At 41.0% G+C, this 60,760-nt stretch overlaps 1 long non-coding RNA gene across 1 annotated transcript; it reads right to left on the bottom strand.

Moving 5' to 3' along the window:
- Positions 1 to 29,425: 29,425 nt before the first annotated feature.
- LOC107142944 lies at positions 29,426 to 44,020 on the bottom strand. The gene is made up of 3 exons (XR_007347258.1): positions 43,929 to 44,020; positions 41,862 to 43,210; positions 29,426 to 29,436 (listed from the first exon to the last, which is right to left on the bottom strand). It is a non-coding gene; the product is annotated as an uncharacterized LOC107142944 (long non-coding RNA).
- Between the last annotated feature and the right edge of the window lie 16,740 nt (positions 44,021 to 60,760).

Here is a 60,760-nt window from a genome sequence, read left to right as displayed (position 1 = left end):
TCTCTTTTGCTTGATCTAAAATGTCTTTCTCCATGGTCTGAACCTCTAACAATTTACTTAACACTCTTTCAGTTTGTTTTTTACTAATTTCTAATCTGTTATAAAGATAACGCAACCCAATAAGATATCACAAAACAAAACCGAAACAGAATGAAACAAAAACAGAACAAAAAATCGTTGTATCAATTTTCTTATTTTCTTGACATGTGCATTTGTGGTCAATTTATATCTCTTCCTCAGGGGCGAACAACTTCAAACCTTGAGCCAACCATTTTTCCCAGTCTGCCTGAGAAAATTCTAGGGATAGGCAACTTGAAACAAACACAAAACAAGAACACATTGCTTTTTAAAATGGTCACCCATTCTCTCGCCTTCCCTTAGGGGCAAGCAATTTCACTTACCCCGAAGCTTCAGACATTCCCTGTATGGGCCACCAATTGCTGTTGTCTAGCTGGGCACAAATCACGAGCCACTGAAGCAAGAACAAACTTTATTTTTGAACTGCAAGAAAAAACCTCACACACGCTCCTGGGGAATTCTCCCGAATGCCACGTGGCTAGTCCAGGAACCCCCAGCCAGAAATATCTCTCCCGGAAATCCCTCCTCCTGCACTTCCCCAACCAATGGGAACTCTCGGGGAATCCCCGGAAATCCCCACGAGAACTCCAAAATAGTGCGAGAACTCAAAAGTAGCGGCAGAAGCGGATAGTAATGCCTCGCCTGTCAATACTGTTGGCAAAATGCCAGGAGCCATACAGACTCGGCCGTGGCTCTCAGCATCCAGGTGCTGGGGTAAGCACTGTGGGGAAAAGAGAAGCTGGGACCCAGCTGAAAGCGCTCCTCTTGGACCTGCAGCCTGCCTTTGAATGCAGCCCTGCCACTGAGCAGTTGCATCATGGACAAGTCCCTCCAATCCTTGGGCCCAGTTCCCTCCTTGGCAAAGAGAACTGGGAGGATTTGTGATGACCGTGTATTATGTGTCATGTATGGTCCCACCGAAACATACCAGGGTCAAACAACATCTGTTCTCAGCTCTGTTCCACAGCTTGACTGCGTTCTTAGAGGCATCAGGGGAAACCAAATGGGTTTGTTGGTGCTGATTTTGTTCATTTGCATTACACCAAGAATTTTGTCTACAAAAATAAGAACCTCTGCTACATAGGATGTTGGTTTCCATATCTGCTTTCTCTGACCATTTCTCAATCACTTCCTCCTGTTTTCAGGCTTACCACACCTTGCTCAGGTTCCAAGTGCAGATTAGCTGAGGGCACTTTCATTCATAAATATGGAAGAGAATAAAGAAATCATTGACAGTGACAGAAGGAACTATATACAGTTTGGTTTGTAAAACAGATAAAAACAGAGTTTGCAGAAGGATATTACCAACATTTTGTAAATAATGGAGAACATTTCTGGGAGTCTCTCCAGTAGCTTCCCCCTAGGAAGGGTGACAGCCTCAGCTAAGCAGGGAGGTGGGAAACCTTTCTGTCCCACTACTTCTCAGCTACCTTTCTTGATGCATCATGATCATGGACATTCTCTAAGGCAGTGACATGGAGTAACAGCAAGGGGCCTTCAAAAAGACTTTAGTGTTGGACACACCCAGACCAGGGCTAAACCCATATCACATCATCTGAGGTTGTGTGCTCAACCTGAACAGTTATCCCCTCTATAAAACAGTCATAATCTGCCTCCATCACAGGCTGGAGAGAGTTCTTGGCAATGCACCTGAAACTGTCAGCCCAATTATGTTCTCAATATGTGCTTGCTACTCCTCCAGTCTCTTAGTGACAGGATTCCTAGAGGTGTCTTAGTCCACTGGGACTACTAAAGTGGAAATCCACAGAACAGGTGGCTTAAACAATACATATCTATTTCTCACAATTGCAGAGACTGAGGAGCCCACAATCAAGGACCTGGCAGATTCAGTATCTGGTGGGGGCGTGCCTCAGGTTCAGAGATGGTGCCTTTTCCCCTACCTTCACATGGTAGAAGGAAGTTGAGAGATCTCTGGAGTCCTTTATTTTTGTTGTTGTTGTAGATGGACACAAGAACTTTATTTATTTTTATGTGGTGCTAAGGATCGAACCCAGTTCTTCACACATGCTAGGCAAGTGCTCCACCACTGAACTATAACCCCAGCCCCCTGGAGTTCCATTTATGGAAGCACTAATCCCATTAATAAAGAGTCCACTTTTACAACCAAACTTTCTCCTCCTGAAGACCCCAAATGCCAGAACTGTACTACATTGGCAACTATGATTCAACATATAAATTTTTGCATGATGTAAACACGCAGTCTGTTGAAAGGAGCAAAGTCTGGTTGATCTTGCAGAGTCAGAAATCTAATTTTTGTCAGCCAGTGGAGGGTTTAACCACATACCCTGAAACTGAAACATAAATCAAAGTGCCAATCTGTTCATTTACATTGAGAAATCACGGCCATGGCATGCTAGCCTCCTATTGCTGTTATAGCAACTTTCACAAACACTGTGCCTTACGACAGCACAGATTTATGATCTTACAATCACAGTTCAGTAGATCAGAAGTCTGGCATGAGTCTCACTGGGTAAAAGCGTGATGTGAGCAGGGCTGTGTTCCCTCTGGAGGCTTTAGGGAAGAATCTGTTTCCTAGCCTTTGCCAACTTCTAGAGGCATCTGCACTCCCTGGTTGTGGCCCCTGCTCCCATCTTTTCAAAGTGAGTAACAATGGCTTGGATGGTTTCATGTCACATCGCTCTGACCTCATTCTTCTTTGCCTCCCACTTCCATTTTTAAGGACCCTTGTGATCACACTGAGCTCACCCAGATAATCCAGAATGATCCCCCTAATTTAAGGACAGATGACTAAAAACCTTGGTGCCACTTGGCACCCTAATCTGCCTTTATAATGTAGCATGTTCCCTGGGTCCAGGGATTAGAACAGGGCCATCTTTGCTTCTGCCCACCGTACCTAAGAACAAGAGTTCTTGAGTTCATGTAAGTAATACACTGTTTCCCTGTAGGCAGGCCTACCCAGTGGGCCTGGTGAGCATGGAAATGGAGTCACAGAGCCAAAGGTGTCCATCTCCACTTTGGGCATGTCTTGACCAATGGACACAGATAACACCATGACTCCTGCCCTGGAGAGAGCTGGTTTGGGTCTGGCAGTATTGGCCTCTATGACACCCATTTCCATTCTTCCAAGGAAGCCAATCTGACATCACCATCCATCACTGCCTTCTGCTGGGCACAATTCCTTTAGGTGAGGTCTCAACTGATGCTATGGATTGAACATGCCCCCTCCACCCCAAAATTCACATGCTGAAACCGCACTACCCAGTGCAATGGTGTTCAGAGATAGGGCCTTTAGCAGTGCTGAAGTCATGAGGGTGGTACCCATCCATGTCAGGACACAGCCCAGAAGACCGCCATCTGCAAACCAGGACGAGAGGCCTGACAAGGACCTGACTGTGCTGTCCTGACCTCAGACTTCTCATGCTCCAGACTGTGAGAAATAATCTGTTGTTGAACCTGCCTGCTGTAATGTGCTGCAGCAGCCTGAGCCAACCCAGACAGGAAGCCTGAGTGTCCTCAGGTTGCACCTCTTTTCTGACCCATTCAGTGAAGGATTAAAGTTGAATTCTCAAAGTGTTGATTTACTTCCATTTCTTAAGATGCCCCTAACTATGTCCCCAAGTCTTCACATCATCAAGTTAGCCCTATGCCCCTCATGCAAGCATTCTTGGTGTCAGGCACAGGGACATTCTGGAAGGGGACCCAGATATGCTCCCACCCGTAAAGAGCCCATCCATTTTGAGCTAGGCAAGAGCTGTACAATACCACTGTTACAGGACTTCACATGCCAACACTGTGGAAAAGGGCTCCGGACACAGAGGGGCATGATGCCTTGGGCTGGAGGAAGCCCCAAGGAGGAGCTGGAGCTCCCATACCGATTGAGTCATTGGACTGTGGGAGGCTTTGTACTGTGACCCATTTTTATCATGCCCAGACTTTGACTGTGGGCAATTTTCCCTTAATTTTGAATACTAACCAAAAGGAAAAGAACACACGGTTTGTTCTTATGATCACACAATAGGTATGAAGCCATATGCTATGTTTTTCAGTTGCCAAGATTCTTAATTATGTTCTTTATGTTCTGCATAACTATGAAGAGCCGTTGTTGTTTTTCTGAGTAGGTGTTATCTCTTTTCAGGTACCAGCAACAGTGACCTTGACTGGTGTTCCCTTCTGCAGGCACCGTGCCCAGCATTCCACACACCTTCCACCCTTCAGTTCTCACAGCGATGTTGTCACCATTGCTATCTTGATTTTGCATATGAGCCAACTGATGCTCACAGAGATCAATCAACATGAGAGACCAAGCACACACAGCTGGTAGAGTCTGGATGTGAACCCAGGGGGTCTAATATCAGAGGCTGTGAGCTTAAGGATTTTGCAGCCTGTGTGCATCCTTTACCATACATAAAAGGTCTTACTAACAAAGATAAACTGCAATATTAAGAATAATAACAATAATACCCAGTAGCAAGGATGACTATTTAGAAGAAATGACTTAAAGAACAGTAGGATTTCCACAGGAAGATTTACACCACTAACTTCTGAGTTATCATAACTGTGTGTGTGTGTGTGTACTGGGGTTCAACCTGGGAATAGTCTATCACTAGGCTGTTCCCTAGTCCTTTTTATTTTTTATTTTGAGAATAGGTCTCATTAAGTTGCCCAGGCTGGCCTAGAACTTGCCATATTCCTGCCTTATCCTCCTGAGTTGCTGGAATCATAGGTATATGCCAAAGCACCCAGTATAATACTTTTAACATTATTTAATATTTTTACTATTTTGGTCAAAACACATATTATATAAAATTTTATCTCACAGCCATCTTGAAGGTCATAGCTCAAAGTTTTTGGTAAATTCATGTCATTCTACAACCATCACCACCAACCACCCCCAGAACTCTTTTCATCTTGCATAACTGAAATTGTACCCATTAAACACTAGCTCCTCACTCCCCTTCCCTCCAGCCCCTGGAAACCACCATTCTACTGCCTATTTCTGTGAATATGTGTACTCCAAATGCCTCATCCACATGGAATCAATAACAGTATGTGTCATTTTTGAAAGTGGCATATTTCCCTTAGCATGATGTCCTCAAAGCTCATCCACGTTGTAACAAGTGTCAGTGTTTCTCAAGGCTGAATAGAATTTCATTTTATGTGGACACCACAATTTTTCTTAATTCTTTTTTTAAATTTTTTTGTTTTAACTAGTTATACACGACAGCAGGATGCATTCATGCATTTTGATAGATCATATATAGATGGGATATAATTTCTCATTTTTCTGAGTGTACATGTTGCAGAATCATATTGGTCATGCAGTCACTATATACATACAATAATAATGTCTGTTTCATTCTACTATCTCTCCTATCCCCACATCCCCTGCCTTCCCCTCCCCTCCCATCACTTCCCTCTACCTAATCTAACACTATTCTTCCCTAGAAGAATTAGCATTATTGTGAATTAGCATCCATATTTTAGAGAAAATATTTAGCTTTTGGTTTTGTGGGATTGACTTATTTCGTTTAGCATGATATTCTCCAACTCCAACCATTTACTAGCAAATGCCATAATTTCAAACTTCTTTAAAGCTGAGTAAAATTCCATTGAGTATATATACTACATATTCTTTATCCATTCATCTATTGAGGGACACCTAGACTGGTTCCATAGTCTAGCTATTGTGAATTGAGCTGCTATAAACATTGATGCGGCTGTGGCACTACAGTATGCTGATTGTAAGTCCTTTGGGTATAAACCAAAGAGTGGGATAGCTGGGTCAAATGGTGGTTCCATCCCCAGTTTTCTGAGGAATCTCCATATTGCTTTCCATAGTGGTTGCACCACTTTGCAGTCCCACTAACAATGTATGAGTGTACCTTTTCCACCACATCCTCGCCAACATATATTGTTGCCTGTATTCTTGATGATTGCCATTCTGACAGGAGTGAGATGAAATCTTAGTGTAGTTTTGATTTGCATTTCTCTAATTGCTAGAGATGGTGAACATTTTTTCATATACTTGTTGATTGATTTTATTTCTTCTTCTGTGAGGTGTCTGTTCAGTTCCTTAGCCCATTTATTGATTGGATTATTTGTGGGGTTTTGGTATTAAGTTTTTTAAGTTCTTTACATATCCTAAAGATTAAAGCTTTATTGGAGGTGCATGTGGTAAAGATTTTCTCCCAATCTATAGGCTCTCTCTTCATGTTATTGCTTCCTTTGCCAAGAAGAAGCTTTTTAATTGGAATCCATCCCATGTATTGATTCTTAACTTTACTTCTTGTGTTTTAGGAGTCTTGTTAAGGAGGTCAGATCCTAGGCCAATGTGGTGAAGATTTGGGCCTATTTTTTTCTTCTATTAGGCACAAGATCTCTGTTCTAGTGCCTAAGTCTTTGATCTGCTTTGAGTTGATTTTTGTGCAGGGTGAGAAAGAGAGCTTTCATTTCATTTTGCTACTTATGGATTTCCAGTTTGCCAGCACCATCTGTTGTATAGTCTGTCTTTTCTCTAGTGAATGTTTTGGCACCCTTGTCTAGTATGAGATAACATATTTATGTAGGTTTGACTCTATGTCCTCTACTCTGTACCATTGGTCTACAAGTTTTTTTTGGTGCCAATAACATGCTGTTTTTGTTACTATAGCTCTGTAATATAGTTTAAGGTCTGGTGTTGTGATGTTTCCTGCTTCGGTTTTATTGTTAGGGATTGCTTTAGCTATTCTGGATCTCTTATTTTGCCAAATAAATTTCATGATTGATTTTTCTATTTCTTTGAAGAATGTCATTGGGAATTTAATAGGAATTGCATTAAATCTGTATTACACTTTTGGTAGTATGGCTATTTTGACAATATCAATTCTGCCTATCTAGGAGCATGGGAGATCTCTCCATCTTCTGAGGTTTTCTTCAATTTCCTTCTTTAGTGTCCTATAGTTTTCATTGTAGAGTTTTTCACCTCTTTCGGTAGATTGATTCCCAGGTATTTTTTGTTGTTGTTTTGGTGGTGGGTTTTTTGTTTGTTTATTTGTTTGTTTTTTGAGGCTATTGTAAATTCCTAATTTCTCTTTCAGCAGATTCATTGCTGATGTATAGGAATGCATTTGATTTATGGGTGTTGATTTTATATCCTGCTACTTTTCTGAATTCATTTATTAGTTCTAGAAATTTTCTGGTGGAATTTTTTGGATCTTCTATGTATAGAATCATGTCATCAGCAAATAATGCTAGTTTGAGTTCTTTACCTATCATATGATCATCTCAATAGATGCAGAGAAAACATTTGACAAAATACAGCACACCTTCATGTTCAAAACACTAGAAAAACTAGAGATAGTAGAAACATGCCTCTACATTGTAAAAGCTATCTATGCTAAACCCAAGGCCAGCATCATTCTAAATGGAGAAAAATTGAAAGCATTCCCTCTAAAAACTGGAATAAGACAAGGATGACCTTTTTTACCACTTCTGTTCAACATCATCCTTGAAACTCTAGCCAGAGCAATTAGACACCACAATTTTTAATCTACGTATCCATTGACAGAAGCTGTTCTGGCTCTATTCTCAACCAGAATTTTCCCCACGCCCTTCCCCCTCATTCCTTGTATTGCATTGTTTATTTATACTTCTCCTTTCAAAGATTTCAGGCTCTCTTCAAAGCTATTAAAATAATGTTATGCAACTATGATGTGTACAAAACTGAAACATGATACTAGACAAGAAAGCATAAGAAGTCTTGGTACATAACTCAGTACAAGGACAAACCAGCAAACTGCTGAAGCTGTCAATGAAAGGAAGGGCTACTGCAGCCTTGACTGCTAAGTAGTCAGTGGACACTGGCTGTCATGAGCTTCCGGCTGGCCATACTCAGGACACACTTCTAGAGTCAGCTCCACAGAAATGGCAGGTATGCCATCTCCTAATTGGATACTTGGCAGAGAATGAGAGCAAAAAATCAGTTCCACTGCCCAAGCCTACATGGAGGCACGCAAGAGAGAGAAGGATGCCCAGTCAGGGCAACGGATGTTAATTTCCACTTGGCAAGGTGGCAGAGATTTCAGAAATGACTATAGGGCAATTCTAGCTAGCTGTCACCAGAGCCAGTGTCCTTACCCTCTGCCCCTGTGTGAAGCCTTCTCTCCAGCCAGACCAGCCTGCCCTGTCCCCTGAACGCATATTTCGTTCTGCCTCCAGCCTGGCACGTGCGGTGCCCTCCCCAGAAGTGTTAGCAGCCCACCCAGGTCCTCCAAGGTCCAGTTGAAGCCCCCGCCTCTGAAACTGCCCAGACCCATCAGTCCATAGGATCACAGCGTCTCCAGGACCACCTGTGGCTATGGTAATAATGTGACCACAGCTGTCATTTATTCAACTCATGAATTCCCACTCTAAAGACAAGAAACTGATGCTTGACACCATTTGCTGAGATGATACATGACAAAATCAGGCCTTCCTAGCTCCAAATCCCGTGTTCCTTCAATGAGAGGAAGGACACACTCATGTGATTTTTTTTTTCCCTTTTGAGCTCCCCTTGTCCTTGAGAAAGAACATAAGCTCCCTGTTGTTAAATCTAGGACTACATCTGATAACCCCAGGTCCCCCATAGTGCTTAAAGCAAGATATAAGTAAAACCTCTTCATATAAATTTTCCCTTGTAACTGACCTATTTCAGGTTCGGTTTCTGTCACTTGCCACCAAAAGAGACCTACAAAACACAGGCTTGCTTATCACAGTCATAGATCCTTAAGCAAGAATGGGCCTCCACCAGTTGCCTGGAGTGGGTAATAAGACCACACCCTGGGCACCCTCAAATGAGGCAGTGCCATGTCTGTGCAAATGTCTAGCACGGGAATATTGAGAGACCTGGGGGGGGGGGGAATAAAACTCTTCCCAGTTCTCTTGGGTAAGGTATAAAGATGTGTATTTAGAAATCAAGTTATGCAAGAACTCCCAGGGCAACAGAACCATGGGGAAGGAGTATTTCAGTGCTATTCCCACTGTGAGTCCTTCCAGTTAGCCAGAGTCCCTGGATCCTCTGGTTGTCCCTTCCTATTCTGGGCCAGCCCCACCCCTATGCTTGCTGCATACCAAGCATGTTTTGTGTTTTAATTAAGAATCTTGGAATGTTGTCTCTGAGAGCCACGTAAGCCACACAGCACCATGCCTGATGCATACGGAGCCAAGTTAGAGGGACATTTAGGATTAGTCTTAAAAACCCTTGGAGGGTATGAGAAGAACGTCCAAGGCCTCACCATCTCCAGAGAAAAAAACGATCCATCTGCTTCTTTAAATCCAAAACAAATACTGTTCTCCTCCTGTCGAGGTGGCTTTGCCATTCTTGTCTGCCATACCTCACAATGGCAGGACACAAGGTTCTCACAAACGCAAGTCTCTCTCCTTCACCACCTCAGAAGGCAGAAGAGATGGCAGCTTAGAGTCTGGTTCATGGAGAAACTGACCTTTGAGGTGGGGCTGATAGCGTCTTGGTGTCAGGCTGTATTCCCCCATCCACAAGAAGGCTGATAAAGGTGGGCACCTCACGTTTACAAGAACTTAATGATATAAATCCCTCAATACCTCGGCGTTCTATCGGGCAGTGGTTGGAAGCCTGTATTATTATTATTATTGTTATTAGTAGTAGTAGTAGTAGTAGTATCATTACTATTATTTCTACCCTACTTTTCTCAAGGAAAGGTGGTCTCTAGACTGCAGAGAACAGGTTCTTGCTGCAAATTTCCCATTTCATATAATTTCTTATGGATCAGCATTCTATGACCTGCCACCAAGGGAGCCCTGGCAAATCCTCTAAAATGAAATTCTCCCTTTACACCTTAGATCATGGAGTTGGGGGAGCAATTAGTGCTCATCTCCAGTTGCAGGCAGGACATTGCATCCTGGAGGTGAGCCCCTTGCCCAGCAGAGCACAGCTGGGAAGCAGTGGGAGAGTCACTGGCTGTCAGGGTTCAGCTCCATTTTGATCAACTCCAGGGGATCCGCTGAGACAGCAGCCAAGAAACTTGGCAAGAGCTTCCTGGTCCAGGGGTCATGGGGCAGGAGATAGCATGGGAATTCTAGCCCTAATCATGTCCTGTTTCACTTGGCCCTCCCTCTGGCCAGCAAAGCCAAATGCCAGCAGAGTTCTTGCCCTTGGGTGGCCAGCAGCGAAGCTGACTTCTAATTCTGGCTGATTATTTTGGACATGTTGCCCAGCCTCTCTATTCCATCTTCTCATTGGTATGTCTGCGATAATAATACTTTTCTCTCTTTGAGGAAAATTTCAATGGCTTTTTTTTCAACAGAATTACATCATTTGTTCCCTTTAATTTGCTTTATTTGGGTAGGCAGGAAATGGTTCGCAACCAGCAGCCAGTAATCACTAATCATACTGACAATTTGTAAAGATTGAACTGCCAAATGCATTTCAAAATGAGATCTCTGTTTCCTAAGGAAGCATTTGCCTGAGAGTGAGCTTTAGGCTACATTCAGGCGTAACATTGCTGATAGAGAGGGGGCTTGAATAGAAAAGCCCCTAGACTGAGAGGAGGGAAGCCCAAGTGACCTGGAAGACTTTGGTGAGGTCATTTGACCTACCTGAGTATCCATCCTTTTAGTAAAAATATAAGTAAGTTGGACCAATACGCTTTAGGGTCTTCTTCAGACTCGCCTGCAACCATCGGTTCTCAGAAGTGGTTCTCAGTCCCTCGGCCCACTCCGAACCCTCACCTTCCAGTCACCCTCTAGACAGCCACCAGTACAAACTTCTTCATGTCACTCCCTGGTTGAAATACTTCTGGTAGCAGAGAAGGGACTTGAAGATCATGAGGTGTCCTTGCCAAGGTGGAATCCGCAGCCATTCAAAAAGGTTCATAAAGAGGAGCTGCCACAGCGTGGGAAATGAAGAGCTTGTGTAGAGGGAAGGCAGGATGCAAAGTTACCCATGCGCATCTCCATGATCACAGTGTGAAGACGAAGGGCAGAAGGAACCCCGTCTACTAGGTGCCAGAGCTGGAGCGCAAACCCAGGCCCCCGGGGGGAGAGCACATGAGTGACGTGTTAGAGACACTGCGTATGATAATACGTGCCCCCCAAATTGACAAATTCAAAGGCAAAGGAATATTGGAATTGGAATTGGAACACGGGCCAAGATAACCTACTTGGAAAAGTCATTGCTGTTACACAACTGTGTATTTTACATGGATTATCAACAAATAAAGTTAATGTACTTTTCCAGATTATTCATTTTATTCCTTTCCTTTGACAATATTCTGGCACAGAGTACGATGGCCTGTTTTGTTCATTCATCAAACTCATCCTCCAAATGTCTGTGGGAGTCAGGTAGTAAGTCTTTGGTACGCAAAGTAGTGAGTCTTTTTATTTGTCTCATTGGATCACCATTAGAGGTTCTAGAGCCAGATGTGGTGGTGTACATCAGTAATCCCATTAGCTCAGGAGGCTGAGACAGGAGGGTCACTATTTCAAAGCCAGCCTCAGCAACTGCAAGGTGCTAAGCAACTGAGTGAGACCCTGTCTCTAAATAAAATACAAAATAGCGCTGGGGATGTGGCTCCGTGGTCAAGTGCCCCTGAGTTCAATCCTCAGTACCCCCCCCAAAAAAAAAGCTAAATTACTTGAGAGTTCAGATGAAAATCTTGTGCATTTTCTCTGGGCTGGACTTCTGCCTTTGCAATTACACTCTCTTACAAGAGACAGGCCATTTCTTCCGCTCCTAGCATTTCTAAAACCTGAAATGCTCCAGGCTACCAAACCTAACAATCCTCCTCCTGTTAATTTCATGGAGTTTTCATGACACAACCGTAATTGTCACACTCAGATTGCACACAAGTCCTCCCAGGCTGAGGTTTGCTTCCTAGATAAGAGGGGGTAACATGAACTAGATAAGTATAGACCCATGAGGGAGGCAAAAATCACTGGACACATTATTTCTTAAAAGGATCAACTTTAAACAGACAAAAATCGCTCTGTTCCATGGGGTACCGGGCCACTGACAGCAGGAAAGCAATTCCACCTATATGTTCATGGAGGAACCATTCATTCAAGTTGAAGAGCGCACCCTGGGGCAAATGTCTCAAAACAGAAAAAATATGACTTGACATCATACTGTATTTTCATGGAAATAGCATCGTGCCTGTGTTTGAACCTCAGTTCTATTCTTCCTCTGTGAATTCCTTGCAAATGTCCAGTTTCCCTAAGCTCCATTATTGCCATCACAACAACAAATGGGGCTAACAGATCTAGCACACAGCTGGTACCCCAGAGTGAGTTTAATATAAAATTAAACACAGAAGGAAGATCAATAGCCCTCATAAAATATGGTAGATAGATAGATAAATAAGTATACACACACACACACACACACACACACACACACAAAGGTAACTTTCAATAATAGGATTCATGAGCACATCATGCTTTGCTTATCTATCATGGTAAAATTTTTTGTGGTGAAAGAGACTTCAAGGCTGCGAGTCTAGAAGTTTTCAACTTAGGGCCATGCACCTCTAGCCCAGCTTTCCAAGTGCGATTGTCAGGGCTAGGGATGTGACTCAGAGGAAGAGCATTTGCCTAGCATGCCCTGGGTTCAATCCCCAGTGCCCCTCCCCCCCCCCACACACACACACATGGCAGTGGAGGAAAAAAGTTAGACTGTTGTGTTAGCTTTCTGAAACGATAACAGATACCTGAGATAATCAGCTCATAAGGAGAAAATGGTTATTGTGGCTCATGGTTTTAAAGGTTCCCACCCATGAACAAATGGAGCCATTGCTTTTAGGGCCCTGGTAGGGATGCTGAATGGCAGTGGTGGAGCACATGATAGGGCAAAACTGCTCACCCTGTGGCCAGGGACAAAAGAAGAAAAAGAGGCCAGAGTCCCACTGTGCCTTTCAAGGTCAGGCCACAGTGACCTAAAGACCTCCCCTAGGCTCTACTTCCTAAAGGTTCCACCATCTCCCAATTCACACACGGGCTTCTGAGGGGATTTAAGATCCAAACTACAGCAGAGATCCATGGTCTCTGCCCTCCAGGTATTCATCGTGCCTGTCTCATGGTAACAACACCCTGATTTTCTTTGGGGAAAATATCCCTGCTATGCTTTTCATGTGGTTCAAGAGGGGCCCGCCCGTCCCATGTTATGGTGACAGGGCTGGGGCCAACAGAGCACCTTCCACTACCTATAGGGGTTGTGAGGAGGCTGGGCCAGACCTTTACCAGAAACACAAGGAAAAGTTAAAGTTAACCAGGTAGCTCAACCAGTAGTAAGTCAGACTGTGCTCCTGATAAACATCTTTGCCATCACCTGGGGAGACCTTTCCTAAAAAGAAGGCCAAGAACAAGAACTCAAGAAGCAGAGCCAAAAGATAGGGACAAGCTCCTTCTAGCACCTCCCAAGCTCCTGCATGCCTGGAGCCACATCTACTTCAGCACTTATAAGGACCATGGACCAGTCCATGGCCTTTCAGTGTCTGCCAGTTTGAGCTGAGTCTCTGTCACTTGTGACCAAAAGAATCTTAACAAATACCAAAGATTCATGGGTTCCTAGAAATGCTATGAAAATTGTGTAAATGAGAATACGTATATTTTCCTGGAGAGGGGATCCGTCTCATGGGTTACTGGACTTGAAAGACCAGGAAGGCTTGTCATAATCTAATACCCTCACGTTATAAACAAGGAATCTGAGATCCTGGGAGAGAGGGTAACTTGAGAGTGGCCCCCGCTGAAGCACAGACTGAATCAGGGCCAGGAAAGCCAGGGGGGCCCTTGAGCCCCGAGCTCACAGGCAAGTGGCGGACCCAACCTGGGTCCAATCCAGATCTAAAGACTCTCCTCACCAGTGGAACCCAACACCTGACCATCCTATAGAATTGCCAGCTGGCTATCACACACCCAAGCTCCCCTAGACCAGGTAAACCAGGATGTCTGCAGACGCAGATTTGAGCTCTGGTCTTATCCATATCTGGTCTTATCCTGCAAGAGTCAGATATGCAGTTAGGGTGAGAACCCCTTGCTTACGGCATGAAAACAGATGAGGAAATGCACAACTCCAAGTGTCCAAATTCACTCACAAACATTCAATATACCTGAGTAACATCATGTTAAGTACTTTACTCCCCCAAGCACCAAGTGAGCTATGGGGTGCAAATCTGAAAAGACACACAGTACCTGCCTGGCAAACACTGCCTTTCTGTGATGGCAGCAGAATGGAATCCTTGGCAGCCCTCCCTCCAAACTCTCACCACCTTGCTCTCCTCTTTCTCAAATTAAATAAACATTTCCTTTAGAAGGCACAGCCAAGAGTTTGCACGTGTTTCAAAGGGTCCCCTTTAGGGAATGAAAGGCATTTAAGTGTATTTACAAAAATCCCCTTGAAGGAATGCCGTATGTATATAATTAGTTCCCCCCTCTGCCACTTTGTTCCTTATGAATTGGCTACCTGACTGCCGCTCCATGCTCCACCCAGTACAGAAACTTTGACAGGCATGACAGCAATCCGGCAAGTATTACTCATCTCCCCCATGCTCCAACATCTATACTCAATGTTTGAGGATGGGAAAGACAAATAGTGATACCAAAAGAAAGAAAAAATGTGAGACCCTCAAAAAGCTAACAAATGAGAGGTGACAGAGGAATAGCTATTTCTAACGAAAGCAAGCTGTGATAAATGCTACCATCATACTTGTAACTCCACTTATAAAGAGTCTGCCCAGTACCAGGCACCTAGCTAGACATTTGTGTCAGATGACATTTGGTCCCTTCAGCCCCATTGTCAGGTAACTGTCTTTTATCCACATTCTCCAGTGAGGAAGCTGAGTTGGAGCCACCTAGAAATCTGCAAATCCCAGCTAGTTAGCAGCAGAGCCAGAGTTGACCCCTTGGGTCCACTCACTTCAAACAGATAGAGAGTGGCCCTTGCTGAAGCACAGACTGCATCAGGGCCGGGAAAGCCAGGTGGGCCCTTGAGCCCCAAGCTCACGTCTCCACCCTGGCAATACAGAGAGGAACATGGGGAGTACGATTGCCGCTCTAGAGGAGCTGGCAGCTAGAGAGGGGATCATACGGTAATTTTTGAGACTGTTAATCACTTTAAATAAAAGACGTGATATCACAGAAAGTAACTAGTACTAGGAAAAACATGACAAACTGTATCTGAAGAAGTTTTTGAATGAGACAATTGCAAAGTTTTATGAAAGTGGTAAGGCCAGAGATCTAGACACTTGGAGCTGGAAATGCTGATAGCTCATCACTGTAGCCTTCTCCAGAGCAGAGCCTCAGACTAACTGGAGCAGCCTTGCTGGAGGTGCACTGTGGGGCAGGTGGCCGGAGGCAGAGTCCCAGCAAGGTAAAGCAACTCATCCCGGTCACTCAGACAGTAGGCGGTGGGCCTGGAATTCAAACACCCATGCAGGCCGACTCTCCCCACATACCTTCATCCCTCAGCCTCCCTGTCCCATTGCATTCAGCAAAGCCACACCTGAGATGGAGGGCCATCCCCTAAGCCATTGTCTAATCTGTGCTGGGAATCAGGAAGGGCTTGCAAATGTAGTGTTTTCTGAGGCCCATACCAATGCCTGATTCCTACCCCTCCTCACAGCAGAGGTCCTGAAAGTAAGCTCTGCAAGAAACAGTGGCCATCCAGGAAATACAACACCTTTCTATTATTAGCTGGGCCAGCAGCTGGTCCCTGGATTCAGTGCTCCTTTGTAAAGATGAATTAAAACACACAGGGTATACCACAAACTAACTGCACCCTCTACTTTAAAAAAAAAAATTGACTCCTCTCACTGTCTCTTCCATAGTTAAGAAGCAAAAATATGGGGCTGGCAGGCTGTTGAACACAGCTTAATTAATACTGATTCTCTAAATAGAAGCAGTAATTTTTTAAAATTATTAATTTATTTATTTTAATTAGATAAATATGACAGCAGAATGTGTCTTGATTCATTGTACACAATTGCAGCACGACTTTTCATTTCTCTGGTTGTACATGATGTAGCATCACACCATATGTGCAATTATACATGTACCTAGGGTAATGATGTCCATCTCATTTCACCATCTTTCCTGCCCCCATGCTCCCTCCCCTTTGCCCAATCAGAGACCCTCCATTTTTTCCCATGCCTCACTCCCCATTATGGATCAACATCCACTCATCAGAGAGAACATTTGGCTTTTAGTTTTTTGGGATTAGCTTACTTCACTTAGCATGATATTCTCCAACTCCCTCCATTTATCTGCAAATGCCAGAATTTTATTCTCTTTCATTGCTGACTAATATTCCATTGTGTATATATACCACAGTTTCTGTTTACATTCATCTATTGAAGGGCATCTTGGTTGGTTCCACAGTTTAACTATTGTGAATTGAACTGCTACAAACATTGATGTGGCTGTGTCACTATAGTATTCTGATTTTCAGTCCTTTGGATATAGACTGAGAAGTGGGATTGCTGGTCAAATAGTGGTTCCATTCCAAGTTTTCTAAGGAATCTCCACACTGCTTTCCATAATGGTTCTACCATTTTGCAGTCCCACCAGCAATGTATGAGTGTGCCTTTTCCCCACATCATTGCCAACAATTATTGTTGTTTGTACTCTTGACAACTGCCATTCTGACTGGCGTGAGATGAAATATTAGAGTAGTTTTGATTTGCATTTCTCTAATTACTAGAGATGCTGAATAGTATTTCATATATTTGTTGATCAAATGTATATCTTTTTCTGAGAAATGTCTGTTCACGCCTTAGCCCATTTATTGATTGGGCTATTTGTTTTCTTTATATTAAGTTTTTTGAGTTCTTTATATATCCTGGAGATTAGTGCTCTATCTGATGTGTGTGTGGCAAAAATTTGCTCACAAAATGCAGGCTCTCTCTTACCTCATTAATTGTTTCTTTTGCTGAGAGGAAGTTTTTAGTTTGAGTCCATTCCATTTATTAATTCTTGATTTTATTTCTTGCACTTTAGGAGTCTTGTTAAGGAAGTCAGGGCCTAATCCAACATGATAAAAATTTGAGCCTCCTTTTTCTTCTGTTAGGTTCAGGGTCTCTGGTCTAATTTCTAGATCCTTGATCCACTTTGAGTTGCGTTTTGAGCATGGTGAGAGATAGAGGTTTAGTATCATTTTGCCGCATATGGATTTCCAGTTCTCCCGGCACCATTTGTTGAAAAGACTATCTTTTCTCCAATTTATGTTTGAGGCATCTTTCTTCTAGAATGAGATAACTGTATTTATGTGGGTTTGTCTCGGTGTCTTCTATTCTGTACCGTTGGTCTACAAGTCTATTTTGGTGTCAATATCATACTGTTTTTGTTACTTTAGCTTTCTAGTATACTATAAAGTCTGGTATTGTGATGCCTCCTGCTTCACTCTTCTTGCTAAGGATTGCTATGGCTATTCTGGGTCTCTTATTTTTAAAAAGTTATGATTGCTTTTTCATTTCTATAAGGAATGATGTTGGGATTTTAATTGGAATCACATTGAATCTGTATAATGCTTTGGGTAGTATGGCCATTTTGACAATATTAATTTTGCCTCCCCAAGAACATGGTAGATCTTTCCATCTTCTAAGGTCTTCTTCAATTTTTTTCTTTAGTGTTCTGTAGTTTTCATTGTAGAGGACTTTCACCTCTTTTGTTACATTGATTCCCAAGTTTTTTTGTTTGTTTGTTTGTTTGTTTTATATCCTGCTACTTTGCTGAATTCATTTGTTAATTCTAGAGTTTTCTGGTAGAGTGTTTTGGAACTTCTAGATATAGAATCATGTCATCAGCAAATAATGATAGTTTGAGTTCTTCTTTTCCTATTCGTATCCCTTTAATTTCTTTTGTCTGTCTAATTGTTCAGCTAGAATTTCAAGGGCTATGTTGAATAGAAGTGGGGAAAGAGGGCATCCCTGTCTTGCTCCAGTTTTTAGAGAGAATGCTTCCAATTATTCACCATTTAGAATGATGCTGCCCTTGGGATTAGCATATATAGCTTTTACAATGTTGAAGTATGTTCCTACTATCCCTAGTTTTTCTAGTGTTTTGAACATGAAGGTGTGCTATATTTTGTCAAATGTTCTCTGCACCAATTGATATAATCATATGATTCTTATTTTTAAGTCTAATTGATGTGATGAATTATATTTATTGATTTCTGTATGTTGAACCAAACTTGCATCCCTGGAATGAGCCCCACTTGATCACTTGATCATGTTTTTGTATGCAATTTGCCAGAATTTTTTGAGAATTTTTGCATCAATGTTCATCAGGGATATTGGTCTAAATTTTTCTTTCCTTGATGTGTCTCTGCCTGGTTTTGGTATCAGGATGATATTAACTTCATAGAATGAGTTTGGAAGGGTCCCTTCCTTTTCTATTTCATGGAATAATTTAAGGAATATTGTTATTAATTCTTCTTTGAAAGTCTTATAGAATTCAGCTGTGAATCCATCTTGACCCAGGCTTTTCTTGGTTGGTAGGCGTTTCATGGCATCCTCTATTTCCTTGATTGAAACTGATCTGTTTAAACTATGTCCTCTTGACTCAGTTTGGGTTGATCACATGACTCTAGAAATTTGTCAGTGTCTTCAAGGTTTTCTATTTTACTGGAGTATACATTTTCAAAATAGTTTCTAATTGTCTTCTGTATTTCAATAGTGTCTGTCATGATATATCCTTTTTCATCATGAATTTTAGTAATTTGAGTTTTCTCTTTTCTTCTTTTCATTAGGGTGGCTAAGAGTTTGTCAATTTTACTTATTTTTTCAAAGAATCAGCTTTCTGTTGTGTCAGTTTTTTGAATTGTTTCTTTCGTTTCCATTTCATTGATTTGCTCCCTGATTTTAATTATTTCCTGTCTTCTACTACTTTTGGTGTTGATCTGTTCTTTTTCTAGGGCTTTGAGATGTAATGTCAGGTCATTTATTTGTTGATTTTTTATTCTTTTAGTGAATGAGCTTAATGCAATAAACTTTCTTCTTAGTATTGCTTTCAAAGTGTCCCAGAGATTTTGATAAGTTGTATCAAAGTTCTCATTTACCTCTAAGATTTTTTTTATCTCCTTCCTGATGTCTTCTGTTATCCATGCATAATTTTGCTGAGAATGTTCTGTAGTGCAGGCTTTCTTGTTGTAAATTCATCTAACTTTTGTTTATCATGAAAAGTTTTTATTTTGTCATCAAATCTGAAGCTCAGTTTTACTGGATATAAGATTTTTGGTTGGCATTCATTTTCTTTCAGAACTTGGTATATGTTGTTCCAGGATCTCCTGGCTTTAAGGGTCTGGGTTGAAAAATCTGCTGAGAGATGAATTGGTCTCCCCCGTATGTGATCCGATTCCTCTCTCTTGCAGCCTTTAAGATTCTACCTTATTCTGTATGCTAGGCATTTTCATTATAATGTGCCTTGGTGTAGATCTGTTGTAATTTTGTACATTTGGTGTCCTGTAAGCCTCTTGTATTTGATTTTCCAATTCATTCTTTAAGTTTGGGAAATTTTCTAATATTATTTCATTGAAGAGATTGTTTGGAAGATCTATTCCTTTGGTTTGAATCTCTGTGTCTTCCTCTATCCTAATAAATCTTAGATTTGGTCTTTTGATGCTGTCCCATAATTCTTGGATGTTCTGTTTATGGTTTCTTACCATCTTCACTGTGTGGTCAACTTTATTTTCAAGGTTGTATACTTTGTCTTCATTATTTGACGTTCTGTTTTCCAAGTGATCTAGTCTGTTGGTGATGTTTTCTATTGAGTTTTTTATTCGGTTTATTGTTTAATTCATTTCAAGAATTTCTGATACATTTTTCTTTTATTTTCAGAATCTCTATCACTTTCTTGAAGTAATCTTTTGCTACCTGTATTTGCTCCCTTATCTCTTTGTTGGTGTGATCAAATGTTGCCTATATTTGCTCTCTAATCTCTTTGTTGGAGTGATCAATTTTTGCCTGTATTTGCTCACATAGGTCACTCTTTAATCCATAGCTCATTTTAATTATGCATATTCTGAACTCCTTCTCTGACATTTCATCAATGGTGCCATCCATAGATTTTATCACTGTAGTATTCTGGTTTGTTTGGGGCACTTTCTTCCCTTGTTTTTTCATGTTGTCTATGTGTCTTCCTTTCTTGGAGTGTGGATCTGAGGTATTGCAGTATCTACCCTATAATCTTACAGTGACCATACAGATTATCTGTACTTACCTTGGTGCTGGGCTTCCAGACCCTGCTGATGTTCTGCAACTAAAGGTGGTAGCAATAGCAGAGGTAACTCAAGATAGCAGTGGGGGTGTCCCAAGATGGATGCAACCACTTTTAGAGATGTGCCTTTGGGATGCCTGTTCCAAGATGCAGCTGCCTCCAGGCCTTGTCGGTTGACACAAGGTGGAGGCCACTGTGTGGGGAGGGCTATGGCAATGGCTGCAGTGTCCTAAGATGGAGGTAGACTAGGCCTGGGCTCCCAGGTGGGCCCGTGGGGTGGTGCTGGGCCTGACCAGGGTCTCTGCTCCCTCACAGACAGAGGAGTCCTAGGCCTGGACCTGGACTCCAGAGTAGGTTGGCAGGTTGGCAGGGTAGACCTGGGCCTAACCTGGGCCTGGGCTCAGTAAAATTTATGAAGGTGTCTATCACCCCTTTCTTCTTGGCACAGCTGTGATGTCCAATACGGTAGCTGTTGGCTGCATGAGATTATTTATTAATTAAAATTAAATGAAATTAAGAATTCAAGTCTTCAGTCACACTGGCCACATTTGAAGCACTCTATAGCCACACGTGACTGTTGGCTGCCATCGAGGGCAGTGCAGGTGTAGGCAGGTCCAGCACTGCAGAAAGTCCCTTTGTGATGACAACAGAGGAAGGAGGAAGACCTGAGAGAAGAGGGAACTGTCTCAGAGGGTCAGAAGGCTTCTTGTACCAGCTGTGCTGGGAAGGGGAAGCAGAAAAAGGGACTTGAAACTGGTCATGTCCTTCAGCACTCAGTGGACCTATCCAGTGGCCATTCAAACACAGCCAAGGCTTGCTCCGTGCCTGAACGGTAAGTGCACGTTCGCCCCTCCACACCTTGTTCACTCTCCCCACCTTCAAGGAGGAGCAAAGGTGGGGCGGGGGCAGAATATCTCCTTTGCCTTTAAGGTGTGCATATAAAACTCCTATCAGGCAAAGCATCCACTTAAAAAAAGAGAGAGAAGGAAGAGACTGGAGGAAATCCACCTGCCATTGGATTATATATGAAATCCCAGAAAAGGACCATTGGGACAGGTGCACACCTTGGATCACTCATTCCGGGGATTCAGAGGAACATGATGACCAAGGTTGTTGGTGTTAGTGGACACACCACTTCATCAGACACGAAGGCAAGGCCGCCACGCTAAGCCACACCCTTCTCTGCACCTCTCTGTCTCTAGCCCATCCTGAATCATCAGTCTTGGTCAGAGATTCTCAGGGTAAGGATCCTGTCCCTTTCACTGCTCAGCACCTGCTTCACAGTCAGCTCTTACTTCTCAACAAGTTTTTAACAAATGAATGACAGTAAATGACATTCATTAGGCCCTCCCCTTGGGACAGGGACAAGTTGCAGGCTCTTTGTGCATTAACTAATGTAATCTTTCCAGCAACCTATGTGGTAGATTTTATTCATGCTGTTTTTTCATATGAAAGAATTGAGTCTCTATCCTTCTTTCAGGGAGGACTCACGCTGTCCCTTGAGAGTGAACCTTTTCATTTTTCCTATCCCTTCTAATAAGCTCATGCATGCTTTAAAAAAAAAAAAAGGAATTGTGTCTCATTAGAGTACAGTAACTTCCTCACGGTCACACAACAGGTAGCCTACTTGGAACTCACACTGTCATCTGTGCAACTGCACATGAAGCTCAATATTTAAAAATAAATGAGTGAGGACTGGGGTTGTAGCTCAGCGGTGGAACACTCACCTAGCACGTGTGAGGTGCTCAGTTCAATCCTCAGTACCACATAAAAATAAATAAAATAAATAAATAAATGAGTGACTGTTAACATACTTGATTAGATGAAATACCAAGAACTGCTCACAAAATAATTATTTAAAATTATATTCTGCTAACAATTACTTAAACATAAGGCCGTACTCAGGATAGCATTTTATTACTGCTGTTGAAGTCTGGATTCTATGAAGTTCACATATTTAAGGAACAAAATGTGATCTGGACTCTAAACACAGCTGAATTAATAATGATGTTCTAAATGGAAACAGCATAATTAAGAGTGAAGGAGCCTGCAGCTCTCTCTGGCCCAGCAGCCAGTCTCAGGCTCTTACCTGTCTCCCTTCCATGGTTGACCTCAGCAAGTCAATTATTTACAGTCTACAACTGCCATGTGATTGGCATCCAGGGGGCTCTGCATTTTATTTGCCTAAAGAGCAAAAATAGCTAAAGAATAAAAACTAACCCTAATGTCCTTACCTCCTATGACTAACTCAAACCTGGCCTCTACCCAGTTCTTTTCAATATGTGGTCTACACTCCTGTTGTTCGCTAGTAGAACAGGCCTCACACATTCTTTTTCTACAGCTTTGCTCTTGCTGAGCAATCCTCTTCCACAATAGGATTGCCTTCTCACCTCAGCCAGGGCACTCTTAGCCCTATACAGTCTTCAAGCTCAATAACCCACACAAAAAGTAAGTGTGAGTGGCTTCACTACTCCTTTGCTACCACTGCCCTAGGGGAGGTCTGATATTTAACATAGGAAGTGCAAGGTGCCAAAGAATGGCAGTTCCTTTTACATCTTGGACTTTGTATTAGTCAGCTTGTGCTGCATAACAGAAAAGAACAAAAACCTCTGTCTATATGAGAAGCTCACACATGTGCTTTACAGCTGGAGTTGAGCTGATCCAGACTAAACTCCTCTCTGGGTTTAACTCCAAAGACAAGCTGGTCCAGGGGTGCACAGGTGCTGCACATCTTCCTTGGTCTAGGAGGTAAATAAGGCACTCTCATGGGGCAGAGGATGAGAACAAACCCCAGATGCTCACATCACATCTGCTAGCATCCTATTGGCCAAAATTAATTACAGGGTGTGTTGTTGGCTTTTTATCCCCATGAACAAAATACCCAACAAGAACAACTTAAAGGTAGGAAATTGTATTTGGGGCTCATAGTTTCAGAGGTCTCAGTCCATAGAGGCTGACTTCATTATTCTGGGCCCGAGGTGAGGCAGAACATCATGGGGGGAGGGTCCAGTAGAGGAAAGCCCCTCAGTTCAAGACAGAGTCAGGAAGCAGAGAGAAAAGTCAGGGAAGGGGTCACAGGAAAGATTTACCCTACTAGACCACCACCCCAGTGACCCACCTCCTCCAGCCATGCCCCATCTGCCTAAAGTTACCACCCAGTCATTCAAACTAGGATGAACTGATTAGGCTACAGGTCTCATAATCTAATCATTTCACCTCTGAATATTTCGGCATTATCAGAAGATTTTGGAGGACACCTCAATGCCAGATCATAACATATGGTCAAGGCCAAAGTCAGGGAGTAGAAAAGGTAATTTCCTTTCCTGAAGATGGGGGGAGACAGTGAGTTTTTGCTGAATAATAAGCTGTGCAGACACTACAAAGTGTTTTAAATGCCCCCTCCTTTGCCACAGCAGGGTACAGGATGCAACCCAGATAAAGAGGGAAAAAGCATCTGCAGCACTGAAATCTCAGAGAACTAGAGCAGAGCTGCCATACACAGTCTTTTCCAGGCGAGGGAAGTGGGTGGGGCTTTGGAGAGCAGGCTGTAAGGCAGCAGGGGCTTCTCAGTGCCCATGCATCATGATCTGGCATGTGTCACCGACTGATGCAAACATTTTATAGGGAGATTTGAGAACACATACTACAATGTGCTCATGCCCTTGGAATCGCAACCTGCTTCTCAGAACGTGCTCTTTGGGCAGAACCAAAGAAGTATACACAGATTAGACTCAGTTGTTTGCTACAGCAAAAAATTAAAATTCACAAAAGTAAAAGCAGAAAGAAAGAAAATGAATACAGTATCCCTCTCTGAATATCTGATTAAGTGAATTATGGCACATTCATGCAGCATATCATGAAGGCATTGAAAACAATGAGTTAAATGTATCCGAGCTAACTCATTCCTTCAAAGATTATTTCCTGTGTGACCTATGCAGGCCAAGTCATGTTCTTGGCAATGAAATGTAGCAGGGCTGGGGTATAGCTTAGTTGATAGAGTGCTTGTCTCGCATGCACAAGGCCTAGATTCAATCCCCAGTACCAAAAAAAAGAAAGAAAGAAAGAAAGAAAGAAAAGTAGCAGATAATGCACAGACAGCATCTTTCTTCTCAAAGAAAAAAAACAGAGCAATGACAGACAATGAACAAGTCAACAAATAAACAAGATCTTCTCAGGAGTTGGGGAACATTCTGAATAAGGACAATGGACCCTGTGCAAGGGCATCCTGGGGTGGGCCCACTCTCACTGATGTCCACAGAAGTCCACTTGGAAAGCAGGTTTGCACTGCGACCTGCTTGCCAAGAAAAGCCAATCCCCTCTTGAAGACCATGAAGATGCAGGACAGAAAGAACATTCTAGGGAGAGGAGACAGCAAGAACAAAGGCCTGGAGGTGAGGCTGAGCCTAGTTTAGGGAAGGACCAAAAGCCAGCAGAGGGCTGAGGGAGGGGGTGGTACAGGGGAGGCTGGAGGAGACCTAGGAGACCCGTGCTTCTGGTCTACCTCCTACACCTCTCAGTTTCTCCCTCTGTAAAATGGAGTGATGGTTAACTGACAGCCTTGACCTCCTGGGATCTCTGCAAGAAGGCTAGAACAACTGAAAGGACATCTTTATTACTCCCACTTACAGTGAGGAAACTGAGATGAGAAAAGTTCTGTGACTTTGCCCCCAATCTCACTTTTGCAGTCAGCATATAGGGACTCAAAAATCAGACCTCCCCCTGCCCCACAGCTGTCACCATGCTCTCTCCAAGACACCACAACCTCTCATCTCTCTTGTGTATTTCACTGCACAGCTCCCCTACATTTTGCCTGAACCTTCTAATCTGCAATTCTTTTTAAGCAGGATTTAACCCCAGTGTTGTGAATAAATTGAGCTTTGGCAGTCACCAGTTTGGAGCTCCCCGTGGGCTTTATTCGTGGTATCATTAGTTGCTTACATAGTGATCTCTCCTTCCAAAATTTGCGGGGGTGGCATGCTATAACTGTGCAGAACTGGGGTGGAGAGAGGTGAGGAGAGGACAGTGTGGAGGGCCCAACTCATCCAGCATCACGCAGCTCGGGAATTGTGAGCCTAGGATTTGAAGTGACACCTATCCCCAGTCGAAAGTGTGTGCCCTTTCTAGTCATCTGGAGGGTGCACGGGAAGGGGAAAGAGGAGCCCCTGCCACACGAGAGAGCTCAGTGGACCTCGGCAGCTGCCACTTATCACACTGTGTCATTGGAGGGCCTCTGGCCATTGGCAGTCCTCAGTCTGATGGTAAAAAATCTACCCGAGGTATCATGGGAGTAAAAGGATCAGGCTGCGGGAATTCCAGATGATTTCCAAGTCATTAACCCTCCCTCTATAATTTGTGCAGAAGCCCGACAGTCTCGCTCCATTTCTCAGAACAGAATCTGCTGGGACTGGGAGATTAATCAGACTTCATTAATTCTGCAAAATAAACCGTGGCATGTTTACCCGCCTGCTCAGAGGCATTATCATAAATCACCAACATAAAGCTCACCTGTTTAAACAGGGAGCCGCCCGAGTTTGGTCGCCATGAGCAGCAGGTCATGGCATCAGTGGCTTCTCCATACTCCACTTCTTTCCAGGACCTTCCTGTGACCAGCAGGACCAGCTGCCTGTTGCAGTTTGATCATTAACAGAGCCACGGAGATGGCTAGCTCCGTGGTTTTGGAGGGGATGTATTGTGCGTGCGTATTTCTGCTTAGAACAAGTAAAGACTAAGCTACACTCAGAGGATGTTACAAGTCTGAGAGGCACTGATTGGCTTTTCTAAGACACAGTTTCTTAAGGCAAAGCCTGATAGAAGCCAGAACAGACCTGAGGCCCAGAAAGAACTAGTCATTTGTACAAAGCCACACAAGTCATCGATGGCAGATCTGGGATCAGAGCTCAGAACTGCTGATTCCCAGCTCCTCTGCTACCCTTTCCACTCCAGAGCTCTGTCAAGGGCCTTGGGGAGTACTGGAATACACCCCAGCCCTCGCTCTCTCCCGGGAGGAGTGGTCTTGGCCTCCTGACTTCCCCATGATGAAAAAAGACCCACTGCAGGCTGTGGTGACATCTGCCATTCTTATGAACCCCCACTTGCAAGGGAGATGAATCATGTGGCAAACCCAGCTCCAACAGAGCTGTAGACACGGAAGAAAAATAAATGGTCCAAGTCTCTAGGACTTTCCTGGTTACACATGGTGCAACAACAGCTGATCAATTGCAAACAAAGGTGCAACTGCTGTGATGTGGAGCATTGCATCAGAGCCTGGGCTCTGCAGAGTGGAGCTGGGACCTTGGTTGGGAGATCCAGTTACAGTGGGGGTCTCAGAAATATCATGAGAACCCTCTATGACTCAATTTCCCTCCAGTGTGAAATGGAAGAAATGATACTTACCACATGGGGAAGACCAAATTTGAATTTCAGAATTGTACATGAGCTGCCTAATGCATAGTGGGGTTCAGATTGCAAACGCCCAGGCAGAGAGTTGACAAAATCTCCACTGCAACAATGAAAATCGGTAATGCCAGAAATGAATTTTCTTCTTACCTGGTCATAAGATCTTGATGTTTTAGCTGAGCCCATGACCCTCAAAATAAAAACTATTTCCCAGATTTTATCACAGCTAGTGTGCTTTGTGAGGAAGTTTGGGCCAGATGAAAGTACAAGTGTCATGTAGACTTCTGGGACACATACCCCCGCTTCCTTTTTCTTACTGGTTTTCATGTGGACATGATGGCTGGAGATCAAGCAACTATTTTGAACCATGAGTAAGAAACCAAATTCCGTGGGTGTCAGAAAGATAAGACAATAGAATGAGGCCAGATTCTGAAACCTTGGCATTAGTCCTGGATCACTTTTTGTGGACTTGCTTTAATGCAGAAGAAAAGAAAAAAAAAAGCTACTCACTTGATTGAGTGACTGTGATTCAGGGCAATCCTGCTCGGTATCTCGTGGAGACTCAGAATGCACATGCTTGGTCCCCACTCCAGACCTACAGGATTGGAATCTCAGGTGAAGAGCTCGGGAACTCATGTTTTCACAGCCTCCTCAGATGATATTTACACTCACTGAAGTTTGAGAGGCACTGATTTAGGGTTTTCCAGCACATACACCCAACTTGATAACCAATAAGAGTAGTCCCAAATTGCAGGTTTTGTCAAGGACTCGGCGAAGGCTTAAAAGGCACATGAAATCAAGCCAGAAAAGAAGGCAAAACCATAACTGACAGTGTCAAGATTTAAAATGATTTTGACAGGGTGGAACACTGGACCAAAGCCAAGCAGACGAGACTTAATGGGAATATATAAAGAGCAAATCAAAACGGTCTTTCTTTATTGAAGGAAATATAAAATGTTCTACTCTTTTGACTTCTTAAATTAAAAAGAGGAAATGTAAAATTACATATCCTAAAATATAGCAAATAAGGCTATAAATCAATTCCAATTATGGCTGGTTAAAGGAATGAGAGGAGAGAGACTCAGGAAAGGAGGGAGAGAAAATCTAAAAACAGAGACATAGAGACACAGGCAGATGGGAAGAGAATTGGGAATCCAGCTCAGAATCAGACCGTGGATTGCGAGATGGTTTTTCACATCTGAAGGTGATGCTCATTGTGAGTCAGAGTTTATTGAGACTTACTGTGTACCAGGCACTGTACTGTGTGCTTTGAAAGTCTAACTCTATTACCCGTGTTTTTCAGAAGCAGTGGGAAGCTGAGTGACTTTCTCAAAGCTGCGCAGGTATCAAGAGGCAGGAGCAGGACATGAACCCAGATGGCTGGATTCAGGGCAGCCCTGGGATACTCTGCCCACTGGTGTTGCCCAAGTCTCATTACTGATCAGTTTCTTAAAGATGATTCTCATAAAAGCAAGGAAATCCATGACCTCACATGAGGACATTACCACAGACACAAGCTCTCTTCTGGGACAGATTTTCCTCCACATCGGGCTTCATCCCAGGGCTCGTTCCCAGAGGTCCCCAATGCAGCCAACCACCCTGAAGCTTGGTGCTTCCTGTTCATGCCAGCAAGGGACTCAAACTTTGCCCCGTGAAGGCAAGACCCCAGAACAGATGCCCTCTCATTTCCTACTGCACCAGTTTAGGCAGAGCCCACTCCTGGGCAACAGGGTCATTGGTGAGACTGTCACCAGGGAATGGAATACTCTCCTCAGGCCCCAGTGACAGAGTCAGGGATGAGGCCACCACCAGTCCTCTCTGGCACCCCAACAGAGGACTCACTATTCCTGGTCCTGAACTTCTCTTTTTTTCTTCCAAAGCAAGTCAAGTTTCTTTCCTTGTTTGGTTGCTATCCAAAAATAAGCAGTAAGAAAATAATAAAATATTCATTTGAAAGCACTTTGGGTTTAAAACAATAAACTCCTCTTTATGTCACCACAGGGGGGTTTGAGGAGGTCTCCAGAGGCAGAGGAGACCTCTACTTGAAACTTCCAAGCTCTTGGCACATCACAGAGAAGAATATAAGGACACACGTCGGGTTTCAGCAAAGAGAAGGAGCTTCCATTAAGAGCCAGGTGGAGATGCACAGGCTCACAGCGGGACACAGGCTGCCACCAAGCCAGACATGCTTGGGGGTCTCAGGGGCTTCTTTGGAAGGAAACTTGGTGGGGGCAGCTTCATGATGTCAGTCTGGAGAAGTCAGCCCTCGCTCTTGGGCTGCAGGCGTTCCTGGTGGTCGGGTGCTCTCCAGGACCTTCAGGTTGACACCTGTCTATCACGTCTCCTCCACCTAGATGATGTTAGAATCTGGAGTTTCTTAAAACACATCTCCCTTTGTTTCATCCACCTGAAAAGACGTGTAGACGAACAGCACATGTAAGCTTTAATCAAAATGAGGCCATTTTCATAAATGAGTGACTCCAGTAACGTTAAGACTTGTCAATTTCTCAGGAAAGTGAGAGTGACAGGCCTGGAGGTCAAAACAGATCTGGGGAATAAGTCTGAACCTGGGGCTTTCCGCTGAACAGCTGCAGTTTTTCCCTGCCCTTTGTCTCCTTTATCCTTATCTTTCTTCTATCCCATTTACAACTCTGCGGCAGGCCTCACCACACCTTCAGAAGCGTCACAGGGAAAGACGCTTTGGTGCCCTGTTCCCTGTGCTTTGCTTCAAGGAGTGCAGTTATCTTCTGTAAGGAGGGCGGGTGTGCAGGGTGGCAGCAGGGGCTCTAAGAGGAGGGAGGAGTCAGGCATGATGGTGCAAGCCTGTAATCCCAGCTGCTTGGGAGGCTGAGGCAGGACAATCTCAATTTGGGGCCAGCCTTGACAATTTAGCAAGAATCTGGAAATGTAGCACAATTGGAGTGTGACCCTGGGTTCAATGACCATACTGCCAAAAATAAAAATAAATAAAGAGGAGGCAGGCGGCCAACGTCTACTAAATATCTAGGTGCCAAGAATGATGCCATATGCCTTGTGACATTTATTTTAACCATTACTTGGAGATATTATCCTGATTTTATGTGTGAGGGAACAGAGAAGCAAAACTGTTGGTCAGTAGGCTCCATGTCGTTCTCTCAGCTAAGCAAGTGGCCAAGATGGATTTCACAATAAGTTTATTTGATTCCACAATCCAAATTCTCCCTATCACACTGCCATGGCTCAATCCAGGGTCATTCCCATTTGTTGAAATTGTAAGCACTGAACTTTTTCACGGAGATCTCTTGGCTGCTTCTTATCTGCTCTCTGGTGAACGTTAGTCATGAGAGCTCTTCTCAGGTTATACCAGACTTTAAAATGTTTCTATTTGTTGAACGAACGTTTACTATGCACCAAGAAATGCTTTATGTATACAAACTCAATTTATCCTGCCAATAACCCTGAGAGGCGGTTTATTACAGAGAATGTTTTTAGTTACAGGTGATTGAATCCCAAATCAAATTCGTTAAAGCTGAAATGAAAGAGAAGTGGTTTTATTTCCCAAGCAAATGAGTGAGCATGGTGCGATACAGGAGTCCCAGTGGGGTCATCAGGGACGTCTCCTTCTGGCCTCTCAGCTCTGCCTGTCTTAGCCTGGCTCCCTTTGCAGTGGGTCTGGAGACCCTGACTTCCCTCAGGACTCTGTCTTCCTGTTTCCCTTGGCCCCTTTCTCCAAGTAGGTTCTCTCCTTGTGGCAGACAAGATGGCTACAAAAACCCCAGCCTCTTCTCTGCCAAGGCAAGGGACCCCAGAATGAACACCAACACCACTTTTTGGCCTTCTGTGCAGTTGAAAAATACTGATATCTTGGGGGGGAGTTTGGTTATTGGTATTTTGGAATAATATAGGGTGTCTATTTTCAAAATAGTTTATGTCTTGAAATCAAATACTCAATTAGGTTAAAAAAAAAGAAAAGAAAGGGCTGGCTACAGTTTGGACAGGTCAACATATCAACTACGTGGTGGGTTAGCAAGCTTCCAAGTCTGTGTTGGCAAGGACTGAGTTCAAACACTTCCCACACCAGGAGACAAGGCACTGAGATTGAGACAGCACATCAGCATTGCCAAAGACTCCTGATGAAAAACTACTGGAAAATGCTTTTTTAGCAGTTGAAATTAACTTTAAAAAAATTGATATCTGTTTCTGCCAATTAAAAAAAAAAAATGTGGCTGGGCGTGGTGGTGCCTCAGCATCTTAGTGAGGCTGTAAGCAACCTAGTGAGATCCTGTCTCAAAATGAGAAATAAAAAGGGCTGGGGTTGTGGTTCAGTGGTTAAGTGCCCTTGAGTTCAATCCCTGGTACAAAAAAAAAAAGTGTTTGGAAGTTTTCCAAAGTTTTCAAACTAGAAAGAAATTGTTTTGAAGTTGAAGTAAATTATTTTTAGTCAACTTATGCCTCTTTTTGCTACACAAAAAAAGCAGGAAACAGCTGTTTCATTTGAGTGACTTTTTTACCCAAAATGTAGGCTCATGATTCAACGTTGTTTGAAACCCACCTTGGTTCGCAAAATTCACCTGAATATTTTTTAATTGGGACATCTGCCATCCTCATTTTCCTAATTTTTGTTTCACTCTCCAAAATTTCTAAAGATTCCAGCAAGCATTTATTTGCTGAGTGCCTGCTGTGTACCAGGCACTGACCCAGGTGCTGGGAATACAGAGGAGGACAAAATACAATCCTGTCCTACAAGGCGCTCTCTGTCCAGGGGGACCACAGGCAGCTGCGTGAACAGCCTTAACTGACTGTAACTAAAGAACATGTGCAGCAGGTGGAAAAGGAGGCGTAGTCCCAGAGTCTTCTCCTAATACCACCACTGCCTCCAGTACTACCTGGTGGAGCAAGATGCCCCTGGGCTGGTACCACTCCCAGGAAAAAGAGCCATATCAGAGACTGTGTGGCACCTCCTGCTGGGAGACCACAGTCAGCTTCTGGTCAGAGGACCTGTTGGGACACCTTGCCTTCATTAAACCCAGTGGCCACGAGCAGCAGTTACAGCCACCCAAGAAGAGGATGTCAACTGTGCCCCGAACAGCCTTCTTCCCACAGAAAGCTGGGAATTCAAAGGCCATTTCAAGTCTCAAGTAGAATTTATTTTGCTACACACTGGTGACTTGGCAATATAATTTTTTCACATTCTTGCCTATTTGATGTTCAACAATCTCATGAGCCAATGACCATATCCATAATTCTTTTCTACTTGTGACTTTCTCTCTACACTTAATTGCCGGTAACTTAAATTTATTGGCTTCAGTGGAAGAACCACATTTATAATCTCTTTCCTTTGAGCCATTTTGTTCAGCTGAAAATTGGTGCCACCTTAGTCAGTTCAAAGGGGCCATACCTTCTATAGGTCCTTGCTGCAAGGTTGAATTTTAATCAGCCTTTGTCACGGAAAGACCTTCCTGGGTTTATTTTTTATTGTTTGGAAAATAGAATCAATTACATCCTCTAGTCCTCAAATTATTGAGCCCTTCCCACTCCCTTTAATCTCTCTAAAGTGAACCATTTTTTTCCTAAGTTCGACTCTCTTTTAAAGTACTTCATTATGGGCATTGCATAGCAACTTATGCATGGGAGTGACATTCTATTTTTGACTTCTTTACCTGAAGTTACAACTCATTTAGTATATCGTCTATCTCCCCAAGGATCCCAGGTGATAGTTGCCTACATGTATGGCCACTAGATAGCATGGGTTGCCATTTTTCCATCCTTCAATAACTTTTTTTTTTTGTTCCCCATTCCTAAGTCCCAGATTTAATGCCACATGATTTAGCATTGGTAGCTAAATGATTTAATGACATGTGATTAGCTAGGGAAGCACTCAATGATAAGTCCCAATGGCTGTATCAGTCAATTTAGCTGGGGTAATGAGGGAATAACAAAAAACAAGTCCAAAATCTTTACAACAAAGAAGATGTATTCTCTCTCTTGTATTTGTGTTTTTTACAGGCTTTGTGCTCTTTATTTAGGACCCAAACTGAAGAAGTAGGCACTATCTGGGACATGCTGGCTTGTGGAAATTAAAGAAAAACAATGACATATGTTCCTCTGTGCTCTAGTTTGGATACTGAATGGCTCCGAAAGGTGCATGTGTTAAAGGCCTGGTCCCCAGGATGGCATTGTTATTATTGGGAGGTGCTGTGGACCTTTGGGGGGGGGGGGTGCTTGTGGAAGGTCCTTAGGTGTTTTGGTCAGCTGTGACCAAAAGACCTGACAAGAATAAGTTAGAGGAGGAAAAGTTTATCTGGGCTCATGGTTTCCGAGGTTTAATCCGTGGTTGGCTGACTCCATTGCTGTAGGCCCCAGGTGGGGCAGAAGGGCATGGCAGGGGGAAGCAGCTCAGGACATGACAGCCAGGAAGCAGAGAGAAATCGCTCCACTCATCAGGGACAAAATACAAACCTCAAAGCATGCCCCCAGTGACCAATTTCCTCCAAACACTCTACTTGCCTACATTACTGCCCAGTTAATCCATATCAGTGGATTAATCCAGTGATTAGGTTACAAGGCTCATCTAATCATTTCACCTCTTAACATTCTTGCATTGTCTCACACATGAGCTTTTGGGGACACTTCTTATCTAAACCACAAATTAGCTCATAGAGAGCTGAACTTCAAAGGGGATTGTGGGTACCTGGTTCTTCCTCATCCTTTTTTGCTCTTGGCTCACAAACTGAAAGGGTTTGTTCTACTCTTCCCACCACCACGTGCTGCCCTATAGGAGACTTAAGCTTTGAGGCCACTTGATCTTGGACTAGAACCTCCAGAAATGTGAGTCAAAATAGACCTTTTCCTCCTTATGTTATTCATCTCAGATGTTTTATTATAGTAACATGATTGCCTACCTAGAAATGATACAGTATTTCTCATCACATTCTATTGACCCAAACTAGTCACATCATCAAGACTGACTTCAGTGGGAAAAAAATATACTCTTCTCACAGGCAGGGCCCTTGGGAGTAGACTCACAATGAAGAACAGAGGATAATTTTTAGCAGCTAATACAATCTACCTGGTAATGTTATGATAAACATTTAACAACTTCTACATTTAACTACTTCTCTGGAGAATAGAAATCCTGATTGGTAGTGCTCACCAATGTCCATAGTGTAAGTACTGCCACCATGGCCAATTTCAAGCCGCCAATGTGATGTCATCGAATGCACAGTCACAGCTGGTGAGCCAGCAAGCAGGCTGCAGCTCAGTCCTGAACTACCCATTCTAAAGCAGTCACTTACTAAACACAAGCTGGCTGTGGCTGTCACAATATGAAGCACCTGCCGTCTTGCTGCAGCTGATGAAGGGAGAAGATGGTTACAGGACTCGCTGTCAACCTGCCTTGATCCCAAATGGAGCCTTTGCGGTAGGGATGAGGAGCAGACAACTCGAAATCAAGTCTTCACATTCTTTGCTATTCCTGCATTAATTGGCAAATTCAAGTGGAGAGTAAGGATGTGAGATTGAAATAAAAATAAGCTTTTTCCTCTATAAATAAGATTCAGTCCCAGGTTCCTCTTTTGCAGAGATGCTCATTAAGGAATTGGCTCTCCTCCAAGAAAAATAAAGTAGAAATCATTCAAAACCTTTTAATTCCAAATTATCCCTGATAGGAGGTGCTTGATGGGTATACCTCCCTCTTTTTGCATGTTTACAATTTTCCAATAAAAAGCTTGTTTAAAATATCCCTGAGTTTGGAATTGGCTCTTTACATACTTAGGTGATTTTTTAAAAAATAATACTTTTTAAGCTCATCAACATCATCCCTGTGGTGACACTGAGCAAGTCATTTATGTGCTCTGAATTTTTGTTTCTCCATCTATAGGAGGGTGTAGTAATCCTACCTTGCAAAACTGTTTGGAAGCTTAAATATTTTCCATGCATAAAGCACCATTAAAATGCCTCACATAGTGGCCACTCGATATATAATCATTAACACTCACTTCTGAGGACGCTGATTAGAAGTATCATGATTATTTCTGGGGCCCAGGACAAGAGGTTTTTAAGTTACTATTTAAAATGGTACAAGCCTCTAATTCAGCAACCTCAGAGTATTTGGCAGGAATAATTTGGCTGCTGATTTTGAGCACCTTTGACAGGAATGACCTTTGCGGGTCCCCTGGAAGCATGGATGTTACCCTAAAGAAACAAAACTTACCTAATTGTTAGTGCATCACGCCAATGGGCCTTGGTGTGGCTTAAATGACCGTGCCAGTAGAAAAAGTGAATGTTTGCCTCAGGGCAAAATGTGGCCTGCAGGGGATGGACCTGCATTCCATCCTGGGGAGAAGGGAGAGCTCAGCCAGCCCTGCTACAGTCGTTGATCCCAACTCTGAAGAAGTACCAAGAAGTCCCACCTCTGGCTCTGAAGTGCTTGGCAGGAGAGGAGGGTCATTCAAACACAGATGGTTGGCATAACACCGCCTGCCTCATGGGATCACGGGACAGACACTGCAAAATGGTCACTCAGGAAGTAGAGCCTGCCCTCTTCCTGGGGACAGGCATGGGTTCTTCCTGGGTTGCTGCGAACAGTCAAGATTATAATTTCAGAATTCTTTAAGCATCTTAACTTAAGGAAAATATTGATGCTGATAATGATAACAGTAAACACGGTGCCAGTTGCTGGGACTCTGTGTCCTTCTGTTTAAGTGTATGTGTGGAGGGGATGACTGCATCTGTGTACTGGGATTTTTTTGGTTTTTGTTTTTGTTGTTGCTGTTGTTACCAAGTATTAGCTCCTGGAACTGCACTAACAGTTTTCCTGAAGTGACACTCACAGAGCAAGGCCACCAAAGACTGAAAAGTGATGTCATAAAGACTAGCAGAGGCAGAGGCTCACTTTACAAAGAATTTATTGTTACAAGTTTGAGCAACTCCACAGATTTGGGTTTCAAATATGGTCATTTATTTTTCCAACTAATCCACAAGGAAAGTTTGATTCTATACCAAACACACACACTTTCACACATGCATGAGTGTGGGTGCACACACACACACACACATATTTTCAGTTATTTGTTGCCCATTTAATGATCCAAATGATCCAGATGTTCTGGTTGGATAGCAGCTTTCCCCCACAGATCCAAGCATCCTCTGAGATCCAAGTCTGACTATTCTCCCTGGGCAGTTGGTCCTGGGCTCACTCTGCTAAGGGCAGTTGAGGAAAACCTTAAAGAAGCCAACTTACTTTCTGGGGCCTCCTTAGTAAAAGAGGAAGGAAGATCTAGGAAGAAAAGGAAAAAAAAGCATTGCATAAGGATTATATTGACTGGGGCATACTAATATATAGGGCCGTTTGAGAGGAATAGCCCAATGTCATCTCCATGTAAAAATAAGAAGGATTTGGGGGACACCTTCACATTAAAAAAATGGCATAAAGTACAAAAAGCATAGGCTTTTTATCTTTGAATGAATCAGTTAACAGTTTTTTCTAAGCAATGAAGTTGTTTAATCCAGACTTTTGAACCATGCCTAAAATCTTGCAGATGCTCAACTGTTACATTTTAAAAAAAATAAATAGTAGTGATATCATTATAATAAGCACTTTGAAATATACACAAATATTTAGGTATAACTTTGTAGAATAAAATTCGTTTACAGTTTTGAGGTGACAATTGCTGAGCATTCCACTGATTTGCATCATCAAAGGTATAATCAGGATCATTTAAACTGCCCACATAGACACAGATGTGCCTGTACACGTCACTTAGGACTGTTGCCTATGTTTACCCAGTTTTTTTTTTTTAAGAGAGAGAGAGAGAGAGAATTTTTTTAATATTTATTTTTTAGTATTCGGCGGACATAACATCTTTGTTTATATGTGGTGCTGAGGATCGAACCCGGGCCGCATGCATGCCAGGCGAGCGTGCTACCGCTTGAGCCACATCTCCAGCCTGGTTGTCTATGTTTATGGAGGCTGAGTACTGTGCTGAGTATTGAGCCCGCCACTCACATATATTCCCAGGCAGATAGCCACCCCGCCCCCAGGGTTGTGCAGAGCACAGTGCACAGGTGGATACCTCATTTTAATACATCAGCATTAGACGGACATGAGGGCAAAAGGGCTGGTTCCCACTGTTCATCCAGGACTGACTGAGCTGGTCTGGTGAGGTGGGTAGATGTGGGTCCTCACTTCTCCACCTCTTCCCTCACTTCCTCCCCCTACAGGCTTCTGTTCTGACAAAGATGTTGACCTTAGCTATCAGGGGAGTGCTCACAAGTCAAGGGTGTGCCTATATCTCTATAGGAGCCCCAAGCAAACTCCCGGGCCTTTTCAATAATCCTGGAGCGGGAGAGTCCCTTAAGAAGGAGCCCTGTGTTCTTTCTCTGCACCTAATGAGGTACTTAACACACCCACACTGGCTTCCAGACCCAACTTTTTTGAGGATTGCCTTTTAAATACCAAAAGACAGCTCAGGTCCCATTAATGAACAATGTTGCCAATTCAAACAAGTTTTCTTATTTTAGTCTCCAAAAAGAAAAAGGAAAAGGAAAGAAGCCTCAGCTGGTTCTTCAGATCCCAAAGGCCAATTTTAAATGTCTTAGCCTTACGTGCTCAATGTTTATGTTCTTAAGATTAGTAACTTTGACTTCTGTTATGGATAAATGATTCTGCAAGAGAGAAGATGACCATGTAGCCTGACTTGTGCATATTTCCTGCATGAAATGCAATCACATTTCTTCATGGTGGCACAATGGAGCACTGGTTTCTTGGATCAATTGCAGAAGACTTTGCTTATGACCAAGCAGACAGGGGAAGAAGAGGAAGTTCTAAAGTGGTCATCATCGCCATCACCACCATCACATTGGCAGCAGCAGAACATATTACCTTATTGCCAAATCAGGTGCTCTTGTAATCAAATTCTGGCTTGGCTCATAGATGACAGTATGACGATGGCCCAGTCACTTCTACCTCTTAAGCTCTTATTTCCTTATATGCAGAATGTGGACAGTAGTGCTACTATATAAGGTTGTTAGGGACCAACTGACCAGAGTCAGTTAATGGAAAGTACTAAGCTCAGTCCCTGCACACGATAGCTTTGCAATGCTTCATTGCACCCTTTATTTTGTAGTTAAAGTGCCTACTTGATACTTGCATAATACTAGACATGGCATTATGAAGAATCCAAGAAATATAATAGCTTTGTTCCTTGGTGGAACTTACACTAATCCATTCAATAAACAATTATGAAGTGTCTATTATATACCGGGTGCTCCAGAGTTACATACATGAATGAGATAAGCCCAGATTCCTGGTCTCCAGAAGCTCACAAACTAGTGGAGAAGAAAAGATGGCACACACCATAAAACCGTTTGAACATATGAAGAGCTCCACCAGAGGCATGTAGTGAGGACCATTCTCACAGACCTAGAACGCAGAGATGAGAAACGCCAGAGCGGAGAACTAGGTAGGTGGGTTTGCGGGCACCAAGAACATTATGCCTGTGAGAGGCTGCACACTTCAACATGCAGGGAACAAGCAGCCCTTGCAGAAGTGGTGGGAGACAGGGCTGAAGAAACTGGCTGAGGAGGAGCACAGAGAGCCACTGAAGTCTGGTCTTCCTGAAGAGGCAGGAGAGGCCTAAGGAATTCCAAGGTGCATTTCTGCCTCTCAGGAAGGTCCCTCTGGTGTCTGAAATGTGGGGGAACTGGAGCTGGACAGGCCCACAATGGGACAGAGAGGCCAGTTAGGAGGCTTGGGAAGAGTATGGAGGAGAGATGAGTGCTTGAGCTAAGGCAGTGACCAAGCAGGTGCAGAACGTCTCCAGTTCATGGTGACCTCTGCAACAGAAGACTTTATGGCCCACGGAGACAGACAGAGGGAGTGTTTTTGTCAGCTTTTCTGCCTCTGTGACCAAAATACATGATAAGAACAACCTCAAGGAGGGAAAGTTTCTTTGGGGTTCATAGCTTCACAGATCTCAGTCCACAGATGGCTGACTCCGTTGCTCTGGGCCCCAGGTGAGGCAGCATGTCACAGGGAAGGACCCAGCAGACGAAAGTGGCTCAGCTCATAGTGGGGCCAGGAAGTAGAGGTTGTGGGGAATGAGCCACAGGTAAGGTGCATCCTTCCTCAGGGACCCACCTCCTCCAGCTACACTCCATCTGTCCACAGTTGCCACCCACTCCGTCCATTCAAACTCGGGTGCACTGATTAGGTTACAGCTCTTGTCATCTCATCCTCTCACCTCTGAACATCTGTGCATGAACAGGAGATTTTGAGGGACACTTCACAGCTAAACCATAACATGGAGACACGTAAAATCTGAGGATGACTCCAGGGTTGTGCTCCGGGCAGCTGGTGGTGCCATTAGCATGATGAGAAATGGCAGGACTAGATTTGGTGAGGACTCACACACACACACACACATGCAAACACAATATCAAGAGGGAGGACAATGCTAGATGTGAGAATACCACCGGGCTTTATAAAGATAACTGAGCTAAAGTAGACAGGGACAAACACTACCCATTCAGATTAAGTGAGCATGATTTGAAAATATTCCTCTTTGCATAATTTTCCCCCTTTTCCAGTAGCAACATCACTGACACATGTTGGGCAAGCTGTCCATTATTTCATCCTAACAAACTCTGATCATCTCTGATCCTAGGTCCTTGGTGGAAGCTGCTTCTCAATGGATTTCCCACTTATCACATTGCCCAGTATCTACTGCACTACCATAGTCATTTTTCATTGTCGACAGTATCACCGAGTAGGTGCATTCTATTTGTTTATTTGTTTTTAATTTCTATTTATTTATTTTACAGTGCCGAGGATGGAACCCAGGGCCTCACACATTACTTTTATCGCTGAGCTATGCCCCCATCCATTTCTGGTGCATTTTAGAATAGTCCAAGACTTACTGGGAATCCAACTTCCTATAAATTCTTGGTTCTGCAATATAAGCAAGGTAAAGTCTATCCCTAAGAACCTTATAAAATGGGGAGCCCACTCAGCTATTCAGTAGCTATTGGGTTTTAAAAAAATTAACTTAAAGTTTGATATTTTGTTTTTTTAAAAAAATATTTATTTTTTAGTTGTAGTTGGACACAATATCTTTATTTTATTTTTATGTGGTGCAGAGGATCGAACCCAGAGCCTCCTAAATGCTAGGCCAGCACTCTACCACTGAGCCACAATCCCAGCCCCAAGTTTGATACTTTGTACTTTGGTTTATTTTTGATGGTGGGGGGACTAAACTCAGGGCCTCATGCATGCTAGGCAAGCTACATTCCCAGCCTCAATAACCAGTTGTGGAGAGGTATTGTGGTAGTGAGGAATAGGCCAGACATGCTGGACCTAGACGCGGTTCCTTACAGAGTGTTACGGTCTGATGGGGAAGGCAAACAGATGAAGACTTAGAAGAATGAGTAATAATGTATATTGGACCATAGGCTCAACAACTCCATATATGGACATTCAGAGCAGCTTTCTGTAGGTGATTTGTGCATGAGGAACACTGTCCAGAGGGCCTTCCCAAGTGCTCTGAGAAAGGGATTAATTCATTCCAATCATGTAGCTCTAGCCGGGCTTTCTGGAAGAGACTGCCTTCAAGCTGAAACTTGAAATGGTCATAGGAGAAACACTGGAGAAGAAATGAGGAAATCTCAGGATCTGCGGAGGTTCTGCACCAAGATCAGTTTTAGGTTTAGAGCTACAAGACAGAGACAGACATACTTTTTAAAAAAGTTAACAGCAAATCTAGAGATAAATAGTACTCTAATGGTTAATAAATACCCAGAGGCAGTAAAAGATTAAGAGAGAAAATAGGAGAGAGGGCTGGAAGCCCAAGTTTGAGCAATGAGGAGACCACCAGGGTCAAACCCTAAGGTGCCTGCCTGTGTAGCTCCGAGGTCATAGGCCCCTTGCTGGCTGGGAAGGCCTTCCTGCCTACTGGAGACACCAGGTAAATGTCATGTTGCCTTACACCATGAAGCTTCTTGATATTGTGTTTATACTTTAACTTAACTTCCGAAGAAACTTAGGTGCCACTAGGAAACTGAGGAAAATGCCATTCTGCCATTTATGCAGATGCAAATTCAGAAGTCTTAAATAACTGAGCCCCAAGAGTCGCACCATGGCTGTCCACCCCTTACATACAGTTTTAAACCTTTGCTGGATGTGGGGGAACTCTTTAAAGGAGGGTTTCCCACAATATTTTATTTTCCCCTGCCCAGCAACCTTATACTGTAGCACTGCTGTCCACATTCTGCAATCAGAGCTTAAGGAGAAGTGACCTGGCCCGGGTCATACTGTCAGTTGTGGGCTGAGCCAGAGTTTGATTACAGGAACACCTGATTTGACAATAAGGTAACATGTTCTGCTGCTGCCAATGTGATAGTGGCCGATGATGACCACTTTTGTATCCCCTCTTCTTTCCCTGCCTGCTTGGTCATAAGCAAGCATTTGATCCAAGACACCAGTGCTCCGCTCCATTGTGCCAAAAGGGGACGAAGGGCACTGAACTTGAACCCTGGGTCTCTGCCACTACTCGACCTTGAAAAAGTCATTTAATGCTTTGATCTCTCAGTCCTGTGCCCCCATTTCAAAAAACCGAGGTTGTGGGCTCCATAATAGCTGCTAGGTATTTATAGTCTACCATAAGCCAGATGAGGCTCTTTTAATCCTTACAACCACCGCGGCAGATTTTTACTAACCCATTTTACTCCAGACATTCAGTTCAGAGTGTTAAAGTAACATGCCCAAGGTCACACAGCAAAATAGTGGAGGACAGATTCCATTCCAAGACTTCCAGACTCTAAAAATCGACGTCGCCCCAGTGTGCCAGCCGGCAACCTTCCCAGACACCGGACCCCAGCTACGCTCAACTACAACAACGCCTCCTGCTCCTCTTTCCCAAACTTGGGTCCGGCGGACCCTTTTCGTTATCGAGCATGCTCAGTCGCTCAGGAAGAGTTTTCGCTCGGTCGCGGGAAATTTTTCACGCTGCCCTGGCCCCCTAGCCTGCCCCGCCCACGGCTCCAGTCCTCTGGATTGGTCCGATTCTGGGAGGCGGCGAGGAGCGGGGAGGGAGCAGGCCCATTACTTCCCCGCCTCGTTTTCGGGGCGCGCGCTCCGAGCGTGCGTGCGTGCGTGCGCGCGTGCGAGTGGGCACGTGAGAGCCTGGAACGTGCAGAATGGGAGGGGACAGGAAATGGAAGCGGAGGGCGGGGACTGCCNAGCGTTGCCATGCCAGTGTGCAGTGTTTGTTGCCTGCGGTTATTTTAGGACTAAGTGGTTTTCTGAAAAGTTACTTGGGAGAGAGGAAGCCGCCCGGATCGTCAGGAGCCCCTTCCCTGGTGTGTGCAGGAAATGGGTTGATCTTTCCCACGGGCGCACAGCCGAATCGATGCCCGGTGGACTTTAAAAATAAATGCGGCACCCCGAAGCCCGGAGCAGCGAGGTGACGCCTGCGTGACGGGTTTCAGGTGTCAGACTCCGTGTGCGCGGAGAAAAATAGAAGTGGGGCACCGAAGTACTTGATATGCTCAAGCTGTCTTCGTTTTGCCAGGAGCTTGGAGCCCGTCGGAGTGGAGCTGGTTAAAGATGCCTGGGTTAGGTAATCACGTTGACCCCGGGCCACCTACCAAAGTCACTCCGAAGACTGCTACCAGCCAGAACCTTGCAGGTTGGGAATAAACGGTGCTTTGGCTGATGGTTTGTCTTTTTTAGTCTTCCACGACCATACGTTTGCAACCTGTTTACGGGACGATAGAATGGATTGTCTATAGTTAAAACTACTCTCCACAAAATTACTTGGCCATGATCAGGCACTAGCTCCGACCTACCGAGTGTCTATGTCTGAACTCTGTGTGGAAATTTCCAATATAATAGTTTCAAGTTGATGTGGGATTTTTTTTTTCCAGCATAAGTCTAGTGTAAGCAGATACCAAGTGGGTAAAATTTAAATCTCATCCAAGAAAGCTTCCTGGTTTGTGAGAGGTGCAGAAGGTGGTAGTGGAGGAAATGCCCGAAGGACAAGAGATGGCAGCTGGCAGACTCAGCATGCACAAACTTGCTCCTCACCCCTAAGCATTTCTGATACGTGGGTGCTTCATCTGTTGATTATGGATCTTTGGTTGGTTGTCACTTTTTTAAAAAGTTCTCTCAACCGAGGACCCTCACTTTGAAATTGAGTCTTTGTGGCATGTAGCCAGGGTAGGTTTCCAGTACATGATGTAAGGGGAGATTCCTTGGGAATCTTGTTAATTCTTTCGATGCACTCACTTTTGTAACTGGTCCTGTTCTTTTAGATCTCTTTTACATTTTGGGCCCATTGGTCATTACTGACATATGTCAGTATACAGTCTTGTAATGGATGCTTAGTTGTAGTAACCTTTTTTCTTGTGACATATAAATAAATTTGTGTTTTTCTTCTTTCCATTTCTCTTAAAGGAAACTGTAGAATTGGGCAGATCAGCACTTACTCAGCATATCCCCCTCCTGTAGGTCTTGTTGACCTTGGTGGCATCCTGGAGGTCATGTATTCATGGAGATAAACAGTTCTTGAACAGTTTACTCCAGCTGATAAAAGACAAATGGGAAAATGACGTGACAAATGCATATCTTGATTTGTTTTGAAAATCATTTTTACTCAGCATTTATTGCAATCTCTGCCAAAAATATCCTTTGGTAATTTTTTTTGGAAATCTATTTCTAGTTCACACTTAAAAATCAATTTAGTTTTCAACTTTTTGTATTGTTTGTATATTCTGTCATGGAAACAATTGGTTTGGGGGGGTGACATTGTAGAGCTTCCTTCAGGGGTAATAGGACAGTTGTGCTGGGGTGAATTTTTTGGCTTATGAAAGCAGCTGTGCTCTAAGATATTTGATATTTAAAGTTTAAAGTTACAAAACAATTAGCGGTTAAATGAAAATTTCACAAAAGAGAGTCAGTAAAAGGTACTGTCAAATAATCCCTTTATATGGTACTTATCAAAGTTTGTTTGATTTATGAAAAATCAGTTGGCATACAATTTAGGGACCAACTTTTGATGTATTTAGGGGTTATCAGTGTGTTCCTTAAATTGTTCCTTCCCTAAAATCATCTAGGGGCAAAGCAATATTGCCCCATATTTATACATTACCTATTAATGTTTTAACTGAATGCAAAATTTGTCATCTGATTTATGCCGTACTATTTAAGGAGTACACTGAAACCTAATTAAAATACTTTTCAGCATTGAGTAAAATTTTATGGTCAGGTTTGTCGGGAATCCCATCTAAGGTAGTGTACTTACTGTGGTATCAAAGGCCTTCTTGTCAGACACTCCCCAGGACTGTGATCCTGCAGCAGAGGCCAACCAGTGGTTATACCCAGACTTCAGCAAAATCAAAATAAATAGATTTGGTCAAAAGTCCACAGCAGTAAAAACCGTTACCTTGAAATTTTCTCTAGGTGCAAATTCTTCAGAATTAAAGGCTTGATTTTTTCCTAAGCGGCAATTCTATTTGGGTCACTTGAGAAAAAGGCCATTTTGATGAAAGGACAAGGACTGAATACTCTTTTAAACTTTCAAGGGACCTTTTTTTTTTTTCCTTTTTGTGAGAGTTTGTTGCGTTCATTTGGAGTTACAGGAGGTATTGGATAATGTACTTGGGGAGTTTAATTCGGATATATTTTGCTTTGGTTATGTTAAAAAAAAAAAAAGGAACTTGAGCCAATGTGAATAGAACTTACTTATGGGTTAACTTACACTTTATGTTGGGATAAGGAGGAAAAAAGAGAAGTGGCCACAAAGTTTACTAAAAGATAACTAATCACGTTTGGTTTGTTTTATACTATTCATGCCTCCCTTGGGTAAGAGTGATACCCTTATCACCTTTCAATTGTAGAGAAATTTTGTTTTTAGAGAAGGGATTTGAAAAATAAAGAGCCCAGCATGCAAGCATAGAAGTGTTAGAAGTGTCTTTAGAGTGCTTAATGGTATTTTGTTATTGTACCTTAGATAGAAAGTAAGGTGTTAATGCTGAAGTTGAATCTAGGGTCCAACTTCAGGATACTGGGCACAGCTTTATTCTTCTTAGCATAATTGAATATTATGAAAACTGAAGGAACAGCTTGAATGATGCCATTGATTTTCAGGGCAGGCTTTCCATTTCTCAAGTGAACAAACATGAAAAATGAAGATTGAAGACACTATGATATTAAAAGGAATATTTAAATTTTTTTTAAGTCTGGATTTTCAAAGGATTGTAAATTTCAGAGCAGAATGAGGTAAAAGAAATACATTCCATTGGATTTATGGCTAATAAGGGTATGAAATTTAAATTTTTAAAATACATATAAATAAAGTAAGCATATTACTGCATCTTTTAAAAACAATTGTGTCATAATATGGAAGTAGAGGTAATTATTAGAAATTTTAATTAAAAGTTAAGGATGACTTATGTTCTCAATTTCATTGTTTAATCCAGTGTCACTTTTAAGATAGCATGTAATTTTTCTGTTCCCAGAGTTTTTTCCTATAATATGCAATCAAAGGTTCAAGGCACTTTATGTAAACTAAGGTTTTAAATAATATTCACTAGAGTTCTTAAGAATAAAGTATTATCTAATACTAGTGTGTGTTAAGTCCACTATATGGAATTTTCTGAAAGCTTAAACTTTGTAATTTACAGAAACTTAAGTAATAGATTTTAAAAATAAGAAAGGATGAGTTCAGAGATGGAGTCATGGGTGATCTCGTAAATTGTATTTTCTTTTTTTCCTTGCAGGGTTTTCTTTCACTATTACATGTTCATGTTTTCCAGACTCCACTAATGCTAGTATTAAGCACTGGGTCATGTTATCTATAATAGCAGTACAAAGTTCATTTGAAAAAAACTGTCCTCTTTATTTTCTCCCAACTATTGTCTCTGGGACAGTGTCTAAATTTTAGTTACTGAATGTAGTTTAATCAGAAACTACTCTAAATAGAAAAGTTTTTGCAATTTCCACAAATTAGGAAAGATGTAAATTAACCTTCAGGTAACTAGTGAACATTTTTTGTTATGTGGGATATTTAGGCACAGTTTGTATAAATTTGTATCTTTTTAACTATTGTTAGTATTTATGGTATTAACTTTATGTGATATTGTTAAAATCAGCATAGTAGGCATATAGTCTCTTTTAAAAAAAATTGATTTGCCTATGGAATGGTTTTCAAAAGGACCAAAAAAAAACTTAAACAGACAAGCAAAGGAAATTTAACTCTAAAACTTTCTAATTAAATATATAGATAAGTGTGTGGTATTGGTATTGGTATTGGTATTGTTTTAGTTTTAATTTTATATATGAGCTTTTTTAAACTTTATTTCTCTGCAGAACTACTTTCAAGTGTATTTTCATTTGATTTATAAACAGAAACTTATCTAAAAGAAAAAGTTATTTTGTGTTAATGATTATATGATAGTTCTCAGACTTTTATATTTGAAAAGACTATGAATGAGTAATTTATTAAGCTGTTTGCCTGACATGACTAATATGATTGGAACATATGATATAATTTATTTTTACTATAATGTAGAGAGGTATCTTTATCCCAAACAGATTTATAATGGACTCCTTCACTAATTTTGTAAATTTAGGAAGTCTGGAGTATGCTCAGATATTTGGGTGATAAATTTTTGACGGTGTAAATATATAAAAATGGTATTTTTCTTACAATAGCATTTATGTTGCTTCAAAGTAAGACCATTTCTTAAGTATGTCTTTAAATAAGTACATATATGATACAAATAGGTCAAATGATTGTTGAAGGATTTATTTTTTATCTTATGCTTCTCTCCCCTTTCCCTTTTAATAGTTGTCAGTGGTGGTCGTTAGCCATATACTACAGGAGAACTTATGGCAGAGTGATCCAGGTGGTCACTGTTTTCTGATGTTTTATCTGGTAGAGAAAAGCAATGATAACTCTGAGATTATGCTGTAATTCTTAATATGTCTTGAACATTGTTTTGAATGTTTGTTTTCAATTTACTACTTAAAAAAATGGATGACATTTTTAAAATCCTTTAGTCTTTTTAAGTGAGTATGTTCCCCACAAATGTTAGTACAAGAAGAGGACAGAAAGTTCATGGGGATTAGATTAGATTGTATGTGGGTATAATTGTTTTGATGTAAAACATGTTGAGTAAATTCATTGATGTGGGATTATAACGTAGCTTCCTTTACTGTAGAATCAAGAACAATAAATTATTAGGAGAGGCATATCCATATCTTTATTTGGTTTCACTTGTTGCTGGGAATACATTAGGTAGCTATAAGTAAGATATGCAGTTTTCACACTGATGGTCATTTTTAGTGATCACATTTTATATTTTAGTTACAAATTTTATAAGGTGAGAACACATGCCCAAGCTGTAAGGAGGGAAGGATTTTTAGACACAAAATCATTGTTAAGAAAGTCCAAGTCTACTAACCTTGAAAACTTCTGCCAATTATAATCATTTTGCATCTTCTAGCACTGTGCCAGTTTTCAATATCCTCTAGCCACAAATACATTAGTATTTGTCCAACTAGGAATTGTCATATTTGGGTTAGAAACTGTGATCACTTACAGTTTTAAATCAAGAATGGACAAGCTGACACCTATCTTTATCTCCCTTTTTCTGTATCATTTTTTATATATGCTTATATTATTTTAGTAGCATTATACATGCTGATTATATTATTTTTGTAGTAGTATATGCTTTGTTCTATATATGGCTAGTTCTGTAACTGATGAAAAACTACTAGAATGAATGTTTGCACCTGAGAAGTTAGATTTGTAGTGAGAGGCATGAAGTGGGGAGAACATTTGTGTAGATTTATTAATTTTTCTTCTAAAACATTGGTTTTGAAACTGTTCTATAAAGTGTTCTTCTGGTCAAGCAGGTTCACTCCAATTTGAAACAGTGCAGTTGTACTTTAATTTTAAAGGTGCAAATTTGTGATTCACTTGAAAGCAGGATTCTTTTTAAAATGTGATAACATTTGATCCCATCCCTTTCCTGCTTAAATCCTTATAGTGCTTTATTATCATCATGACTCATTAGACTTTTCTTTCTCTGGCTCCAGTTTCATTCTCCTCTTCATCACATTCTCTTCCTTGCTGTGCAAACCCTGCATTCTAGTCCTACTTAAATTGCTTATGTTCTCTGAGAGGAAAGAATGCATGTGAAGCTACTGCTGCACATGAAGCTGCCACCACACTCGATGGAACTATGTAGATCTCTGTTCCTGGGAATCTTGGTCATATCCCCATAAAAGCTCTTATTACATTGTTCTGTAACTGTGGCCTGCCTTGAGAGCCTAGACAATCTAATTTATCCTGTCACTGTATTACTTGGTGCTGTTCATTCAGTATTTAGGTGTCTATTGAATTATTGCATTTACCATTTGAGAAGTAGTAGAATTATTATAATGCACACTCATGTGAATGAAACATCCCACACCCTGTGCAAAGGATTTTTTGGCAAGTGTCAGGAATTATGCTAAATATGTAAAAGGCACTTGGTTACATTTATGCAACTTTGTATAAATAAAGCCAACAGATTTATTATTTGGAAAAACCAAGTTAGATACTAGTGGCTTAAGAGATGTCCCTAATTCTGTCATCTAAACTTAAAAACTGAACATGAAAGCATTTTAATAATTCCATACATCTTGACTGCCTGTGAAAATACTTTTTCATATGTAATTAAAGCTAACAAACTCAAAAGGGTCTTCAGGTGTCAAGGTATATAATGTACTCAACTAAAAAAGTTAAAGAATGGTCCTTGGAGCTATTCTGCTGAATTCGTCTAACTCATCTGCCTTTAATAGCTGTGTGATCTTGGGCAAGTTACTTGATAATTCTGTACCTCCTTTTTCTCAGCCATAAATTAAAGATGATAATATTACTTTACATGGTTGTGGTGAAGAATATGCCTGAGCTAATGCATGTTAAATACTTAAAAAGAATGGCTGACATAAAAAATACTTCATACATGTTAATTATAATTAATTTAAAGTGATTTATTATTTAAACATAAATACTTAATGTGCATGATTTCTGTCTTGTAAAGATAATTGCTTGAATGTGTGACTATCTGATTTAAAAGAAATTTAACATTTTTGCTAACAGTTCCCTCTTATCAGAGGTTTTACTTTCCTTGGTTTCTGTTTCCCGTAGTTAGCCGCAATCTGAAAGTAATAAATAGAAAATTTCAGAAATAAACAATTAATGAGTTTTGAGTTGTGTAACATTTTTGAGTATTGCATAATGAAATCTTGTATTTTCCCACCCAGGACATGGATCATCCTTTTGTTCAGTGTGTCCATGCTGTATATACTACCTGCCTAATAGTTACTTACTAGAGTCTGGGTTATCAGAACAACTGTGGTAGTATTCCAGTGCTGCTTTGTTCAAGTAAATGTACAGCAGCCAGATGCTGTGTAACTCACTCCATCTTATGTCAACATTGTATTATCTCACATCTTAAGACAAAGAAGGGAGTGAGTACAATAAGGCATTTTGAGAGAGGCCACATTGATATAACTTAGAATATGTTGTTATATTGTTCTATTTTATTACTGGTTATTGGTTGATTTCTTACTGTGCCTAATTTATAAATTAAACTCTTAGGTTTCTACATACAGGAAAAAGATTATGTAAATTTTGGTAATATCTATGGTTTCAGGCATCTACTGGGGATCTTGAAATGTGTTCCCTGAGGATAAGGAGAGTACTACTATTTTTACCATGGCTTTAAACTGGCAACTGTTTGAGCACAAAGTGTATCTTTTCTGACTCCGTAGAATATGGATTGTACCTGTTGAATGGATTGACATGGGAGATTTGAAAGTGTTTGAATTCTGCAGCATAACATTGTGTTCCCCTCACCTGTGCAGTTCTTGATAGTGCCTACAAGAGAGCATGGAGAAGAAACAGTATAGGACTGGTAACGAGTTATTAAGCCTTAACCTGTACCAAGTATGTCCTAAACTTCTATAGAGGATACTGTTCAACTTTTTTTCTTTTTTAATTTTTTTCTTTTGGTTTGATTTTTTTTTTTAGAGGCATTGGCAAACTCATTTTTATAAGTCCATGAATCTGACTTTGTTTTAATTTTTTTCTTAAATACACACACACACACACATGAATCTGTATGTATACCTGCAGTGAACTAAGCAGGTAGGGCTTTAGTAATTTGTGCCAGGAACTGTGTACTATGAAATTCTATTAAATATGTGTATTTTATGCAAAGAAAAAAGGAAATTTGTTTTCCAAGGTATTTTATAAAGAGGGATTATTCATTTCTTCTTATAACAAATAATATTCAATCTGCCTTTAAAACTGCTTTGACTTTCTCTTATGTAACAATTTAAATATAATGAAGAGTTGTTGGGTGGCTTAAATTTCCAATTTACATAATAATTGTACATATTTAGGGTGTCCAGTGTTAGCTTGATAGATATAAACAATGTGTAATGATCAAGTTGAATAACCTTTTAAAAACATTTCAGTAAAAGAAGGAATTTTGCAGGTTAATGTTCAGTGTCCACAATGCTAGCTGAAAGTGAGTTGAGGACAAGGAGCTGGGTTATAAGTATACACCAGGCACTTACCCATTCTATGCTGCTTACAACCTACTGGGGAGTTCAGACTATTTATAAAATATATGGGAACTTGCAAGCTGTGAAAGAGACTAGAAAGGTGCTGGACCTTGAATAGTGTAAGGGAATAAAGTAAGACATTACTGAGTGAACATTTTTTTAATGACAGTGGCATGTGATAATGATAGTCCACCATGGGAAAATTTAATGGTAGTACAAGCTGATCACAACTGGGGTATTATCTTAAGAGTACTAGTTCTTAACATCAGCATATTTTTTCTTTCAACTGCCGTTTTGCACCTCTTCTGACAATGATAGGAGTTGGGTCATACTAGGAAAAACAGTTTCTAGAATAACTACAGTTTTGACCAAGCCTGTTTCCTCTTTAAAACCTAAGACAGTATGTTTGTGTTTAATGTTATTAGCCTTAAAACTTTATTTCCCTTCCTCAGCAAGCCTTTAGTTAAAGTTTGCAAGGCCAAACAACTTCTTGTTTTACTTCTGACCTCTGTTCTTGTTCTGTGTAGATGTTATTGTTTTTATTTAATGAGAAAAAATACATGCTGTTGGAGCATTTTGAAACTCCTCAAGAATGTTTGGTTACAAAAGAAATGATTTAGATTTATAGAACTCAAACCCTCGTAGCATTTCTAACCATGTTTTCCACCAACCTTGTTTTAAGTTTTGAAATAGCCTCTCATTGAGCTAAACCTATTTCTCTTCTACTTTTACTTACTAATCCTTAGCAATCTAGGGCTATATGTTTGAAAGTTACTATTCTTATTTATAATAAATCTTAGAGTATATGAAAATGATTATGAATCCAACTTGAGTCTTCTTTTTTGCCAAACTAAAAGGGTAAACCCCTAATTTTTCAAACCACATGCACATGACATGATTTACAGACCTTCCCCCATCCACATCTCTGAACTTATGACAATGTGTGTTTGTCAGTACCTCTTAAAATATAGTGTTCAGAACTGAACTGACTACTTCAGATGTGGTCTGATCATTGCTGAATACAATGGAGCTATTATCTAGGTACTGTACTTCTATTAATGCAGTCTGAAATTTGCATTACATTTTTTTGGCAGTAATATTACCCTTTGATCACATTGAGCCCATGGTCAACTAAAACCTAGTCTCTTGTTCACGTGAAATGCTTTAATCTAATCTTTCTCATTCTTTACTTGCCAGTTGATGGTTTGAAAGTAAGTGCAGGATATTATGTGTAGTGTTACTATAAAAGTTTAAATGAGTTTATCAAATTTCATCCCATTTGTCTATCTGGAGATATCACTAACATTTGTATAAAACAGCGTAGTTTCCATGGTGCTTTCACATCAGTTTTTTGTTGTTGTGGTTTTTAATCTTTACAACGACCATCTGGGAATCAGAAGAGAAAAATGACTTTCCACCAAGTCAGGAATTAGCAAATGTAGTACTTTATCACAGGTTCTTTGATTCCAGATTCCATGGTCACTCCATCACTGTTCATGTATTCAGTACACATTTAGTGTGTCTGTTACTATGTGGTAGGCACCGTGTGTGGCTGGTGCATCAGTGAGCAGTCTCGTGGTCTTTGGCCTGACATAATTATAACCAGTTATAAACATATTTTATGAGGAATGCACAGTGGTCAAGCATATTATTATTCAGACATATTGTTCCTCTTCCTACCAGGGTCTTCTTAATGTGATCATACTTTCTACTCTGTTAGCCTCAGGTTTGGCCAGTTGACTTTCCTTAATCAATAAAGTGTTAGAGGAAGTAACATGTCCTGTGTATCAGCAGATGTTTTCCATCTTGTGGTTCTGCCAGTGGCCCTTGTCCCTCTGTCCTGGAACCAGCATGCCTTAGCTAAGTCTGGGTCACCAAGTGATGGAGAAGAGCTCAAGCCAGTTCATGACAAAATGTGAGAAATGAACACTTGTGTTCTAAGTGACCATGATTTAGGACCATTTGTTACCATAAAATAATATAATCCGGAGAGGCTGGCATCATTCATGGTGCTATGTAAATATTAATAATACTTAGGTGTTGTCCTGGAGAAGCTTGCAGACTTGGTGGATGTCTTTTAAATATCTGTGGGTTTGGGGGAGTTGAGAAAGGGGAGAGTATATTATGAAAGAGTCTTTGAAGTGGAAGATTTTTAAAATATCTCACTGTGGTTTTTACTTTTTTTTTTTTTGCACATTTTTAATTGTGCATTATAGTTGTGTATACTGATGGGATTTATTGTCACATATTTTACATGCACACAATATAATGATATAATTTGGCCAGTATCACTCCCCAGCATTTCCCCCCTCCCTCCTTGCCTCCTGCCCCTTGGTCCCTTTTCTCTACTGCTCTTCCTTTGATTTTTAGGAGATCCACCCCTGAAGTGGAGGATCTTTCCTTACTTTCATCTTGCCTGCAGGGTGAATCAGTCACTGATTTAATGTCTGGGTCTCTGATCCAGTTTACTCAGTGTCACAACCTCTTATCCAAAAATTGTTAAGCATACCCTCCTTCAAATCACCTTTTATTTTTTATCTTTTATTGATTTTATTTTTTTTTTATAAATACACAACAGTAGTGGAATGCATTACAATTCTTATTACACATATAGAGCACAATTTTTTTGTATCTCTGTATATAAATCACCTTTTAAAAACAAATGTTTAAGTGGACGTACAGAACACGTATTAGAAGTATCCTTCATAAATCAACATTCACTAGGTAAGCTAGAAATCTGACCAGTTGAACTATTTCTCCAGCATGTCAAAAACAAACAAAAAACAAACCCCATGAGGTCTTAGATTCTAGAATGTTGCCTGTGAACCTTCAAATATCCTATTGCCACATCTGTGTATGCATCTCACTGTGGGATTTTGAGAAATCAAGCCTAGCCTGGAATTCTGCAAGAAATGTATGTTCTTTCCCTGAGAAGTCAAGGAATATGTGGCTCTGGTCAGTTTTGAAACCTTTCAAATAATTACATGTGAAATGTTACATAAGTATTACATTGTTTGTGGCCTCTAGTTTTCATCAGATTATCAAATGAAATCATAACACTCGCGGGAGGCTACCATACCTACTGTAGAGTGAGACTTAGAAGCAGAAGCAGAATCTGAAGAGTGCCGGTGTTCAGCAGACCTGCGGAACAGGAGCCAGAAAGCAGTCAGAAAGACTCAAGGACCAGGCACAGATACAGTGCCAGAGAAACTAGTTCCTTGTTGCTTGAGTTTTTGTTTGTATGTGTGTTTGGTAAACCTGGAAATTCTCTGCACTCCTTTATGATTCCTTGGAAATAACCAAATTTGCAAATACAATTGATAGCTATAAACATGAATTTAAAGCATTTCCTCCCTTATCATCTCCTTCCTACCTTGGACTTCAGTTTCTTTTTTATTTCCTCATTATCCTTCCCAGATTAACATCATTCGTCTAATTTAAAAAATAACTGACTCAAGGCTAGGCACAGTGGTGCATTCTTATAATCCCAGTGGCTCAGGAGGCAGAGGCAGGAGTTCAAAGCCAGCCTCAGCAAAAGGAAGGCACTAAGCAACTCAGTGCGACCCTGTCTCTAATAAAATACAAAATAAGGCTAGGGATGTGGCTCAGGGGTCAAGTGCCACTGAGTTTAATCCCTTGTACCCAATAAATAAATAAATAATAACTGACTCAAGGTAGAATGAAACAGTTCTTTAGGTTATCTGTTGATAATCTTGTCCTAAGAATGTAACTTGGCTATTGGTTTTCTTCTTGTTGAAAATACATTTTTAAATTATTTTATTTTTCTTAATATTTTTGACAAGTCTATTTTTTCTTTAAACAGCTTTATTGACATGTAAGGGTTACATGATAAACAGCATGTATTGAATATTGCACAGTTGGATAAGCTTTGGCGTATGTGCATGCCCATGAACCGCAGTCAAGATACTAAACAAAGCCAACACAAGCAAAAGCTTTCTAGTCCCCCTTTGTAATCCTCCATTGTGTTCCATAGAAAACCATTATCTGTTTTTTTGTTTTTCATTTCATATTTGTTTGCATGTCTTAGACTATAATATGCACTCTTACTTTTATCTGACTTCTTTCACCTGGCATGATTATTTTGATATCTTATTGAAGCATGTATCAATAGTTACTTCCTTTATTGCCAAGTAATAGTCAATATATCAACTATAAAGATTTACATACCACAGTTTGTATATCTGTTCACCTATTGGCAGGCACCTATTGGGTTGTTTCTCGTTTGGGGCTTTTAAAAGTAAATTTCTGTATCCCTCCATGTTCATGTCTTTGTGTGAACATGTGCTTTTCCTTTCTCTTGGTTATATACCTAGGAGTGGGACGGCTGACTCATGGTAGGTGTATGTTTAAATCCTTCAGAAACTGCCAAAGTGTTTTCCAAAGTGGTTGTGCCATTTTACATTTCTGACAGCATTATGCTGACACTTGTTATAGTCCTTTTTAATTATTGTCATTTTAATTGTTGTGCGTTGGTATCTCATTTTTTTATTTGTTTTAATTAGTTACACATGACAGTACAATGACCTTGATATATCATACATTTGAATCAGATGGGATATAATTTCTCATTTTTCTGAGTGTACAGGTTGCAGAATCATTTTTGATCATGCAGTCACATATATACACACAGTAATAATAATGTCTTTTTAATTTCCCTGATGACTCCTGATGTTTAGCATCTTTCATGTGTTTATTTGCCATCTCTTTGTCTTTTGTGACACCTCTGTTCAAATCTTTTACTCATTTTAAAAATTTTTACTTGGTATCTTACTGAGTTTTAAGAGTTCTTAATATATTTTGGATAAACATTCTTTATCAGATTTATGAATTGCAGATCTGTTTTTCCCAGTCTGGGTTTGTCTTTTCATTCTCCAGTTATCAGTGTCTTATGAAGAGCATCATTTTAATCTTGATGATAACTAATTCATCAACTTGTTCTTTTATAGATTATGCTTTTGGTGTTATATTTCAACTTTTTTTTTTTTTTTAAGAGCCAGGCATGGGGTGCATGCCTTTAGTTCCAGCTTCTCAGGAGGCTAGGCAGGAGGATTGCAAGTCTGAGGCCAGCCCCTGGTGATTAGGGAAGCCCTGTCTGAAAAAAATGTAGCTTAGTGGTAGGGCCCTTCCCTAACATGCATGAAGCCCTGGGTTTAAACCCAGCACTTCAAAAAAAACAAACAAAAAGCACAAATTTTTCCCCCAATCGAAGGTCACAAATGTTTTCTCTAAGTAGTGTTATTATAATTTTAATTTTATATGTAGGTCAATGATCCATTTATGCTAAATTTTCTATATGGCAAAACTTCTTATGTAGAAAAAATATTCTCTATTTCAGTACCATTTGTCATTTGTTGGAAAAATTATTTTTTCCATTGAATTGCCTTTGTACCTTTGTCAAAATCAGTTTCTGTAGATGTACGTACTGTTTTTGAATTCTGTTCCATTGATGTATTTGTTGATCTTGATTGAAGTACTACACTGTTGATGAATGATGCTTTATAATGAGTTTTGAAATCATGTAGTGAATTAGTCTTCCAGTTTTTTTTTTAAATTCAGAGTCTAGATCCTTTCCATTTTCTTTTGAATTTTAGAATAAATCAATTTTTTAAAAAGCCTACTGGGGATTTGATTGGGATTTCATTGAATTTATAGGTCAATTTGAAAATAGTTGACATCTTTAAAATATTGAGTTTCTGACTTATAAATGTGATATAGATTCTATTTAAGTTTTTAAATTTTTCGGTAATAATGTTTGATGGAGGTTATGACACAAATCCTTAAATTTTGTCACATACATATCTGTGGCAGTGGGGTTCTCTAGAAAAACAGAACCAAGATTGTGTGTGGTGTGTGTGGAAAGAAGGACAAGTTGGGGATTGGGGAAGACCCTGGTTTCAAGAGGCTGGTTCATGTGATTGTGGTGGCTGGCAAGTCCAGAATTCCCAGGATTGGCAAGCAAGCTGGAACCTAAGGCAGGATTTCTGTGATGTCTTGAGGTAGAATTTCTTTTCTGGGAAGCCTGAGGGTTTTGCTCTTAAGGCCTTTAGTTGATTGGATGAGGCCCATTCTATGTGATAGAGGGTAGCACCTTTATTTAATGTCAATGGAATGTAAATGTTAATCACATCTATAAAATACCTCACAGCAATGTCTAGATTAGTATTTGACTAAACAGCTGGACTTCATAGTCTAGTCAGATTTGTTACACTAAATTGACCATCACAGTCCCTATTTCATATTTTAAATAATATGTATTTTTAACTTTAGTTGTTAGTTCACTATTTATTTAAACTGTAGCCTTATATTTTTTCTTTTTATTCTCAATTAGGATCATCCACTATCTTTTTCCTTATTTCTTTAAAAATGAGGATTTTTTTTTAATTTTAAGAAACATCCTAATATTATTTAGTCTCTCACTTTTCTTGTTCATTGGAATCATCTGACAGAAATGACATTTTCATTTGAGACTTTATCTTGTTGGAGCCATATTTCCTGTTTTTCTTTCCATCATGAGATTATAATAATCCTTAAATATTTTAGACATTAAAAATAAGTTGAAGGCCTAGAATAATTGGCAGAATGGATTTGTTACTAAAAAAGGAAATGTGAGAAAAAGATGTAAGTTCATACTGTAGGTCTCAATTTTATGCTCCTGTTATTCTTTGGCCCAATAATGTAACTAAGTATATTGAAGTTCCTCATTTGTAACATAGAGGAATATCCATCATAAAATCAGTTGAAATTCTTATTGTAAAAATCCTGGAATAGTGAGTGCTATTAAACAGATTTAGCTTCCACTACAATTACTGTTTTGTTCAACAAATGCTGAACACTTACTGTATGCCACATGCTGTTCCAGTCTGAAGTTACAGGAGTAAAAATATGTTCCTGCTCTCATCCGGCTTCCACCCTGCTGCCTGGTGACAGGTACTGGATAGTAAATAAGGAAAGGAATAAACAAATAGACAATTTGGAGTTGTGATAAGTATATTGAAGATCAAAGGAGGAGGTTGATATTTATGGGGGTGGGAGACAACTTGAGGGTGGACAGGGAGTTGATGACATGTGAGTAGAATCAATCAAAGACTTGAAGGAACCAGGCATGTGAAGACCCGTGTGAAAACTGATCTGGCAGTGTGGAGAGGGAGCGCAGAGCCTCTGAAGTGGGGAAAACTCAAGGCAAATTAGAGATGTGGGTGGAGAGTGGTGATTCTGAGAGGGCAGCTAGTGTAGACTTCTAAGCCACTAAGGAGAACTGGATTTCACACTGAGTGGGGGACAGGAGGATATTGGAGCGTTTTAAGAAAGATGGAAATACGAACCTAGGAGTGAGAGAGACATTTGCAAGCTCATATAATTTAGCAAATTGGATTTCTAGTTGCCCAAGAAACATTACAGTTAATGACTTCATTTCCCTGATATAAAAATCCCAGTTAGACTCTAGCAAAGCCAAGTCATCTAGGCTTTCTTTTTTTTTTTTTTTTTTTAAGTTTTACTAGGACTTGTTATGCACTTGTTTTAAAAAACAGTATTTTGGGATATTTTTCACCTTATAAGTCCATCATCTGGTAGAATAATAAAGAATACAGCTTTGATTTCAGGTATGTATGTAATTATTGACCATGTAGACACATCCAATAAATACTAACAAGTGTTTATTACTTGTATATGACTCCATTATAGAATCATGGAATTATTGGATTACATGGACCTTAAGAATTAGCCTTCCTTTTATAAAAGAGGGAATTTAGATTCAAAGAGATTAAGTGGCTCACATTATATAAACATTAATAAAACAAATAACCTGGTTCATATTATCCTCTTAGTTGTCAGATGAGATATTCTTGAAACAAAATATGGAACCAGGTACATCAATTTGCTTTATATTTGCTGCATTCTTCTCTGTTGCTCTTTTATTGTACACCTATCATACGGCCCCACCTTTTGAATAGGGACAAGTAAACAGTTGCCATGTGAGTTAAAGTCCAGGATAGATAAAGGCGGCTCAGTGTCCTATGGGTGGGTGTATCTGCCAGTGGCTCTCAGTTTAGAGTCTGTTTACCTGTAGAGTTGGATGTGTTTGGCCTTTCATTTCAGCTTAGTGCCTATTACATCGCCTTGGCCTTGGCTGCGCTTTCTTGCCTCCCAGCCATTGCCCTAAGACTAAACATAAGCCAGTTAGAAGATATGTGTCATGCCTTGGGGGTTAATCCACATCTGACCAATAATACCTGTTCTGATAGCCATCATAAATGGCACCATGTCCTATTTTTAATAGAAACCCAGCTAGAGGGCCAGAGATACAGCTCAGTGATAGAGCACTTGCCTAGCATGTGCAAGGTCCTGGGGTTTGCTCCCCATTGTAGAAGAGAGGAAAGGAGGTGGGGAGAGAGGAAAGACCAATTGAAGAATAGTTGGAAGTATTCCACATTTTTGAAAGGTAACTGAGGAAGTGATCTTTTTGTTTATTAATTTTGGCTTGTTTTCCTTTTACTGTTATTTACTTTTGTGGTATGCCTAAAAGAACTAGCACATGAAGTTCATTGTTGATATTATAATGTATTTAGAATCTGGAGGCACCATTCAGAGCAAGGTGGATGGAGTAGTGCTGCTGTAATTACGGAGAAATGGTAGTTTCCTTTTAAGCCTTTTTCTTCCGTGAGCTTACAATTTTCTGTAAAACCCAAACATTATCCCTTGGGCAGGTGTGTTTTATTTTTGTTCTTGATTCTGTGTTATAAAGTTGGATTTAAAAGGAAAGATATTTTTCGTGTCCTACCCAAAGACTGTTCATATTTGTATTTTTGTCAGACTTGTTTCCATATCCTTGCCCTGTCTTTGCTTAAAGAATAAGATCTTTTTCAAAAGACTCTTCAAAACATGTATGTATCCATGAAATCAAAATTTGAAATATGGTACACATTATTGAGAATATTAGTTGATTGTTGTTACCTATGTTATATTTGTACATAATATTAGATGACAGCCAGTTTGACAGTCTATTGCAGTAGATGATCTGACATCTTTCTCTTGGATCATATAAGGATGAAGCTATTCATCTTCCTCATCCATCTCCTAGGCATTAGGAAGAAGAGAGCTAGAATTGTAGAAGTTTGAATTGAGAAAATTGGACTCAAGTTAGTGGTCTAAAATATGATAAAACCAAATTATGTGTGAATAACCATCCCCACCTTCATTTTGTTCAAATTGAGGAGCTGACCTATGGAAGTATTTTCTATGAGAGGGAAAAGCTATCTAGAAAGAATGGTTCTAGTTCAGCCATACTAAACATAAAACTGTCAGCTCTCTGAACACCCTTTGCAATGATAGTCGTCCTTCTCTGCTAATGGCACAGCACAGGTCTGACAGCAGCCTCTAGAACTGGACTGCTGGGTTCAGAATCCAGTCCACCAGGAGCTGTGCCACCCTGCACACATTGCTTTCTTTTACAAAAAGAGGTTCATACTAGGACCTGCCTCATATCCCTTGAGCATGTGTGTCAGAGGGATTAAGTGAGGGCATACATGCAAATCACTTCAAACCCTGCTTCAGATTTAGTAATCCCTATGTATATGTTAACTGTCCTTTTTACTGATGCATATCAATAATACATCTATAGTGGCTGGTTTTAGTAGTGAAGTTTTCATGGAGAATTTGACATTTGAACTGAGACTTGAAGGATAAACAGGATTTATACAAGTGAGATGTTAAGAAGTGAAAATGGTAAAAGCCCTGGCAAACTTTCTATTTATTGCATACTAGCTATGTAACTGCCGCTGAGCTCAGTGTTTAATGAACAGTATGTTATCTTATTCAATCCTGACAATAACCCAACAAAATAGGTATTTTAAATATCATTTTACAGATGGGAAAGTCATCACAGAAAAATGAAGTCACTTTCCCGAACTCACTGTCCCAAAGTCACAGAATTAAATGTTTGGCCTAGTTCTGTCAAACTGTAAAGCCTGGGTTCTTAATTACTGTCTAATCCTGCCTTCCTAGGAGTAGCCTATCAGAATGTCGTTCTAAAAAAACCTTTAAAAGGACAAATGCCCCAAGGTTGGAGTTCAAAACATTAAGAGAATTATAACAACAAGGATTCATATGTTCACGTTGTCGCTGTGAGTGATACCAACTACTGTGTTTGCTGGTCATTTTGAAAGACTGAAGAGAAACATTGTTCAGTTCTTGCTAAGCACACGGTTCCAGTGATTCACTGTGGATATACTTGTCTTTTCTGAACTAGGAATAATGGCATTTTGGTTATTGGTATTTTTTTATTTATTTTTTATTAGAAATTATGCAAATTTCCCCAGTGATATCCTGATTGGCACTTTGGTTTGACTGCTGTTTGGGCCCTCTGCAGCTGCCTGCATCAGAGAGCTGTCTACAGCCCTGCTTCCCCATGTTCAGTGTGCATGCTTTCATGTTTGTGAGATCTGTTGGAATATAATTAGGATAATCTTGTTTGTTTTGTTTGGGGGGGGGGGG

Source organism: Marmota marmota, unplaced genomic scaffold (genome assembly GCF_001458135.2).
Source record: "Marmota marmota marmota unplaced genomic scaffold, marMar, whole genome shotgun sequence".
In the NCBI taxonomy this organism is placed as follows: Eukaryota; Metazoa; Chordata; class Mammalia; order Rodentia; family Sciuridae; genus Marmota; species Marmota marmota.
The sequence above is the reverse complement of the archived record's forward strand: the minus strand, read 5'-3'. Positions and strand labels throughout refer to the sequence as shown.